This window comes from Carya illinoinensis, chromosome 15 (genome assembly GCF_018687715.1).
Source record: "Carya illinoinensis cultivar Pawnee chromosome 15, C.illinoinensisPawnee_v1, whole genome shotgun sequence".
Lineage (NCBI taxonomy): Eukaryota > Viridiplantae > Streptophyta > Magnoliopsida > Fagales > Juglandaceae > Carya > Carya illinoinensis.
The window spans coordinates 15762945-15835033 of record NC_056766.1 but is presented as its reverse complement, the minus strand read 5'-3'; the positions used below and the strand labels follow the sequence as shown (position 1 = coordinate 15835033).

The 72089-nt window shown below is 37.3% G+C and overlaps 2 protein-coding genes and 1 pseudogene across 3 annotated transcripts; 1 reads left to right on the top strand and 2 right to left on the bottom strand.

The window, feature by feature from the left end:
- Window positions 1-32195: 32195 nt before the first annotated feature.
- LOC122297738 lies at window positions 32196-34931 on the top strand (annotated as a pseudogene).
- Window positions 34932-43752: 8821 nt separating this feature from the next.
- LOC122296698 lies at window positions 43753-45336 on the bottom strand. The gene has a single exon (XM_043106500.1). The coding sequence runs from the start codon at window positions 45334-45336 to the stop codon at window positions 43753-43755; it is 1584 nt and encodes a 527-aa protein (XP_042962434.1).
- Window positions 45337-63164: 17828 nt separating this feature from the next.
- LOC122296323 (probable protein phosphatase 2C 55) lies at window positions 63165-68823 on the bottom strand. Of its 2 annotated transcripts, none has more exons than XM_043105919.1 (5): window positions 68561-68823; window positions 67310-68215; window positions 65909-66230; window positions 64283-64432; window positions 63165-63628 (listed from the first exon to the last, which is right to left on the bottom strand). In XM_043105919.1, the coding sequence occupies exons 2-5, from the start codon at window positions 68044-68046 to the stop codon at window positions 63332-63334; spliced, it is 1506 nt and encodes a 501-aa protein (XP_042961853.1). In that variant the 5' UTR covers window positions 68047-68215; window positions 68561-68823; the 3' UTR covers window positions 63165-63331. The 2 variants fall into 2 exon arrangements, with proteins under 2 accessions (XP_042961853.1, XP_042961854.1); XM_043105920.1 differs by having other exon boundaries at window positions 68613-68823.
- Window positions 68824-72089: the final 3266 nt, after the last annotated feature.

Below are 72089 nucleotides of genomic sequence, written 5' to 3'. Positions count from 1 at the left end.
ACACTACCAGATAAAAACACATAAAACTCAAACAAGATGCATGAACCATGCCCAATGCACAAAGCCCATAAAACACCAGTTTTCCACACACGCCAAAAATCCGTTTGGCCCAAAAACACATCCTTACTGAAAAACACGCCAAAAGTCACATTTGGCCCAATATCTCGCCAGAAGTCCATCTGGCCCAATATCTCGCCAGAAGTCCATCTGGCCCACGCCAAAAGTCCCATTTGGCCTCATAAACCATTATCCAATTTTAACCGTATGCACCATGACCTCCCCTAGGGGTCATCCGCACACCCTGGCTCCAGTGTCACACCGTAGAGTACCACAACGCATGTGACACCTAACAAGCGATGCCCAGTTCCGCGCCCCGCGCGTGCGTAGCCAAGCATCCTCTAGCCCTCGCCAGCGAAGGGCCACGGAGTCGGTGAGTAGGGCGATGCCCGGTTCCGCGCCCGGCGCGTTCGTAGCCAAGCATCCCCTAGCCCCGCTCCCGTCATCTCTCTCGACAACTCAGGGGACATCACTCAGTTTATTCCGCTCCCGAGTGACCAGAGGAGCTCCACTTAGATAATAACCCATCCCGGCTTGGGCTCGTGATACACACGCACCCGCAATACACTTACGCCAAAACACAGGCTTTTCACATAAATCCTCAAACACACGTGCATGCACCATGTAATGCCATAACCATGCATAATAAAATAATCCAACAATCATAAATCAAATAAACAGGCAACTCCGTCCTCCATCCATCCGACCCCCGAAACTCTTCGGACTCAGTCCGGAATTAACAACCAACAACAGTAAATAATTGAATGAGCAATATATATTAAAATCTGAAAATAGGGTTTGGAAAATACTTACAGCGCTATATGGCAATTTTAGAAAACAAGCGGCGTTGCAAACGGCGGAAAAACAGCAACATCACAGTGAAAATTCACTATGGCCGTGGGTTTGAAAAACCCACTTTTGAACGGGGACAAACTAGGACACGAAATTGATAGGGAATGGTCTAGGGATGGTTGTGAAGCTATTGGAAGTGGTGGTTGGCCGTGGGTGGCGGCGGAATCGCCGGAAAATGGCCGGGTTACCCAAAACGGAAAGCTAGCTCGTAGGAGCTGTTCCGGTGGTCGTTGGAGGCCGGAAATGGGTGGGTTAGGACGGCGAGGAGTCGGTGATGAAGTGGTGAAGAAGTGGTGGCCGGAGGTGGAGCGACGACGGCGGATAGGAGCCAAAACCGTGCGGCTTTGTTGGGCTTTTTCCGGCCAAATGGCCGGCCGGTTGGGGGTGAGCTTGGGTGGGGTGGTGCACCGGAGGGAGGGGAAGAGAATGAGACCGGTGGGGGGCCGAACGGTGGCCGGACGGCGGCGGTCTGAGCTGATGAAGGGGGCGCCGGCGTGAGGGAGAGGGAGGAGAGAGAGAGAGAGAGAGCTCGGGGGGGTCCGAACGCGGGGAGAGAAGAGAGAAAAGAAAAAGAAAAAAAAGAAAAAGAAAAAAAAGAAAAAGAAAGGAAAAAGAAAAGAAGGGAAAAAGAAAAAAGGAAAAAGAGAAAAAGGAAAAAGATGTGAAAAGAAATGAGGTCCAATCCTCATTCCAGGAAACGAAACTAAACCGCCAAAAAGATTAAAAACCACAAAACAACTTAAAGAAATAAAACACAACATCAAATAAATTAAATTAAATTAAAAACCAATTTTAAAACGCAAATAAATTAAAATAAATAACTGATATATTAATTAAAATAAAAACAATTATTTCAGCGAAAATACACTCAAAAGCGGGTCATCACATCCTCCCCTCCTTAAAAACAATTTCGTCCTCGAAATTGCAAATCAACCACCAACTTAAAGCAAGCCACATAAACGCTCATAAACCGACTGAGATCAAGATTAAAATACATACCTTCATCATTCGAACAAATACGGGTACTGCTCCCTCATGTCTGCTGCTCGCTCCCAAGAGAAGTCTTGAGCTAACGGATCTCCCCAAGCCACTTTAACTAAAGGTATCGTCTTGGACCTCAACTGTTGCTCCTTCCAATCCAAAATCTGCGACGGAACAACTTCGTAAGTGAGATCCGGTTGCAACTGAATACCTGCTGGGTCGACGAAGCGAGGCTCTTGCTACCCAAAGCTCTTCTTCAGGGATGATACGTGGAAGACATCATGAACATCCCCAAAATAATCTGGCAAAGCAACTCTATAGGCGACGGACCCTACTCTCTCGAGAATCTGAAAAGGGCCAACGTACCTCGGATCTAATTTCCTTTTCTTACCAAAACGCTTAACACCTCTCATGGGAGAGACTTTAAGATAAACCCAGTCACCAACTTCAAATGACAATTCTCTCCTCCTGGTATCAGCGTAGCTTTTCTGGCGACTCTGAGCTGCCGCCATTTTATCTCTAATGATCCAGACTTGGCTTTGCATTTCTTGAATTATTTCGGGTCCAATTACCCTATTCTCCCCAACTTCATCCCAACACAAGGGCGACCTACACTTTCTCCCATAAAGAGCTTCATAGGGAGCCATCTGAATGGTCGCATGGAAGCTGTTATTGTAGGCAAACTCAATGAGCGGCAAATGATTTTCCCAACTCCCTTGGAATTCCAGGACACATGCTCGCAACATGTCTTCCAGAGTCTGTATGGTGCGTTCTGACTGGCCGTCTGTCTGCGGGTGATAAGCAGTACTGAACTTCAACTTAGTACCCAAAGCTGTCTGCAAACTCTTCCAGAACTGCGATGTGAACCTCGGTTCTCGATCCGACACTATACTCTTTGGTATGCCATGTAGCCGCACTATCTCCTTGACATACAAACGGGTCAACTTACCCAAAGAGTCAGTGTTATTTACAGGCAGAAAATGAGCACTCTTCGTTAACCGGTCCACGATCACCCAAACAGAATTCTTCCCACTAGGCGTTCTCGGCAAACCCACCACGAAGTCCATCGTGATGTCATCCCACTTCCACTCAGGAATAGGGAGGGGTTGGAGCATATCTACAGGTCTCTGATGCTCGGCCTTTACCTGACGGCACGTGTGACATTTCTCCACATATAAGGCAACGTCCTTCTTCATTCCATCCCACCAGTAAGTAAATACATATCCAGTTTGAGATCTACCTCTGTGTGGATCTGAAAGATAACCTGCATCTGCATATCCAACTAATTGTGGATTTGAACCATGTTGATAAAATAATCCCATATCAATCGTACCTCGAAGGTATCGAAGGATATGTTTAATGCCATTCCAATGTCTTTGAGTTGGTGCGGAACTATATCTTGCAAGTAAATTAACTGAAAATGCAATATCAGGCCGAGTGCAATTTGCAAGATACATCAGAGCTCCAATTACACTGAGATAAGGTATTTCAGGACCAAGAATTTCTTCATTGTCTTCACAAGGACGAAATGGATCCTTTTGCACATTAAGTGATCGAACAACCATTGGAGTACTCAGGGGATGAGTTTTGTCCATATAAAAGTGTTTCAAGACTTTCTCTGTATAATTTGACTGATGAATGAGAATTCCATTTGGCAAATGCTCAAGCTGCAGGCCGAGACAAAATTTTGTTTTGCCAAGATCCTTCATTTCAAATTCATTCTTTAAATATGTAGCGGTTCTTCTGATCTCTTCAGGAGTTCCAACAAGATTTAGATCATCAACATAAACCATAATAATAACAAATCCGGAGTCTGATTTCTTAATAAAAACACATGGGCATATTGGATTATTCTCAAATCCTTCTTTCAATAGATATTCACTAAGGCGTTTATACCACATGCGTCTGGATTGTTTTAACCCATATAAAGATTTTTGAAGCTTAATAGAATACATACTTCTGGATGTACTCAGATTAGAAGCTTCAGGCATTTTATATCCTTCAGGGATTTTCATATATATGTCATGATCTAATGATTCATATAAATATGCAGTGACCACATCCATCAATTGCATATTCAATCTTTTTATAACTGTCAAACTGATCAAATATCTGAATGTGATTGCATCCATAACAGGAGAGTATGTTTCCTCATAATCAATCCCCGGTTTCTGCAGGAAACCTTGTGCAACAAGTCGTGCTTTATATCGCACAATTTCATTACTTTCATTACGTTTACGTATAAATACCCATTTATATCCAACGGGCATTACACCCTTTGGTGTTTGTATAATTGGTCCAAAAACCTCTCGCTTTGCTAGCGAGTTTAATTCAGCTTCAATAGTTGATTTCCATTTTGGCCAGTCATCTCTACGTCGACATTCTTCGACAGTTCTTGGCTCAATTTCTTCATTACTTCTGGTAATGTCAAGAGCCATTTTATATGAAAATATGTTGTCGACAACAGTTTTATTTCTATTCAAAATTTCTCCTGTACTCATGAAATGTATCGAGATCTCGTTATTTTCAGGTACCTGTCCCTCTTCAAGGGAAGACATTTCATGAAATACCTCTTCAGGAGGTTCTTTCTCAGGAGATTTACTCTCTTCAGGAGCATCAATTACTCTTATGGCCTGTGTTGGTATGGACTCTTTAGGAGTACCAAATTTATTTTGTATTTTCCTCTTCCGAGGAATTTTGTCCTTAGCACCAATAGGCCGTCCACGTTCAGGTGTATCTTAGATTCGCCTATTGCTATTTTGGCAACTTGTTCTTCAGGGACTACAATCCTTGCTGGAACATTAACAGCAGGAATATATGATTTTACCACACCTTTAGTGTCAGTAAATACATTTGGTAATTGGTTTGCAACACTTTGCAAATGAATAATGTTTTGAACCTCTAGATTACATTCTTTTGTACAAGGATCAAATTGGGAAAGAGCTTTATTTTTCCAAGTAATTTCCTGTCGTGCTTCAGGCACTGACTTCTCATTACCCAATGTTGGAAAAATGGATTCGTCAAAATGACAATCCTCAAAACGTGCCTTAAACATATCCCCTGTAAGAGGCTCAAGGTATCTGATAATAGATGGAGAATCAAACCCAACATATATCCCAAGTCTACGTTGAGGGCCCATCTTTGTACGTTGTGGAGGTGCAATTGGAACATATACAGTACATCCAAAAATACGAAGATGAGAAATATTTGGTTGCTGACCAAATGCAAGCTGTAATGGTGAATATTTGTGATATGCTGATGGCCTAACTCGAATTAATGATGCTGCATGAATTATAGCATGTCCCCAAGCAGAAATAGGAAGATTTGATTTCATAAGTAAAGGTCTAGCGATTAGCTGAAGCCTTTTAATCAATGATTCAGCTAAACCATTTTGAGTGTGTGTGTGGGCAACTGGATGTTCAACATCTATTCCTATTGACATGCAATAATTATCAAAAGCTTGAGATGTAAATTCTCCTGCATTATCCAATCGAATAGTTTTAATTGGATAGTCAGGGAATTGTGCTCGTAGCTTAATTATTTGTGCAAGAAGTTTAGCAAATGCAACATTTCTAGTGGAAAGTAGACAAACATATGACCATCGACTTGATGCATCAATTAAAACCATAAAATATCTGAACGGTCCACTTGATGGTTGAATAGGCCCACATATATCTCCATGAATCCTTTGTAAAAGAGATGGAGATTCAAAAACAACATTTGAGATAGATGGTTTGATAATCAATTTACCTTGAGAACATGCAGAGCATGAATATTCATTGGGTAAGATAATCTTCTGATTCTTTAGGGGATGCCCATACGAATTATCAATTATTCGTCTCATCATTATTGATCCCGGATGTCCAAGGCGATCATGCCAAGTCATAAATATTTTGGGATCAATGCACTTCTAGTGCATTACAACATGTGATTCAATTGTTCTCATTTTTGTATAATACAATCCAGATGAGAGGGCAGGCAGTTTTTCTAATACGAGCTTCTGGCTCGAAATTATTTTAGTAATGAGAAGATGCTCTTTATCGTCTTCGTTAATGGTTTCAATATGATAACCATTACGACGTATATCTTTAAAACTTAATAAATTTCTTCTAGATTGTGAAGAAAATAGAACATCATTAATACAAAATTTGGTGCCATTAGGCAACACAATATAAGCTCTTCCAGAGCCTTCAATTAGATTCGATGAACCGGAGATGGTATGAACATAGGCTTTACTCAATGTTAGATTTTGAAAATATTTTTTATCCTTAAGAATTGTGTGAGTTGTAGCACTGTCAGCCAGACATACATCTTTATTATTCATCTCGGAGATAGAAAGTTCATCAATAAGACTCATGATTCTACAAAATATATAAAACTTTCATTACTAAAAAAAAAACATTACAGAATAAAAATATTTTACAATAATATAAAGGAAATACATTAATTAGAAATGAACACTTCCATGATCAACTCTACAACTAGAATCCTCAAAGAAATCAGAAACATCAAGACTTGTAATATTTTCTCCATCTATAGAATTTAAAGCATATGATGGTTCAACAAAATTTGTTTCAAATTTCTTTGTTTTTTCTTTTATGGAAGATTGGTATAAGTCAACCAAGTGCTTAGCTGTACGACAGGTACGAGACCAATGTCCAGTCATACCACATCTATGGCATTCATCTTCATATTTCTTTACAAATTTATTTTGAGGACCTTCGCCCTTTTCTGAGTTGAACCACTTCTGGTGGTATGGTGTATATTTATTATTTTCCTTTTTAGTGTGGTCACTTCTAGGACCTCCACTTCTATAGTTTTTCTTACCACGTCCACGCCCTCTTTTTCTTTGAAAAGATGCACCATTCGCTTCTGGGAATGATGTAAATCTAGTATCATTCACTTCAGGAAATGATATAGAACCAGTAGGACGTGACTGATGATTTCTTAATAAAAGCTCATTATTTTGCTCAACTAATAGAAGACAAGATATAAGTTCAGAATATTTCTTGAACTTTCGCTCTCGATACTGCTGGTGCAGGAGCACATTCGAGTCATGAAAAGTAGTATATGTCTTCTCTAACAAGTCATCATCAGTGACTTTTTCACCAAATAATTTCAATAGCGAGCTAATTTTAAAGAGTGCAGAGTTATACTCACTAACACTCTTGAAGTCTTGCAACCTCAGGTGCATCCAATCATGCCGAGCTTTTGGGAGGATTACAGTTTTCTGGTGTTCATATCTCTCCCTTAAATCATTCCACAAAATAAGTGGATCTTTCACCGTTAGATACTCAGTTTTTAATTCTTCATGAAGATGGTGCCGAAGGAAAATCATTGCCTTAGCACGGTCCTGCAGGGACCCTTGATTTCCTTCTTTAATTGTATCTCCCAGGTTCATTGCATCCAAATGGATCTCAGCATCAAGGATCCAAGATAAATAATTTTTTCCAAAAATGTCAAGAGCAACGAATTCCAATTTTGTAATATTTGACATTTTCTACATATATAAATCAGGAACATAAGTATGTTTAATATTTTATATTCATTTTGAAAACTACAAAAAATATATTGAAAGACTTACTTGAAATAGAGGATTATTAGCTTCAAGATCGTCAGAACTTTCGTTCTGATAACGTGTTATAGAACTATCGAAAAGGAAAGAGAGAGATAAATTTATTATAAAACTTTCTAAAAGGAGAGAGAGAGATAGAACTCAGAGAAGTTATGAAACTTATGAATTTCTTAAAAAATTCAACGATATATATAGGCGTACAAAGGGAACTATGCTAGCTTACTATGCAGTACTATGCTGATACTATGCACTGTGCATATGTCGGCCATTTACTATGTCAGTTACTATGCAGTACTATGCTGGCACTATACACTGTGCATTATATGGGCCATTTACTATGCCAGTTACTATGCTGGCACTATGCACTGTGCATTATGTCGGCCATTCACTATGCCAGTTACTATGCAATACTATGCTGGCACTATACACTGTGCATATATCGGCTAGCTCAAGGTGGTCATATAATTTATTTTACAACAATGTTATTTTACAACATTTTGTTTATTTATTTATTATTTTGATCATTTATTTTCACGTGTTGCAGAAGACACACGGCCCCAATAGACTCCACTTCATGCACGCTTCGATTGCGTACGTTTCCCTCTTCATCACGTCTCTTTCTCTAGGGTTTTTCCATTGCCTATAAAGATATACATACGTATCGGCATGTGATAGTTTACCAAGTCTATAGCTGCTGCAAACCTCCCACAGCAGTCTTCACCCTCCACAACCTCGATGCAGTCACCGTCCCCGTCTCTGCACCTTCGCACCCACGACGTTAGACCTCGCCAGCAGCCTAGTTGCACGACCTCACCATCACAAAAACCCATGCCTGTGTGCGCTCAGCCGAATGGAAACCACCCCCGTGCGAGTTTTCCCACTACACGACGGAAGCCACTGGCCATTGCCCAACCCCATGTGAAACCATAAGCCACCGTAGCCTAGCCGTGAACGTACGTGGAGCCTCCGCTGGTCATCACCAAAAAGAGACCTCTGTTTTTGCTCCCTAAAACAGAGCATCTACCACTCCATTGGGAGTGACTGCAACCAACCCACAACCTCTGGCCAGCCACCGTACCCTAGCCCTGTAACCACCGTGTGAGAAAGCCACCAAGTCACCTGCAGTCACACGGTGAGCTTCGTTCTCTCTCACACCGAGCTCTCTTTCTCTCTCTGAGTGCACAACCGCCCAGTCTCGACCGTGTCTCAGCCGTCTCCCAGCTGCCCCCCCCACAGTAAGCCTCCTTTGCACGACCCCGGTCTTGTGACTGTATAATATCCCTGCAATCAAAAACAAAACAAAACTTGGTTTCTAATATTTTCGTAGTGTGCCTTACGGAAAGATGGAAGGAAGCCTTGTTTTCGCTAAATTACAACTTTGCCCTCTGTTTTTATATACCAAAGCTTGATTTTTTTTTTAAAGTATATTTCAGTCAATCAATTTTTCATTGAGTCAAGTCTTTTTTTAAGAAAATTATTAGATTTATTTAAGTGGGGTTGTTTTCTACTTGGTTTCTTTTATTTTTGTTTTTATTTCAATGGGTGTGTTATGTTAAGTTATTTTGAAATAAAATATTTTTAGATTGAATTCGGATTCTAAATTATTTTGGGTTGGGTAATATTTTTATTTCAACTACCTTTTTTTTTAAATGGATTGGATTTTGATTTCTTAAATAGACTGATGTTTGAGTTGGAATTAGGTTAAGTATATTAAGTGTATAATTGATCGTTTTCGAAAAGGATGGTATTTAAAACATTTTGAGAATTTAAGATCTTGAGGAATTAAAATAGATTATTTAGGTATCTTAGGCTTAAATATTAGAATAAGTGATTGACTGTAAATTTACGAGAATTATATGACTATTGTATAGGTAACGATTAATATTTGTTCGACATTGTTGAGGAAAGTTTCGAAAAACTAATAAGTTCAGATAAGTGGGGTTCCTAAGCTAGACTTTGCATAAAAGAAATGAACTGAGATTGATTTTGGAAAAGTATGCATGTTTTGTTATGAAAATAATTTTAAAACAGATCAGTTATTTGTTTTGCATTACTCATACAATTTTGTATAAGAATAAGGTATTTACTGGCATGACTGATGTAGATATGAGCTATTTTGGCATTTTATTTCTGAACTGTGCAAAAGAGAGCTAATATGAAATTTTGTGCATAAATTTATATTTTTGTGATCTGATTTTGTTATGTTCTGAAAATATTTTGTACTCTGATATGATATGATGTGATTTCTGAAAACTTATGGCATAACATTTTGTTTCTGTTTCTATTCTGTTCTAACATTACCACAAGTGTAAAACTGTGGCCTCTGTTCAGGTTGGTACCAACTTTTCTATTTCCGGTGCACCCACTTTGAAAGTAAAGTGGTTTTCTGCGTGGTCTTTCCTATGTGCATACTCGGGACTTTGAGAATAATAAGAGAAAGATTTACATTATGTTTCTGCTGGGTTGGCTGCCGGGGTTTGCATAACTCTACCACGGGGGTTAAACATAGAATTATGTTCTGATGTGATGTTTCAGTTATGCTGTGCCAAATGAACTTTAAATAAGAATATTTTTTGAAACTTACGCTATGATATTTTTGATCACATGATATGACTCTACATTATGAAAATAAAAAGTGTTTTGTTCTACATTATGAACTTTGTAAATGCTCATGTTTACACACTAATATATGTTCTATGCTTACTGAGTTGTTGATAATTCATCCCTTATCTCTATAATATTCTTCAAATAATTTTGATGATTCAGCTGGAGAACAAGAGTAGGAAGTTTTAGCAAGATGTGATGTTTGTAATTGAATAAGTGTCCGAGAGTACAAATGCTTATTTGAGAGTTGTAGTTAGTAAATTGATTTATTTTTAGATATTTTAATTTGATGAGTTTAGGATATTTTCGAGTCTTTTGGAAGTTTTTAATTTATATTATTAAGAATTTCTTTGTTGTCCCTATGAAGGAACATGGATATTTGGATTGAGCGAATAAATTAATATTTTATAAAATCTTTTTAGATTTTATAGTGTGATATTGATATTGATATTAAATAATAAGAACTGACTCTCCGGAGTATTACAATTATATTATTATTTTATTTTAAGATGATTATTATAATATACACTTATCTAATTAAAATTTGATGCTATGAATAAAAATGAAAATTCTAGCTCAACTTTGACCTTGACAGTAGCTAATACGGCTAGGCGATTCGAATGCTCTCACATCTCACAATCCAAACAAGCCCAGTAGGTCGTTCTTTCAGCTCTCTCTGAGCATCTCACTCTCTCTCAAAACTCATTCTTTCTCTGTCTCTCTCTCACAGTTCATTCTCTTTCTGTATCTCTGTGTCTCTGTCGCTCGCTCTACAAGGCTTAGTGTCTCTCTCGCTTTCTCTCTCCATAGGTTTGATCGTGGGATATTTCTCTACAAGGTTCGGTGAACATTGGTCGAAGGTAAGGAACGATGGACAGGGGTCATGGTCCTACACCATTTTTGCATCTGTCTTGGTTGTATCTAAGTTGGTGGGTTGCTTTTATGAGGTGGTGGGGTTAGTGTTGTTGGATTTGTGATTTTACCGTTCGGAGTACTTGGGGGAAATTTTATTTCAGAATTTTCTTCCAGTAGTTTGTCATACATGTTTCCAAGTTTGCAATGTATAATATAAATGGGTGAAACTTACGGTGCTTTCCTATATTAAAAGTTCAAAGCAAGCAAGAGGGAAAATCACAACAGTAGCCCCCTTGTTAAAGCAGAAATCATGGTAAGAGGAAAAATAAACGTTGAAATTCATTTGGCTTGTGCGATTGAAAATTAGTTGTGGGTAAAATCTTTCGGGGTATAAATATATGCTATACGTTGTGGAGTTATTGATTTCCGAACTTTTAGACATGCTTTGAGTTATTAGTATGAGAATTTAGAATTTCTATCATTAACACCTATCGTGGTTGAAACTTGGTGAAGTACTTTTGGGTCCGTGTAGCTTTTAGAGAAAACAAAAGAGGATTTAGTAGTTGAATCACTAACCATTGAGATGAAAAAGATAACTTTTCAGCCTTGGATGGAATTTTGTGAACAAAACAGACTGAATGGAAGAGTAATGCGTACTTAAAATCTGTGTTGTGGATTCATAGTTGTGTAATCCTGTTTATTTAGCAGCTAAGCCCCTCGTGTAAAATAGTTTCACAACAATGTAACCTTTTGAGATGGGAATATTGGTTATCTGGAGTACATACAGAAGCTGTAATATTGCAATTTGAAAGATGTAGTAGTCATTGGTTATGCTGGTTCATTGCAGTGTAAATTATGGTTCTTGAGAAAATTACTACTGAGGTTCTATATGGTCGTGAGTCTTCGTATACCTGTAACATCAGGGGCAGAGGAAATTGCTCTTTCACGTTGTCTCATGGGGCTTTACGTTTCTTGAAAATCTTATTGATCAGTTCTTAATAGTATCTTATTGCTTTTTTATGTTGATTGACCCTCCTAAAAATCACCTTTTTAAGATTTCAGATCAAGAAAAGAAAGTTTCATTTTAATTGAGGATGATTCAAGAATCACCTTATTGGTTTGGAAGTTCATTTCTGTGTGTATGGTCTGGCCAAAGTACTTTTTATGTTTTACAAGCATTTAGTTGGCATGCTACAAGGAGCATCGCAAGGACTTTCTGAAATGTGCCCCTCTGGTTAGATCTGTTCCTTGAGAGTGTGGTTTTGTCACCACATCTTGAAATATTGGGCGGTATTATTACTATTATAATATGAAAAGAAGTTTAAGTGATTTGCATCTTGAAATATGTTCTATGGCCTTCCTTTGTGCTTTTCTTTTTGTTGTGTCTTGGAACCTAATCGCTGTTAGTTGAAAAAAAGCACAAACCTTGTGCCATAATCTCAGGTCTTTTCAATTGGATCTCTATGTTGGAGTCTATATGTAGGGTAATTATTGAATTACATTTGAGCAAATCAGTTTTATCCAATTTTCTTCCTCTGTTTTCAATGTAACTTTCGTTCCTACTCTGTTTTCTGCTTCACTCTCTCAACCTCACAATTGTAGAGAGAGACCCTTTCAAAGTGTTGAAGTTATCCCATATTTTTTCAATCATAAAAGTCCAATATTTGTTTAGGAATTGAGTGTTTTGAATTTTTCTTATTTCAAAACTTGTGGGGTATGCGATCTTATTAAAGAACAAAATCAAAAAGGAAAAAGAAGCAGGCAGTAGTGCTTATGATTTCAATCATTGAAATGAAATATGTTCACATACCCTAGCAGTTTTGAGTGTTTTGACTTTTCCTTATGATTTTGCTGTTGGGATGAAAGCTAAATGTTGCTTGTTCTTGATTAGGTGGGTTATTTTTCCAATCAAATAAGCTAAATCTCTATTCTGTTCTTTAGTAGCTTATTCTCTTTATGTGGGGGTGAAAAATATAGTGAAGTTGGGACATCTTGGCATTGATTTAAGAGCTGTAAAGTTGTATGCCCGAGGGCTTTAGGTGGGTTCTATTCTTCAGAAAACGTACTACTATCATTTTTCCATTTTTCTTTTTATTAATTGCTTGCACAGTATAAACAATATATATATTTTTTTTATATATAACAAGACATCATGAACTTCTCATTAATAAATAGGAATTACAGACATTTATCAAGCCATGCGGCTTGAGAAACAAAGTCTGGAATATAGTTCTATCACATCATTAAACTATCAACATTACCAGCAAACCTAGCAAGTTTATGAGCAACTACATTACCCATGCGGTTTACATGTTGGATGGAAAAATATTCAAATAATTGCATACTTTTCTTAGTCTCACTCAATAATATGCCATACAAAGCATCCGAAGCTTCTGTAGCTTGCAAATCACTCACCATGAGTAAGCAATCACTATCTACCATTAGTTTAGGAATCCCCATTGTTGCACATAGTTGTAGGCCTCCGAATAGCAAGTAATTCTATCAACTTAGGCTCATCAACTGCTAGTTCCAATATACTAGCTGCCATGAGGAAATTCCCCCTCTCATCATGAAGCACCACTCCAATCCCTGTCCGATGAGGATCCCTAAACATAGCACCACCTACATTTAATTTTAATAGCCCAGCTAGAGGTGAGTTCTATCGAAAAGGATCCTTAGCTTTCAAGATAGCCTGGTCCTTTCACACTGAAAAACTCCTCTGTAGTGACAAAGCATGCTCAATTACCTATCTCGGGCCCAAATTTTCTTTATCACGAACCATCTTGTTCCTTCTGTACCAAATGCTCTAGGCTACTGAGAAGAAAACAACTAATTCCTCTGATTTACCTCCACTTAAGCTGTAATGTAGTCTTCATCATAGATTGTTGTGGATCTAGGTTCCCCAACATGGGCATAAACTCTCTCCAGTACTTCTTAATAGATGGGCAATGTAGAATAGCATGTGGGGTATCTTCCAATATCCTTTTACAGAAATAGCAGACCCCCTTTGTTAGCATATTCTTCTTACTCAGATTGTGTTGGGTTGGCAAGCTTTCATTACATAGCCTCCATGCGAAGAGTCTAATATTATTTGGTACTCTCATCCTCCATATGACCTTTCATAGATCTTGCTACTGTTGTGTGTTAGAACACTCCCCAATAGAACCCTTCAATCTGCTTTTGATCAAAATATACATACTCCTCACAGTAAATCTTCCACTCCTTTCCTAGTCCCATATCCATTGGTCAGAATAGTTACTAGGAAAAATGACAATCTTCAAGACTACTTATGCAATATTTGGATTGAATAGAACTCGAATCTTATCCACTTTCCACCCCTTTGTATCTTCATCAATCACAGTATCGACTGTCTCTTCACTTTGTTCTGCATTACTCCGAGCCAACTCAACACATAGAGCTTTATGCCTTGGGATCCAACAATCCTTCCAAAGCTTTGCCTTCTTCCCATCCCCAATCCTCCATCTACACCCATGAATTAACCACTTCTTGGCCTCCCACAAACCTCTCCAAGCATAAGAGGGATTGTAACCCAAGCCTGCCTCCAGAAACTAATTGTGAGCAAAATATTGAGCCTTATAGATTTTATGGAGTAGAGAAGTTTCCCTTTGCAAGATCCTCCACCCTTGCTTAGGAAGCAAAGCAAAATTAAAACTTTTCAAATCTTTGAAACCAAGCCCCCCTTATATTTTGGCTCACACCTACTCTCCCAACTCAGTCAATGGATCTTCCTTTCGTTCTTTCTCTGACCCCACCAAAATCTAGCTATCGTGGTCTCCATTTTGAAACATAACCCCTTGGGCAATAAGAAGCAGCTCATTGCATATGTTGGTATAGAGAGTGCTACTGCTTTGCTTAGCACTTCCCTACCCCAGACAAGAATTGCTCATTCCAACTCTAAAGCTTATTCCATACTTTTCTTTTAAGTTCAGCAAAGGCCTGAGTTTTTGATCTTCCAACCATTGGTGGCAGCCCCATGTATCTTTCATACTACTGTGCTCTCTCAACTCCCCACTTTTGGAGAATCTGACCCCGCACATCTAAATTTACATTTGAACTGAACACCATCACTGTTTTGCTCATATTAACTTTCTGCCCAGAAGCCTACTCATAATTTCTGAGTAAAGCCTGAAGCTTGTTGCTAGTAAGTATATATGCTCTACAAAAGACAACATTATCATCAGCAAACAACATATGGTTAACACCTGGGGCCCCTCTATAAATTTTGATCCCTAATACAATATTTTTGACCTTGGCAGCTCTTAGCAGGGATATTAACCACTCAATACGCAGGAGAAATAGATAATGGGATAATGGATCCCTTTGTCTAATCCCCTTGCTTGGAACTATTGGACCAACAGGCTCACCATTGACTAAAACTGAAAATGAGACAGTAGATACACAAACCATGATCATCTCTACTAACTTCTCAGCAAAACCCATAGATCTCATCACCTCTCTTAGGAAAGACCACTCAATTCGATCATATACTTTACTCATGTCCAGCTTAATGGACATATAACCCTTCTTCCCCACTTCTTCTGCTTTAAATAGTGAATTAACTCATAGGCAACCAGACTGTTCTCAGTAATCAATCGACTAGGGACAAAAGCACTCTATTTATCAGAGATTATCTTAGGAAGGACCCTCTTCAAACAACTTGCAATGACCTTTGACACCAGTTTATAAAGGATGTTATCATAGTATAAACATTAAATTAAACTAAATGATGGTAAAAGGTTACTAACTAGCAATAAAAAAAAATGGATGAGAAAATGATAACATCCAAAATTAAAAATCACTTTGGTAAAATATATCAATTTTATAAATTAAATATATATCGATTCAGTAAACCTGATTACATTCAAAATTAATTTTGGGTCAGAACTCGGTTTCGGGAAGTCAAGTAAGAAATTTTTATTAGAAACTAGAGCATTTTTTAGTCCAGTCGTATGTGTCAAATTCAAGCTGGGTGAACCGTCTTAAATACATGTGTATATATATATGTGTGTGTGTGTGTGTTGGTGTATGTATTTCGCTAAGAGTGTGAGTCTTCACCAAGCATATGTATGTGTGCCTATAAATCCTCTTTACATGAAATTGTTCATTCCATCTTCAAGAGTATTATCTCTCATTAGCAATCTCTGTCATAACTATCTAATTTACCTATGGTTTCACTATTACAACCATAAACTTTGATATAGATTTAGAATCAGGAGTGATGCCTAAGGAAGAAGAGCCAAACTTGCCTGAACCTTGAAAACGTAGGCTTGTCTCTGTCATAGGAGTCGTGCATAATTTTGAGTTGTACCTAATATTTGCCAAGGGGCAACCACTTGTATTCGATCTGCTACCCTATTTGGTGATGAACTAACTCCTTGAGTTGTATATATTTATTTTAAGTTAATGGTTATGAGGAATGTCCTAAACTATTTCTATGATGTGTTTTAGAATTCTGGTACTACAAGGTTAAATTTACCAATCAAACTATTGTCTTATCCGTTGTGATCTTATATCTATAACCAACACGTACGCTTTTATTTGGATGAGGCATATCAAGTCCTTATTAAACCTTGGGCGTTGACCGTTTGGTTGGCACCGTTGGCACCACAAAACCTCACAAAGATCTTTACACTATAGACAAGTTGCAACAAATAATATAAATAGTTTTAAAATTTTGGATAAGAATCTTTTAAAATCTTTATCCAAACTCAACAACATGAAATGAAAATAATAAACCATTAATTAGCTCAACTATATTTCTAGCCACAAGAAGAGAGAATTTATACTTCAAAAAGGATATCATTGGGTAGCTGGAAACGACCAAAGCATGCAAAATCTATAGATTCACCAAAAAAAAAAAAAAAAAAAAGTGCTTGAATCTAAAGCAAAATGAAAAAAGAAATCATATGTCTTGCCCACTTATAGGCTAGGGATATAGATGCTTTATGAAAAAGAGGAGGAGGAAATGAAAAAGAGGTGGGGCAAAGAAGAAGTGTTGGAGAAGAAAAAGATGAAGAAGATGAAGAAGAGAAGAGAACAGAGAGAAGGCGATGGGTTTAGCGACTTAAATTATGTATGTGGGATAGGAGAATTTTAGGGTTTTTAGTTTATATACTCAAATATGCTAGTGGTTAGGCTATCCACTTGCTACTATTTGAGCTTTACATATTGGAAGGGATAAAATATACCAAATACATAGTGTTTTCCAAGCCCAGCCTAAGGTGTTAAGTTTTATCAGGAGGGAAGAAACAGAGAGAGGAGGGGACAAAATGTTGAGGGAGGATAAGGTGTTAGGAAGAAAATGGGAGACGTGACATAAATGAGAGGAGATGAGACATAAATGAACGAGGAACAAAGGATTAAAGGGAGGGAACCAGACGACTTCAGGGACTTTTGTCCAGACTTCTCTTGAAGGGCTTTGAGGAGACGACTTCTTGGACTTCCACTCTGGCTTCTTCAATCTCACAACATGAGTTCCAGCAGTGATATCTCTACCAGAAGATAAATTTTCGATATCGATTGTGTAGTGAGGACAAGAGATTATGAGAAACTGTAAAACAAGCATATTATAATGGATTCTCCCCCTCAAACGACTTGTGGATATAGGCATTACGCTGAACTAAATAAATTAGTATGTCTCCCTCTCTTTACTTTTCTGGTGTTTATTTCCTATTTACTCCAATGGATATACACATAGACACTATACAAATGCACAAGACCACGGCTGATGGTCCATACCACTCCGATCGAGGCCCAAATTGCCATTGTAGGCTGAGTATGTCTCTCTCTCCCCTTTTGGCCTATTGTGCCATTTTTAGGCATTAACACATATCATTATTTAACATTCAAGTATTATTTCACATTGAGAAAATGTTAGTTATGTTGTTCGAATATTAGTTCACACTATATGAACGTTAAATGATATAGTTCAAATGAGTTCAAATCTTAATTGATTTACTACTATCATTCTATGTGTTAGAGGTGATTTTTGTCCAATGACCATAAAGGCCTTGAAAGCCCAAGCCCACCAAGAGGGCTTCACTAGATGACAAAATAAGGAAAAATGAGGGAGTATGGGAGAAGGAAATGAAAGGGAGGGGAGAAAGCAATGTCAAGCCTATGAGTAGGGGATGAGGGAAAAGACATGAGAGGTAAGGTGAAGTGACGTAAAGAAGGGGAAAGGAAGAGATAAAAGGGGAGGGACAAACGACTAGAGGGGACTTTGGATCTCCAGGATGGACTTCTTCGGGTAGACTCTTGGCCAGACTTCAGAGAGGCTTCTTGAGAAGGCTTCTTCAACCTTCAGACGTGGCGTCCAGTGATAATGTCGAAACCGAGAAGAATGAGCTATAAATCTACTATATAGTGAGGATGAGAGACCTTGAGAGACTGTAAATCAAACTTATATAGTGGATTCTCCCCTTTCCAAACCCCCATGGATGTAGGTCTAGTGTCGAACCACGTAAATCCATGTGTCTACTTCTCTCTACTTTTCCTACATTCATCTACTATAAAATACCATGACCAAACTCATGGACTCTGTACAACCGCATTGGACCAGCTGGGGCTTACCCAACCTCGTCTAAACCCAACACCATTAGGCCCGAATATAACCAACCTGGGCCCAATGCCAGCATTAGCTCGCCGTCTACAAGTTGAGTGAAGGCCTGGACCACTAAGCAACCAGACCCAAAGGCGTATGAAACACGACGTTAACATTTGGCACTGTCTATGAGATTTGACTAATTTTAAGTTGAACGTGTCATTCGTATGCCTGTGAGGACCTGTTCTTGGTTGGTACAGGACAAAGTTACTTTTTACACCGAAAATAGGAAGATGGTTGACTTCCTAGCACGATCAATAATCTCCAAAGAACGGATAAAACTCTCCAGAAATAAAGCTCTCCAGATAAGTGTTCCCAGTTTTGGCAGGGACCCAAGCGGCCCCCTATCCTCTAAGGCTATGAACGGCCCAGCCCATGCGCACCACCTTACTTGCACGAGCAACAGCCAGCCCATCAACGGCACTACCTGGGGAGGACGCCGGCTGCCACCATTCTGCTCGCTAGAGTCATCTGTCTCCATCGGTGTGACCCCCGGGCACCAAGACCACCTCGGAGCATCATGACTCATCTGTGGAGAAGAGAGCGTGCACAGCATGCACGCGGGCACCACTCGTGCTCTGCTGAGTGAGCTAAGTAGAACCTCCCCTGAGTTGACGCTCCTCAAGCAAGAAAGCTCCTCTGAGGGAATTCTCCCTTGAGAGAATGATGAACCTCCCCCGAGGCGATGCACCTCATGTGAGAAAGCTCCTCTGAGAGTGATGAACCTCCTTTGATGCCATGCACCTCATGCGGGAAACCTCTCATAAGGGAATGAACAAAGGCTCCCCTGAGGGAATGACAAACCTCCCCCAAGGAACCTCCTCACTAGGGAATGCTCCCGAGTGCAGGAAAGCTCCCGAATGGGAAAGTTCCCTTGAGCGGATTATGATCCTCCCCTATAGGGAATGCTCCTGGGTGTGGGAAAGCTCCCTTGAGGCCTGAGGGAATGCTCCCCTGAGGGAAGGATGATCATTCTTTCTTGGGAAGGCTCCCTTGAGGGAATGCTCCCCTGAGGGAATGGCGATCCTCCCCCGAGGTGACACTCTTTGTGCAGGAAAGCTCCTATAAGGGAATGAACAAAGACTCCCTTGAGGGAATGATAAACCCCTCCCTATGAGGAGTGTGGGACTACCCGCACCAACCGTAAAGACCCTGGAATCCCACCACGCCAAATTGACAAGACAAGTTGGTAATTATCAAGTAAAGTTTATATATATGTGGGCTCTAATTTTGCAACATGTATACAGAGCATTTGGGCAAGCCCGGCTTATGCGCCGCTCGACCCCCTCTTGCCGAATGCAAGGGTCAATGAGGTGCTTATGATCTTATCTCACGGTCTCCATCAGGGTATTTTGTGCAAGCCAGGCTTATGCGTCATTCCACCCCCTATCGCCAAGCATGAGGGTCAACGAGATGAGTATGATCTTTTTGCGCAGCTTCCGTCAGAGTATTTTGGGCAAACTCGACTTATGCGCTGCTCGGCCCCCTCTCGCCGAGCACAAGGGTCATTAGGGTGCATATGATCTTATCGCTTGGCCTCTGTCAGAGTATTTGGGTGAGCCCAGCTTACGGCCTGCTCATTCTCCGTCAGCACTTATGGGAGAGCTAAGCTTACGCGCCGCTCGTTCTCCGTCAGCACATATGGGAGAGCCAAGCTTATGTCCCGCTCGTCCTTCGTCAGCACATTTGGGAGAGCTAGGCTTACATGCCGCTCATCCTTTGTCAAAGTATATCGGAGAGCTCGGCTTACACGCCGCTCGGCCACATCTGAAGACTCGAAGCAAGTTCAACCTCAACATAATACTCAACCATCTCCTGGACAGGTTGTGTGGTCACAACGAACATAAATGGTGCCCCATCTAATGATGATGACTCTATTGGTTAGAATAATGGCCATGATTTGGACTTCACAGGTAGATATCGCATAGCTTTTAAGACAAAGAACTCCTTCAACCATAATGCCTTGCTCCAATTCTTCAGGATGTCAATTCATAGTTGTAACAAAATAATGATCTGGGGAGACATAAAGCCACTTCAGTAAGGCATATGCATAGTTCACTTATCTACTTGGCAAAGGGTATCCTCTCGACTTGCCATTAGGGATCTTTGTGAGAATCTATTATGAGTGGGGTGTTATTGACAATCCATCATTTTGAGTACTTATTAGTCAATTGCCACTAGAGCAGGGAGTGGGCCGCAAGCTAAGGAGTGGTTGGTCAAGCAAATTAGCCCGATCGATCGACATGACATCACACATGTGCATAATGGCAAGGCATGCGCTTGTTGAGAGGTTGTGCTTGATAGAATCTTGGAACATCGATCGAGACTGGCCCTAGTAATGATACCTAAGCCTGGGCTAATATGAAATGAGCTATTACTGCGCATGACTTTAGACTCGGGTCAATTATAAGATGAGATGAGATAATTTTAGATAAAAAATAAAAGTTAAATAAAATATTGTGAGAATATTATTTTTTAATATTATTATTATTTTAGGATTTGAAAAACTTGAATTGTTTATTATGTTTTGTGTGAGAATTTGAAAAGTTGTAATGATGAGATGAGATGAGATACTTTCCAAATCCAAATGGACCTGATGTACATCTCTCTCCAAATATCATGATTAGAAGATAAAACATTCTCATTTAGCAGTTGTTTAGACATCCTAAACAATAAGGCTAATAGTTCCCCCCCCCCCCCCCCCCCCCCCCCCAGCCCCCCTTCTAAGAAAGCTTGCATGTATAAAATAGTGTTACAAATGTATAAGGAGGGTTTTTCCCACTGTCAATATACAAAATACAAGAAGGGATAGTAGCTAATGGAATGTTACCAAACAAAGAGTTTGTAACAGCCCATTGCGCAATTGAATGCACAAATCGATTTTGGGATCGATTTATCTTGTTAAAACTCAAGTCATTGTGAGAATTCAACGAATTTGCGATGTCGTCTAAGCTTGGGGAAATTTACCAAATCACTTCCTCTTTATAATTGGAAGAAATCACCAACTGAGAATCTTTGACAAGAGAGATGAAAGGATAGTTGAGATGTTCCGCCATTTTGAAAGCTAATTTTGCCATAAGAGCCTCTACAATCACCGGGTTTGTGGTGGGATTTTCCTCAATCCAAATTTCAATGACTTCACCTTTTGAGTTTCTGCTCACTGCTAAGGCCAAAGAAAATGAGTTTCTAACTGCAGCATCAAAGAATATACAAATTTGATTTGTGAGAGGTTTTTGCCAATCCTTTTCCACTTTGGAGTTTGTCTTTTCTTCCCAAGCACATAGATTTTCTTGATAAGAGAGATTCAGTTGTTGTGAAATTTGATGAAGAGAGAGTTCCTTTTGATTATGGATTTGATCATTTTGTAGCTTCCAAATAAAATCAAGAATCAAACCTACAAAGATCTTGAAAGGGTGTTCTTCCTAGGTGGTGAGGCCAAGTTTTTGCTTGGGATTTAAAATAAATTGAAACCAATCCTTCATTGAGTTTATCACCAAGTTGGAGAGATTTAAAGGACATCTACTATGACTTCAAAGAATTGTAGATATGGGGCATTCGATGAACGGGTGAAGAAGGGTCTCTTCTTTTTTATCACAAAGCAGGTAGTAGATAGATGGGATACTTGGAATAAATCTTTTGAGGCACCCTCTTGTTGGTAGAATATCCCAAAGTATTTTCCATAGAAGGAGCTTGTGGCGATGACGACTTCAGAAATTCCAGATTTTCCTCCAAGGGGTATCTGAGCTTATTTCTCTGTCAAAATTTGCTATATTTGATACCAGATGATGTGCACTTTTAACCGAAAATTTCCTATTTTGAGTTTTGGTCCAGATGGGATAGTCTGAAATTTTATTTGAATGGGGCAAAGGAATTTTAAAAATTTCATTGATGCTTTCTTGCTGGAAGAGAGTTGTTAAAATTGGGATATTTCAAGATCTATTATTTTGAATAATAAAATCTGAGACCTTGAGAGTACTTAGAAGGTCAGCTGTATCGATTAGAGGAACATGCTTGAAATTTTTCAAAGTCGGGACCCAAAAGTCAAGCCAAGCTTTCACAGACAAGTCATTTGTAATTTTGAAACACATATCTTTTTTCAGTAATGATCTGGTCTTTAGAATTCCTTTCCATAGATTCCAATCAGTTTCCATTGGGGTAGTTAATACGAAGATGCTTGATTTCAAATACTTTTTCGATAATAGCTCATGCCAAATGCTATTGTTTTGTTGGCTCATTTCCCATCTTGACTTTGCTCACATGGCTTGATTCATGTTCTCCCTCAATCGTAAACCCAATCATCCATCTTTCTTTGGTTGGTAGATAGTTTTCCATGATTTTTAACATAGCTTGTAATTTTGATCTTTTGATTTACCCCACTAGAAGTTTTTGAAGCTAGTATTCATTCTCTTACATATTGATTTTGGAAGCAAAGTGTGTTGACATTTGGTATGTGGTAATGGCATTTGCTACAGTTTTGATAAGCATAGCTCTTCCAGCTTTAGAAAGCATTTTTGACTTCCAACCTTCCAATCTTTTGTTTATTTTCCCTAGCATTTCTTTGTAGTCTTCTTGTTTGGATCGACTAAATTTTGTCAGCATTCCCAAGTATTTTATTTGCGAGGTTAACTCTTTGTAGGGCAAGTTCTCTGAGATTACCCTTCTTGTTTGTTACTAGTATTTTGGGTAATGAAGATAGAGGATTTGTTTTGATTGATGTGTTGGCCTGACCAAGCTTGGTATTCCTCTAGAGCACTGTTGATCGCCTGGATTGACTTTTCTTTTGATTTTATAAAAGATAATTAAATCATTTGCAAAAATAATGTGAGATATTGGAGGACAGTCTCTACTGATTTTAATACCTTCTAGCTTTTGCAAATCTTCTAATCTTGCCAATAATCTTGAGAGCACCTCCGTACATAGGATAAAGAGGAAAGGTGAGTTGAGGTCACCTTGTTGAAGGCCTCTTTGTGCATTGAAGAAATTTTTTGGGGAACCATTGATAAGAATTGAGAATGTGGCCATCGAAATGCATTCTTTGATGAGATTTTCCAGTTCATGTTAAAGCCCAGCACTTTCATGACAGCGAAGAGAAAATTCTATTTAATAAAATCGAAAGTCTTTTCCATGTCAAGCTTTAAAGCCATCTTATCCTTTTTCCCTTTGTGATTCTTTAGGTGATGAAACATCGCATGAGCAATAATGGAGTTTTCCTTAATATTATGACCAAGTACAAAAGATGTTTGGAGAGGGAAAATTATGGGTGGAAGGGATTTTTTTTGATAGATTGCAAGGATTTTTGTGATGACTTTATAGATGACATTGGTCAAACTTATTAGTCGAAAGTGTTGAGGGGAAGTTGGACTTACAATTTTTGGAATGAGAGCTATGTGGGTATGGTTGATTTGTTTCAAAAGTTTCCCACTTCTAAAAAAATTTTGAACAGTCACAATTACGTCACCTTTGATAATATGCCAGTAGTGTTTGTAGAAAAGGGTTGTCATTCCATCTAGTCCTGGTACTTTATGGTTTGGTATTTGCTTGAGAACTCCATAAATCTCAATTTTCGATGGCACGGTAGTTAGGTATGTATTCTCATCATCTGAAATCTGTCTTTCAAATAGATCTTCAAGATTCTCTAGGAAGATAGGATTCGTGGTGGTATAAATGGATTTAAAATAATCTATGAAAGTAGATTCAATAATATCTTGGTCCATTGTCCAATTACCTGGGCTCATCTTGAATGAATCGATCCCGTTTCTTCTTCAGCGGATTGTCGTAGATAAATGATAAAACTTTGTATTTAGATCAGTTGTGGTAAGCCAGTTGATTCTTTACTTTTGTCCCCAAATAATTTCTTCATTTTTCAAATGTTCTTGAAGCTTGTGGTGAAAGAATTTTTCTCTTTATAAGCTCTATGGGTTTGGTGGGTTGCTCTGAAGATTGTTTAGCTTCGTCTCAATAAGCTGGATATTGGTCTAGATCTTTCCAAAATGAACTTTATTCCAATGCTTAAGAGCCTTCTTAATACATTTAATTTTATTGTAGAGAATAAAGGCTGGATTCCCATAAAATTGTTGGTGCCATGCTTCTTGAATAATTACATTGTTGAGTGGTTCTTGAATCTAGAATTCCTCAAACTTAAAAGAAGAGAGATTCTTCTTTATCTTCAGCGTGTTGAGTAAGAGTGGATTATGGTCTGATGCCGAGGAAACTACATGCTGGATAGTGGCATCCGGGAAGAATCCATCGGCATCCAGGAAGAGTAGGCGCCATTTTACATTTGCAATACCACGGTCCAAGCGTTCTCTAATCATCGCTCTTCCAATCCGATTGTTTGTCTAGGTGAAAATAGGTCACAAAAATCCAACATCAATGAGGCCATGAGAATCCATTAGGCTTTGTAAGCCGCCTATGGATGAGGACGTTATTAGCCTACCTCCATATTTATCTTGTTGGCTTAGTAAGTCATTGAAGTCCCTTATGCAAAGCCAAGGGCCTGTGAAGGAACTATGAGTTGAGTCCAAGTGAGTCCAAAAGTTTGCTTTTTGATGCCATTGTACTAGAGCATAAACAAAAGTTACTAGCCAAGGGTTATTGTGGGGGGGGGGGGGGGGGGGATCAGAGTAAACCAAAATAGAAATAGCATTGGCATTAGTATGAACCGTTTCAATATCTACACCTGGTCGCCATAATAACAAAAGGCCTCCTTTTTTTCTCGAGGCAGGGACATGTAAAAAATGGTGAAAACTTAGTCTATTTACAATACTAGAGGTGCTATCAAAAGGCACCATGGTTTCCAACAAAAAGATAATATCCGGATTAAACTTATTTATAAAGGCCCTTATACTTCTTATTGCTTTGGGCGGGCAAGTCCCCTGCAATTCCAAACCAGGGATTTCATTGTTTGGGGGGGGGGGGGGGTGGAGGCATGGTAAAGCCCGCCTCATCAGCTTTCTTCGCAATTCTTTGCAACGGTGTCATTTTTGTTGTCTTACTATAAGGCTTAATTCTTGCATCTTCCTTAGATTTTTTTGTTTTCCCTGAGAGCTTTGATTTAATAGATAATAGCATTGTTGTCGCTTTTCTTTCTTCATCATCAATTTCTTTAATACTGCCTTCTATTTTTAGAATTCCTTCCTTTGTGATTTTTCACATTTTTTATCTCAATGGAATTAAATTAGTTGGAGAGGCTGCTCTTTTCTGTGAAGCTTCGGTCTCAACTATGGAGACAAGAGTAATTTTGCTTTCCATGTGAGGATGATTTGGGATATTATAAGGAGGCCCAGGCTTCGAAAGAACCGGATGAAAAGTGATAGTGGGCTTGTAGTTTAAGTCCTTTGGTTTTTTTTCCCAGCGATGGGAGGCCCATGCTTCCAGTTATTACAAAAGGGAGTACCTGAGGATTGGGTCTCCTGATCTCTTGCTGAGCCACTTTGTGTTTCGTTTGTGTTTTTTTAGCCCGATATTGATGACTCAGCCAGTTGATGTGTGGTGTAAATCTTCATCTAGTTACTAAGAGTTTCCTTTAACTTACTTTGTAACAGAGCTTCAGCGCTATTCTTCAACCAATGAGAGACCCATTCGTCCATATTCAACACTAATGGCAGAGCTTGGTATGGGTTTTTCAGTCTTGTGAGTGATGGAATGACTTGAAGATCTCTTGTGATTGATGGGATTGGATTTGGTGGAAGAGAGTAAATGCCCTAAGTGAATGCAGCTATTTTGGTTGTTGGAGGAGCATTAAAGATTTCCAAGGAGCTACTGTGCTCTACGGTGAATGAGAGCTTCTTCACCTTTCAATTTGAAAGAAGCTTGATCTCTAATGCGCCACTGCAAAGGGCATCTTGCTTGGATTGGTGATATGATGCTAACAATTGTTACTATATGTATTGATGCATGCTTTGATGCACATATAGAAGCTCTCCAAATATCATTAGACCATGTATCTTTGGCAATTGTTAGACCATATAGAGGTCCGTTGCAGAACTTCATTATTTCAAAAGCAACCTAACGAGTTGCGCATTTGTTTAAAATTGTGTATTTTTTCCTCCCTATGTTTTTTGCTCTATAACGTAATGGAAAAATTAGTTATTTTTGTTTATATATTTTATTATTCTTTCTTTCTCTTGTAAGTATTTTTTTTTCTTTTAAGAGTATGTTTTTTTTTTTTTACTACATATCATTCAAATGTTGTTAAAAAGTTTGAGTCAGTAACACTAGCAAGTTTAAACATTAATACATCATGCATGTTTGAATGTTATGGCACCTTGGTAGCAAATTATTCTTTCTGTTTGAACAAAATCTTTAAAAAAATTATAAATAAATCTAAAATCTTCATTTCTAACATCATTGTCTCCATTATGATGTCTCCATTCGAATGCTTTCCACAATTGTTCCAAAATATCAATAGACATTTGAACTTCGAATGTATATCCGAATGTGTTGTACATTATGTTCGAACGCAAGGATATCTAAAATGACACTTAATTTATTACATTCAAGTATATTACTTTTTACGTTTAAAACATAGTGTTAGAGCTACAAAAGTATTATTGTTTGAATGTAAATTTTATTTAAAAAAATTAAAACACCATCACAAAATACTATCATTTGTGATGGTTTTACGTTCGTCACAAAATAAAAACCATCACAAAAAGGCAATTTTGTTGTAGTGCATGTCTATGGCCACAGGCTTGATTGGAGATCGAGCATCCTCTATATTTGTACTTGTAAGCATGGAGAATGGGTTTGTTTGGTAAATATTCCACTCATCTTAATGCATTGAATTTTTTTTACTCATCTGTTTGTCTATCATTGCTAAATTAATTTAGCCTTTGGAAAGAGACTCGATTGTTGGGGAAATAACACCACACCCACAAACGACAATAACAAGATAGACAATGAAATAAATGCAGAAACATGGGAATCAATCACACACAATCACATAACAAAAGATTTACATAGTTCCCCAATTTGTCTACATCCACGAAGCCATAGGGGATTTTATTTAAATGAGATTACAATACACAGTGAGTTACAAGAGCAACAATCTACTCACAAATCTCAACTTTCTCACTCTAGGGCCTCTTTCTCTCTCTAGAATTGCTCCTCATCATTCTCTCTATTTCAGCCTCAATTTGATGTTGTTCCACTATTTAAAATAGTTATATTTATAGCAAAAAGCAAGAAAATCCTAACGCGGCAACATTTTGGGTTATTCACTCTAGTGGAGTATCGTGCGCGTCATGAGCAAACTCTTTGTCAAACATTCGCTTGAGCCAACAGTCAAGCACACCTCAATCAAATTATCTACTTAATCTTCACTTGAGCACTTTATCAAGCGAGTATCAAGCGAATTCTTAGCTTGACTTCTTCTCAGCTCAAAACTAGGCTCCACATAACCTAACAATCTCTCACTTAGAGACTAGTTCTCCACATGCTAGTCACTGTCTCCAACATAAGCCCTATCACCTTTATAGCTCACAGCCCCCGTCTTCAAGCCAAAAGACGAAATAAAGTCGACCACAACTTTAGTAGTTTGTCACGTACATCACCCTCAGTCAGCACATCTATTGGGTAACTTACAACCTCCACTACATTGGGAATATCTCATCACGAACCAACCCTGGCAAACATCAAATAACATATTGTTGATCTCACCTCCTAATTGTTAACTTGTTCTATGATTGGTAGACGTGTCCATCTCTTGTGCAATTTTTGCTTCCTCTCTGGAAGTCTAGTCAGCTTCTTCTCAGCTAACTCCCACTTGCTCGATCTCCCGCCTCTAAGGATTTTACCTTTATATTGTGGTTCACCACGATCAGTCAGTAGGATATAGTTCGAGGTAGCTAACTACTATGGAGGTCTAGTCATCCTAATAGCTCTATAAGCAGCAACAATAGGTGAGGTATCCCTATAAAACCAGATGCTCTGTTCCGGTCTCTTACACCTCTTCCGTGCATCGTGATCTTAGAAGATTTCTCCAAGTTCATATGAGGAACTACAAAACTGACTCCTTTTTGCTTCCCTAAGCCTACTTTGCTTAAACTTTATTTTTTCCTATTGATCATTGGACCCTGATGTCAAATACAAAGTGTCAGGTCTTTTAACATGCGCCAAGACCAATGCACACTTTGTGACCTTCCACGCTCCCCCGGGAAAATGCTACTAAATGATTGTTGTCATCCAACTATCCTACAAAGATCAGGTTTTTCTTTAGAGATGGAACCTGTCTTACTTGCTGTATAAAGTCCATATGTCCATATTTGGGAGTCTAATGCGCACATCTCACACTCCCACTTCATCTAGGCCTCTCCATCAGCCTTGGATATTTTTCCAAAATCACCAGTAACATAGTTCTATATGATCTCTCTATGTGAAGTACTATGGAACAAAGCCCCTGAATGCAATACTCAATCATCAATCAGACTGTGCATTGCAAAAAATAGATGTCCTGTATTTCTTCGACCACTGCATTCACAGGGTCATCCTTATAATTTTTCTTATTTCAACTACCTCTTTTGATGTGGCCTAGCTTGCCATAATTCCAGCAAGTAATCTACTGTTTAGATCTTGACTTGCTCCTGCCTCTGTTCCTAGACCTATCATGTCCCATGCCTCTATTGTGAATGTTCAAGGTAGAACCCAAACCTGAGAACTCGCCAGAATCTCTTCTACACACTTCCTTAATAAGAATTAAATCACGAATGTCATTGTATTTTAATTTCAGCTTACCAGCAAAATTACTTACCTCCATTCTCACAGCCTCCCAACTATTCGGCAAAGATGCCAACATAATCAATGCTCTAAGCTCATCATCAAACTCATATTCAACAAATGATGATTGATTTGTGATCGTGTTGAATTCATTCAAATGTTAGGCAACAAATGTACCTTCTATAATTCTTATATTGGACAGTTTTTTCATCAAATGCACATTGTTATTCAAATACGGATTTTCATACATATCTGACAAGGTCACCATGAGATCCATTGTGGTTCTCTCCTTAATAACGTTGTGCGCAATTGATCTAGATAGGTTGAGCCATATAGCACCCAGGATCTATCAATCTAACAAGTGCCAATCGGCATCATCCATATTGTCTGGCTTCTACCCCAACAGAGGAAGATGGATCCTTTTTCGGTGAAGATAATCTTCGATCTACATTCACCAATAGTCAAAATTTATGCCATCGAACTTCTCGATTCCAATCTTCACTTCTTTTCCAACCATTGTTCTCTTTTAGCCCCGAATTCCAAACCTTGGATCTCTAATACCAGTTATTGGGGAAATAACACAACACCTACAAACAACGATAACGAGAAAGAAAATGACATAAATGTGAAAACACAGGAATCAATAACACATAATCACATGACACAAAATTTATGTGGTTCGGCGACGTGACAACATCCATGGACTACAGAGAATTTTATTAAGAGGAGATTACAACACATAATGAGTTACAAGATCAATACTTTATTCATAAATCTCAACTCGCTCACTCTAGGGCCTCTTTCTCTCTCTAGAATTGCTCCTCGTCGTTCTCTCTAATGATGCCTCAATCTAATGTCGTTCCACTGTTTATAACAGTTATATTTATAGCAAACATTGAGAAAATCCTAAGGCAACAACTTTTTGGATTATTCACTAGAGTGGAGTGTCAAGTGCACCTTGAGCAAATAGCCTATCTAACATTGGCCCAAGTGACACTCAAGCAAACTCATGAGTTGAGCTTTGCTCAAGCCCATTGCTACTCGTTCCATGATCAAACTCTCTATCTAAAACATTTGCTCGAACCAACCATCGAGACCTCGAGTGAACTCTTTGCCTAAGTTTCGTTCAAGCGCTTTGTCGAGTAACTATCAAGTGAACTCTCAGCTTAACATTTTCTAAGCTCAAAACAAGATCCACATAAGTCAACATCGATCAATATCAAGCTTTCCAATTTCTTCTTTAAATGATCAACTACCACTACAATTTGCAGCTTCTGAACTTTATAGTTTCATTTTTGTTATTTCATTTTAAATAAATATTAACTATTTTAAAACAAATCTATATTTTTATTATAATTATTATAATATATACTGGAAGAGGATTCATTTTAGCGTTCTCAAAATTATAAGATTGATTTAATAAAAATTATTTTTACCCATCAAAAAGAATATTTAAGATCTTGCCTCCCAAATCATGATATCATTTTCTAGTTCCGCCTCTAATTATTGTGCATTAATGTTGATATAATTAGGAAGTCAAACTTGATTGCTATTCTTAGATTGTACATATATATGTATGTCTACTATTAAAAAATTAATTTTTTATAGAAGTTTAAATTTGTCTATTTTTAAAAATGAGTGCGAAAGACTTACACATTGATTCTAGAACTATAAATATTATTTTTCACATATATACGACAACTATTCTAAACAAAGAGAAATATATTTAGTAATATATAAAGTACTAAAAGATTAACTTACAACTCTATATTACCATAATATATATATAGAATATAGTAATTAATATATACATATATATATATATATATATATATCTCTATTAATATAGGTTTACTGGTTTTTCACAACTTAAAGTCTTAACCACAACTACGTATAACTTGGGTTGATCTGGCCATTTTAAATGAGAGTACTGTTTGATGATCTGGCGATTACCGGGTTGAAAAATTAATATATATTTTAATGTCAGGTTGTCTAAAAATTGTGCTTTATCAATAGATTATTTCTCACATGTTATCATGTGTCTATATATATATATATATATAATTTGTCTGTTTCTAATAAAATAAGAACCGTGCGTACCATTCTTCTTTACTTTTAGATTACTTTAAGGTCACCACAAAGAAATAGATGAAGCTAGGTACGGCATTCCATAATGTTTATGCAATTTTATGTAGGGGTGAGCAGCAGAGGCCCGCACCTCTAATTTTATGTGGGAGCATAGCGGACTGGAGCAGAGTAGTGCGGGTAAGAGTACCCCCCCTGCGGCCGGGGACCATGCGGGTATCACTCCTAATTTTATCGCAACCTCAAAACCCAACAATAAGGTGGAATGGCTTACGATGATAGCTTGCCCCCATCAATATGATATTTGAATGCTTATTTATCAAATAAATAATAAATAAAGAATATAAAATGTAAGTAGAGGGATTGACATAAAGATTACATGGTTCAGCATAAAATCTTATGTCTACGGATAGCTTGAAGGCAAAATCCACTATATTTGATTATTATACAGTTTCTCATGGTACGTCTTGCTTAGCCCTAGCCTTAATACAATAGAGAAATCTAGAGATTCATAGTGATAATCTTCTTTTATGGATATCTCTTTTCTTATTTGGAGTAGTCATTATATATTTTAGTCGCTTTCATATTTTTGTATATCAGTGGATTTCTTTTGACTTTATCTCTTATTTATCTTATCTCTCCCTTTTAATCCAGACAATAGGCTTTTAATGAACTGGTCTCTAATTCATTTTCTATTCAGGATCTAATGCATAAAAAAACCCATTAATTGGCCATTATTAGATGGTTAAGCACCCCATATTCAATGGTTTTGTGTCACTTTCCTTCACCATACTGCGTTCTGCATTATCAATAATCACTACAAACTGTTTCACCACTACTATTCTTGTTCAAGAAAAACGCTCATCTCTCTCTCTCTTTAATCAAGCTCCCAAAAAAATGAACCTGCTTCTGCTCCTGATCGCGATGACGATCTTCTTCGTCCTCTTGAAACTCCTGCACGCAGTTTTATGCTTGCCGTGGACAATCCAAGGCCATTTCAGCAGGCAAGGCATACGAGGCCCTCCTTACCGTCCTGTTGTAGGAAACATGCCGGATATTCGCCGGATGTTTGCCGAAGCTCTGTCGAAGGCTATGTCTAGGGACGACCACGACACCCTTCACCGACTGGCTCCGTTCTATTCCGAGTGGCCGGCTTTGTATGGGAGGACGTTTCTGTATTGGTTAGGGTCTAAGCCAAGGTTAGCTATCGCCGATGCTGACATGATAAAGGAGGTCCTCATGAACACCGGTAGATCATTTGAGAAGTTTGACTTTAACCCTCCGATGAAGATGTTCTTAGGACAAGGAATACTTTCATTGAAGGGTGAGAGATGGAGCCTTCACAGAAGAATCGCAAACCAAGCTTTTAAGATGGAGAAGTGAAGGTAATTTTTCAATACCAATACTGGTACAGAACTTCGTATTCGATCGTTTTGATCCTTTTTAGTAAATTAAAGTTCATTAAATGTTATAATAATCATTTATGCTTTGTATATTCATTTAATGGCAGGCTTGGGTGCCAGAGATTGTGGCTAGTACTAGACAGATGCTCCAAAACTGGGAAGAAGAGAGAGGAGGAAGAGACGAATTCGAGATGGAAGTGCACAAACAACTTCATAACCTTTCAGCAGACATAATATCTAGAACTGCATTTGGAAGTAGTTTTGAGGAGGGGAAGAGGATCTTCATGTTACAAGAGCAGCAACAACAACTTGTCTCCCAAACTTACAGAACTGTCTACCTTCCTGGTTTCAGGTGATTAAATACATAATTTCTATGAATCTCATCATCGGCTTACCTTACTATTCTTAACTTTCCAAAAAGGTTGGCACAAGGATATAATTATTTAGTACGTACCCAAGTCCTCTAGATTTTATTTGCTTTGCTATTATTAATTAATTTATATTCGATTCGTACTACATATTCACGAAAGTCTAGTGATTCTGGCAATTAAGTTTTGTTCTGCATATCACGGACTATTTGCCTTGAACAAAGAACAATAAGTCAACTATTTAAATGTACAACAATTTGAAATCTGATATATCAGCTGGTATGACTAAGGATTGATGACAAAATTCACGATGAAAAACATCATTACTTTTGAATGAATGATATATATGTACATGCATTTGTAGGTTTTTGCCCACTAAGAATCATAGAGAGATGTGGAGGCTTGAGAAAGAATCACGAGAATCCATTCAGAAGCTGATAGAGAGCAATAAAAAAAATGGGAGAGAAAGTTCAGGAAATTTACTAAGTCTCTTGCTATCTTCTCACAAGAATATTCATGATGGTAAAGAAGAGAAATTAGAGGAGATGGAAATCATAGATGATTGTAAGAATTTCTACCTTGCTGGAAAGGAAACAAGTGCTAATCTTTTGACATGGGCACTCCTTCTAGCGGTTTTTGGAGATAATCAACATCCCACAGCTGAGAATTTAACCGATCTTAAAATAGTGAGTTCAAATATGCCTTACTTTCCTGCTCATTATTGTTGTATCAACAAGCTTTCATTTCATTGATAAAACCAGTCGTCACATGTACTTGCCAAAAAATATTTGATATCTCAAAAGGTTCTTTTTTTAAGTCCCTCTAACTCATTTCTACACATACTAATTACTATATCGATCAGCTCTGTGTTAATCAAAGAAGATGTTAGTACATGATAATTTTCGTAGATCCTTATTCATGATTATGCATTAACCCATATGACAAATCTGCTAACAATGAGAGAGAAACTACTACATGTAAACTAGATATTATACATTATTCTAACTTGTTTCATGATGATTCATATTTTTAATCACTCGAATAGATATTTAACATGAAATGGATGGCAAACTTATATGCTCAACCCATGAAATAGTGCAAATTTCTTGTTGTTTTTTAACAGGTGAGTATGATACTGAATGAAGCACTTCGCCTCTACCCTGTGGCTCCAATCTTGCTTAGGCAAACAACCAAAAGAGTTAAGCTAGGGAAACTTGACATTCCAACTGGAACACAGCTTTGTTTGCTCATGACTGCTGTCCATCATGATATTGAGATATGGGGAAAAGATTCACATAAGTTCAATCCATCAAATTTTTCTGACTCTCGAAAGTGTTTAGCCTTGTATTTTCCATTTGGGCTGGGACCTAGAATCTGTGCAGGTCAGAATCTAGCACTAGTTGAGACAAAAGTGGCACTGGCTATGATTGTCCAACAATATTCTTTTACCATGTCTCCAACTTATGTTCATGCACCGATACTATTAATGAGCCTGGAACCTCAACATGGTGCACAGCTCCTATTTAGGAGGATTACTGCTTGAAACTTGCAACTTGATCAATTTGGAGTAGCAAAACTTTCGTTTTGGAGGATAAGTGCCTAAAGGTTGCAGCCTCTTGTGCGCATGCCACAACGCATGTTCATGGATCAATTTGGAAATGTTTGTGTACGGTATGTGTTTGTTTTTTTATTTCCTCAAATATCATTTGATTTGCGTTGTGAGTTTGGATGTTATGTGTTTTCATAAAGGATATTTGTAAATAGTTGTGAAGATCCTTAGAGATACTTTTTTAAAAGTTCTATAAAAGTGGTGGGACTCAGATTTGAGAATATGTAAGGTTGTAAGGTTTGTTTAGATGAGTTTTTATGGAGGGTGTAAGAAATGTTTTAATTAAAAATCACCTAACAGCCACTCCATGGTGGTGACCATGAGATGCCCCGTGATGGTTGTAGATCATCTTTCAATAAAAATTTTTATCTAATCATTTCAATTCATAAGTTCTCGTGAAAAACAAAACACAAGAGTCAATACAGACTTTCAAGAAAACCAAAAGAAAAGATTCTGCAGAATTTCACAACCTAATTCAATATAAGTTCTTAGAAATTTCACTTAATCAATCATCTACCTCACTTGTGTAAAATCCAAGCCTCTTATGGTTTCATTATGGAGACCAAAGCAGATGGTGCCATTGGCTTTGACAAACAAAATTAAATATATTCTGCCATATTTTTTTGGCATCCTCTCATCTCCAAGCAACTCCTCCCTTCTTGACCTACCTAAGAAGAAATTAGTCCCTACTATTATGGTGATTATCTTGGTCCTCATTCAAAAGTTTGCAAGGAGTTCAAGCCTTTGGCTGCCAACCAATCATCGCCAACTTAGCAAAGACCCGTAGCAGCTACACCAAAGCTCAATCGAAGTCAATCATCACTTCAGCCACAACATTAATCTCCACCACATTGCTTCCTTCTACTACAAGTGGTGGTGCATACGTTAGACCAACAATGAAACAACAAGAGTATTTACGTGGCTTATGGGTGAGTGTTAGATCAGCATTATAGATGGCTAACAAGGATTATAAAGCTAGCTCACGTGAGAACACGAGTCAATGTGTCAGCATACTTCCATTGGAACGTGACCAGGGGACGTCACCAGTGGAAGGTTCTATCCTTTCTATTTCTGTTATTAGGTCTTCATTTGTATCACCTAGAGTTCCATTTTTACGCATGGTTGTTAGAAAATTATATTGTTGAAGAATTAGATTATCAATTAGCCATGGAAAATCTAGTGGATGGTAGGGAAGACAAACATGAATTTGTAGAAAGTGTAGTCATGATGGATACTCCCGAAATCACATTACATGCTCTTCTGACTCTCTTTATCTGAGAACAATGACACTGACAGGTAAAATTGGTTCCAAATCAATAGTAGTTCTCATTGGTTTGTGAACCACACACAATTTTGTAGACCCCGTTGTAGTTAAGAGCACCCAACTTCTTATTTGTAGCTAAGATAGGGTCCGAGTAAAAGTAGCAAGTGGGGTACTAACTCAATTTAAAAATTGTTTTAAGAATTACTCCCAAGTATAAGAGTTGTCAAGTAGTAATAGGGAAGTCCCTAAGTCATTTCCTAAATGAACGATTAGTTTAAGATGTAAATTCATTCACTATCAAAATTAAAATAAATATATTAACTAAAGCTATCTACAATGATATTCACAATGAGAATTGATTTTTTGTTGACATTATAAAAAATGCCCTTATTTCCTTTTGCATGAGATGGTGAATGAGTGATAAAATATGCAAGAAAAGTGAGTACAATAAAGTGTTAACACGAGTGGAGAATAGGAAATATTTAGCTAGCATGTAATAATTTTCGCTCTAATGCACCTTGACACTACTTCAATCGCTTCTATACATTAAATGGATTCGTGAACGTGCATTGATTAAATTATAATTATCCTCACTTAAGAAGCTAAACCACATTCATCAACGTCATCTAATCCAATGTTTCCAAGCAATAAAAGGAAGTTCATGAAGTTTACGTTCTAAGGGACATTTTATCAAACACCATGTGTGCCAACCAAAAAGCCACTATTTTCCATCCAATAGAGTTCAATCTAATCCAGAAAAAATTACACTACTTAAACTAATCAACTCCAATGAAGATAATCTAACATAAAGGTCCAAACAATCACAAGCAACCAACATAAATCAAGCAAGAGTGGGCGTGAAGATAATTGAAAATTACTAAAAAAAAATCACATACAACCGAAAATAAATTCAAACGAAATAACTACTGAAGGTATTCAGCTGAACTGAAAATAAACTGAATGAGAACAATTTAATATTGGTGAAATATAAATAAAAGCTTGAATCGAATACAAAGAAAGGGAAATGTAAAAACTGAAAACATGGAAAAGAGAAAAAATTTCAGAGTTTGATGAATTCTACAGCAAAAACCACCGAGTGTAAGCTCCCCCTTCCATTTTCTCACTTTTCTGGTAACCACAACATTTCCTTTCTATGATTTGGACCAACAGAGTTCAAAGAAGCCTCTTTCGTGACTCTTCTATTGCGTCTTCCCAATAGAGCAAAATTGCGCTTTACCTTTCATTTTTTCAAGACCCAAAAAGACCCAATACAAGTCTGAAATTGCATCTGTGTTCTAGGCTGGAGCTGGAGTGATTTTTGTTTTATGCAGGGGCTATATGGCAGTTGATTTTCACATGGAGTAGGAGCTGTATGTCCAAGAAGGGAAAGAGGTGCAGGACTTTTCGTGAGGTGCTTCCATCCATTGGTTTGACACCAAGAGTGTTATTTGCGGAAAGATTATATGGCTTTTGCAAGACTTCAGTGAGGTTAAATGGCTTCTGCAAGACTTCCGTGAGGTTTTGTGTGAACTGAAAATATAAAGTGTGTAGTCTTGAAAGGTCAAGCCTAAGGGGTGATGTGATATCCACTCATTCTTTCTTCTTATTTAATTATGAGCCTCGATCTACATGATAAGCCTTATCCTACTTGCTGTACCTCGATTGCACGTTCCAAAAGTCATCCAGCGAATTTCAAAGTAAAATAGATATTTTAAAGTTTATGGATATTTTAAATATTATGGAAATATCTATAGGAGATATTTCTAGTATTATTAGATAATCTTATTTTAAAGTAACACAATTATAATATTTTAATGAGTTCTAAAAATATTATAATTGTGGATAAATACTTAAACTAAATATTTTAGTTATTTTAAAATTTTAAGAGATTTAACTTTACGTTAAAAACTCTAATTTTAAAGTTCTCTTTGAGTAATTAACGATACTTTATCATTTTAAATAATGATGAAGAAATATTATTTTATAAACTTTAGTTTTTAAAATAATATTCTATCTTAATTCCTCTCAGTGTTTTATTTAGGTGTTTTATTTTAAATAAAACACTTATGCATTTTCAAATCAGTGTTTAAACTCATCGTTAGATCGTTTTGAAGATCCCAAAGCGAAGGACTGGGATTAAATACCTAGGCCCCTCTCTTTTCCTTCTCACTTTTTCCTTTCTTCCTTTTCTCTCTTCTCTCTCCTCTCTTTCTTCTTCATGCCCGACGTACGTGTGTGTTCTTCTTCATCGTGCTTGTTGCACTTCCAACCGGCGCCACCTCCAGCCGTCGTGCCTCACGTCCACCTCCGGCCTGATCCTCTCCTACTGGCGAACACTACCCACCGGTGGTGAGCTACACCAGTAGCCTCCTCTCTCTCTTTCTTCCTCCAAGCAAATGGGTCTTAGAGGTTATTCCTCCTCCTAGAGACACCATACACAGCCAAAACGGCCACCAAGCACCACCAACGGCTTCACCATATCATGAGCTTCCTCCCCATGTCCTCCTTTTCCTCTACCTCTCTCTCTTTCTCTAATGGGTCTCCACAACTACCCATTTGGTTGCACCGTCGTGCACCACCGTACATGGCTACTCACGGTATTTCACCACCACCACCTTTTTCCTCTCATCACCATGCCCAACAGAGCTGTACACAACTCTTACTCTCCCTCACTCTCCAAGGCACGTAGTTCACTTCTTGTGGCTGATCTGCCACCGTGAGCCACCACCTCTCCACCATAGCTCCATCACATCTCCCTCTACCTCTCCCTAGCTTCCCATGAAGTTCCATAATCTTCTTCCACCTCAAGCACCTTTCCTCCATTTCGGACGCACTGTTCACAGTGTGATGCCGCCCTACTCTGCCACCTTTGACCACCATGAGACCACCTTGAGCCTTTCCAAGACCACGCCTAGCTATTCTAAAGCCCAAACTGCCACTTTATGTGGTGGACAGCGAGCGACACACGGGTTATCCTGTAGATGGTATAACCCTCTATCTCTAGTTATTTACATTTATATTAGTTGATTGGTTGGACTGTAGACTATCTAATTAGTATTTGTGGAGTTCGCTGCATAGTTGTGAAGTGAAGTATAATTATAAAGTGTTGGACTTGACTGTGTAGTATTGTGGACTGTATTGTGAGTATAGGAGTGAGGGATGCCATAGTTGTGATATAGCGTGAGGTGTGAAGGGAGTACACGTGGAGCGTACTCTGTGTAGTGTAGTGACGCACCATGTGACGTGCACTGTAGTGACATGTGGCGAAGAGTGAATAGAGTACACGTGGCGTGTGCCTTGTGTTGTATGGCGATACCCCGTGTGATGTGCGTCATGATAATAAGTGTTGTAGCAAAGGGAGTACACATGGCGCGTACTCCATATCGAGTAGGGATGCACCGTGAGGTGTGTATTGTAGTGATGTGTATCGTAGTGTGGATGGAAGAAAATTCACATGAGTGTACTCTGTGCTATGTCGTGATACACCGAATAGCATGTCATGAAGGGTTGGATGGCATAGCAGAAAAGCGTGGAATGTATGGTGTACCGTTGGGAACTGTATAACAATGTCCCCAAGTAGTGGTGATGTGGCTGTAATCCAAGGTGACGAGTGTCGCCTTGAGGTTGACTTGTGCTTGAAAGCAAGTCTGAAGTGGTAAAAAAGTATCAGAGAGTGCAACGAAAGCATGATGGGCATCGTGCTATAACTCAGGAGATAGTCTCAAGTTGCATAATGTGATAGAGGTACATTTGTGGATGCAGCAAAGTTTTCAATACCGTACCGGATGTCGTACCGGTCAAGGCACTGGAATGAAATATTTCGGTACCGGTACCGGTACCGTTTTGTGTACCGTTTCAGAATAATATTTCGGTACCGATACCGTTTCGTGTACCGTTTTGGAATAATTTATACCTGAATAAATTATATATATATAAGCATTAACTGTATTCCAAAATAATAACAAAATAAGTCATAAACCCAATACTTCTCAATACAAGTCTTAAGTTTTAAGTTACAAACTAAATAAGTTCTTAATCTAACTATTAAAATAAAATCACTCATCCTCATCAAAAAGACAATAAGGATCAAGATTCGACATGTTAATCAAAATATTTTCATCAATGTCACCACCATCATCAACATCAACACCAACATTATCAACGTCTTCCTCATTTAGTGAGATTAATGGCTCCTCAATACTTGCCCAATCCAAATCTTCTTCATCAAGAAGCTCAGATTCTTCACTCACCCATTCTTCCATCAAGTCAATATTTTCAAGATTGATTGGATTTAAAGCATCTCTTCCCTTTTTTATACTCCTGTCAAAATAAAATCAAATATAATTGAAAATATTATATATATTTTCAAAAGTGAAAGACATTAATATTAAAAAAATTTACCTCTCTCGCAGCTTCAAGTTATAACGAACAAATACTAAGTCATTCAAACGTTTATGTACTAATCTATTTCTCTTCTTTGAATGAATAAAATCAAATGTACTCCAGTTTCTCTCACATCCAGTTGCACTACAACATTGACTTAGTACTCAAACAGCAAACCTTTGAAGCGTTGGAACCTCACAACCAAATTGGGTCCACCATGCAACTATAACAATAATATAATTATAAATTATTAATTAAATGCAAGTAAAATAAAATAAGATAAAATTTAAAGTACAAAGTCACAGTATTTAACAAATGATATTAATAAATGATAATACCTGGATTAAGCTTATCACGCTGGCGGATTGCTAAAGCATGTCCAAACTCACCTACTGCATTATTATACGAGTCAAGTTCTTCAATGATCTTGTCTTGATCATCAGGATCAAGTGCCATCTTCATAACACAACTGTTGAAGCCTTTTACAACATCATTTTTTTTAAAGCTGGGGCTATAGAAAATTCCAGGGTTAAGAAGACAACCCACCGCATGTAATGGACTGTGAAGTTGCTTATCCCATCTAGAATCAATCAGGGCTGTTCATCCGGGTTTCGGACCGGGTATCCGGATATACCCGGCCCGGAACCCGGGTTACAAATCCGGGCCGATTTTCGGCCCAATATAGGCGGGTTACAACTTGGGCCAGAACCCGGGTGAATCCGGATTTTTTGAAACCCGGAATCCGGGTTCCAGACTGTACCTGGGTTGGGGTTTTTTTTTTTTTTTTTTTTTTTTTTTTTTTTTTTTTTTTTAACAAAAACCTATATTATTAATTTCCTTTCAAGCCATATTTTTCATCTACAAGCCTATATTCCATTACAAATTTTTCAATACGAAATGTTGCAAAGCTTATTCTTTTATATTAGAAAACTAATTGCCTTCACATTTTTAACTAAATGCATCTAAAATAAATAAATTCAATATTTATCACGTCATGCAAAAGCAATCACTACTTATTACATTACATTACAAAATAGAAAATTAAAATATATGAAATGAAATTACATATCAAAAGTGGATTACATAGAGCCACCAATACATAATGTCTGTTTCATGCAATCAATGCATTCCTCCACAGCTGATACATGTGTAATGAGAACCTCCATTTGCATCTCCATTCTCAAATCCACAAAACAGGTGCCTGATAATTTCCCCACAGAATAGGTGCATGCAAGAATTACATTCTTATGACTTGAATTACTTGGCGAGGGGTATTGGGTCCTAGTAATAAATGTTAACCAATTGATAGTGATATACCCTTTCCAGCCACACCAAATCAACAGCCAAAACCCAGTTCATCTTAAGTTGTTTTTCTAGTAAGATGCACAAGCTTTACAGTGGGAAAAAAGTATCCCCATTTGATCTCAGAAGGGTTGTACTAGTTTCCAGGCCAAAGAACTTACTTTAAAACTACACTCCTAAAGAAGTTTAATACAGGTAATGAGAATCAAACTAAATAAAGCTAGATAATCATAGAAAAAAATATTAAAAAAACAGTTAGATATATATATATATATATATTTTATAAGTAAAAAACAGAGTTAGATATATAATAAACTAAGTTAGATAGATATTAAAAAAATATTTCCAGCCCTCAGAAGCTAGCAAGGTTCTCAATATATATTGTTATGAGATCTCCCAAAATCAACAAACAGGGAACAAATAAAGTAAGCAAAATATATACCACATGTTAAGATGCAAGCCAATAAATATTGCATAATCGTGCTTGTTATTGTGCAAGTCAGATATTACAGTAATGAAAATCTCCTTGCTGGACCCAATACCTTTCTTTTTCAGTAATAAAAATTTGAATACAAGGCACTCATAAAAAAAATATTAAAAAGGCAAATGGTGCATGCAAGTAGGCGGATGTATACTAGAAAACACCTAACGAGAAAGAGAAAAAGATATTTAAACAAGTAGAAAATAAAAAGAAAATAAGAAAATGGGATTAATGGACTGGTCCAGTTTCATAATTGATGACTATAAATGAGGTTGTTAAGGTACTCCATCAGTCAAATTGTTTTGACAAAATGTTATTGCAAAGTGGTACCTACACAATAAATTGCTATATATTTAAAGCCCTATATGATAGAGTAACCCACCTCCAAACCACGAAGTTAGCTTAAAATTACCTGATAATATTTCTGGTTGAGCAATATTTTAGCATACGAGTTATTGCTCATGCATGAGTAGTGCTACGATCACTCTGTTTAAGAACAACATCTTAAGATCGTGGCAAAGCCTTAAAGCTAAAGGGAGGATCCAAGTGAGGAAGACTTATGGTAGATACACGAACACCCCAATTAGAAGAGGAAGGGCAAAGCAAGCAAGTAAAATCTCAGATCTACATGAAAAATAAATAAAAATATTAAGTTTTTAATAGTAAACCTAACTTTTTTTCAAAAAGGAATCAAATAACAATACAATGATGTTATTTAGCAAAGCATAGAAAATAGATTTATTGGTACATCATAAGTGAAAAGGGGAAAAAAAGGGCATGGATTAGTATTCAACTAACAGAAACCCTAGCTCTCTTCACATGGGTTTCGAAACCCTTTGTTAGATCTCCCCAATAGCCACCAGTTTACCAGATCTACACAAAACAGAATAAAACTAGCACACCCATAAAAACCCCATCTGACAGGTTCCAAAATCCAAACCAAACAAAACAAAACAAAACGTAAAACAAAACAAGCAAACCCATAAAAATTTTCACGCCATTACAGAGAGAACAAACGTACTCATAAAAACATTACAGATCTAACCCATAAAATAATCATCAAACGTTTAAACATTCTCTTCAAAACAAACCCAAAATCAACAATGAGAGAAAAATACAAACAAAGAGAACAAGAAATACTTGTGGATGAAAACGACGGCGCGAGGATCAAAATGACGCTTTGATCGGCAGATGAGGCTAGGGTTTCGGCGTGAGAGAGAGAGAGAGAAGAGAGAGCGAGACGATGATGAAGACAGCCACAAAACAGAGACGAAGCTTTGATCGGCAGAGAAAGCTCGGTTTCGGCACGAGAGAGAGAGAGAGAGAGAGAGAGAGAGAGAGAGAGAGAGAGAGAGAGAGAGAGAGAGAGAGGGGGGGGGGCGCGGCTGAAGCTAAGTAAAAACCCTAGAAAATAGAAATGAAAGGAGGGGGGGCCGCGACTGAAAACTGGAAAATAGAAACTGGGTGTTAAATAAACCCGGGTACCGGGTTTTAAAACCGGAACCCGGGTTATACAACCCATATCCGGACCGGATAGGTCCGGATTTTCCAATACGGGTTTCGGCCCAGATTTAATCCGGAACCGGAATCCGGTTATCCGGGTTCCGGACCGGGCCGGATAAAAATCCGGCCCAGTTGAACAGGCCTAGAATCAATGATCCTGGTGAATGGACTGAATATACTAACTTTGTTATTACATCTTGCTTTTATGTTCTCTTTGACTCTTTCCATTGCATCATACAAGTATCCCATTGCAGGCTTCTCATCCCCGTCAACAAGTCGTAGAACACGAACCAAAGGCTCACTAATTTTAACAATAAATTGACATTGAGGCCAAAACTCTTTATCTTCTAAAACAATCTCAGCTATCTCTTTCCCTATGATGCTTTTAGAATGGTTTGATGCAATCCATTTATCATAAGTAAACATTTGTCTCAGTTCTTTCTTAAACAAGAGCAAGCATTGGATACTTAAAAAATTTGTCGCAAACCTTGTAATTGCAGGACGACACAAATCATGACCTTTGGTGAACTCTTGTCTCATCAATGCCAAAACCCAACCATGGTTATAGATGAACTTTGTTATCTTTTTTGCCTTTTTTATAGTATCATCAATAAGGGGAAAATATCTTGGATCAGAAAAATTCTCCAACATCAAGTCTATGCAATGAGCTGCACAAGGGGACCAGTAGAAAGAGCCATACTTCTGCTGTAACTTTTTTCCTGCAGCTTTATAACTTGCATCATTATCCATTATGAACTGCACAAGATTCTCAGCTCCAATTTCTTGAACAACCTCATCAAAGATATTAAACAATGTTTCAGCATCTTTTCTAAGGCCAGATGTATCAACAGACTTCAAGAACATTGTACCTTTCGGACAATAAACTAAAAAATTGATTATTGATTGTTGCTTCTGATTTGTCCAACCATCTGCCATTAGTGTACAACCGGTGTCATTCCAAACCTTCTTAATTTGTTGCAAATAATCTTGAACCTCATTCACAGCCATCTTTAACAAATTTCCTCTCAACTCATATAATAAAGGGCCCTTAAATCCTGACCCGATAGTAATCATGGCATCGATAGCTGGTTGATAAAACTTGGATTGAGCCACATTGAAAGGCAGATTAGAATTATACCACCAGCGTGCTACAGCCATCTTTGCTTGTACAAGCATCTCATTCGAACACATAGAACTCTTAATTGAAGGTTGGGCCCTAGGAGTTGTTCTTGGAGCAAAAAATCTACTTAATCCCCCCACTGACTTTCCAGTTCCAGATTCTCCTGACTTCCCCTTACCTTTTGAAAGCTGAGATTGTCCCTCCATACTATTACTATCATCAATATCATCAGATGTTAAATCTATATCACCTCCAATCTCTGAGCTTATTTTTCTTTTCTTCTCTTTGCTTCTTTTCATTTCATCAAGCAACTCCTTCATTTGCCATTTTACATCTTCAGAGACCTTTTTACATGCCTCTACATTGCCTGGAATCCCAGCTAGATGATACTTCAATCGAGTGATCCCGCCACCTCTAATTACTTTATTACAGTATAAACATTCAGTATTATTTCTTGCCCCTGGCACTGCACGTGCATGGGCCCATGCTAGATCTTCTGATCTTACAGGAGCAAGTGTTGTAGATGTAGCACCGGTTGATTGACAACTAGACATTTTTATACTCCTATAAAACAACCTCATAATTCAACACTTATTCAAATTTAAGTGTTCAACACTTAATAGATTGAAACTTAACATAATTTATCAAATGGATTAAAAAATACTGCTGTCATTTGTAAATTAATTAGCCTCAATAAATTCAAGTTTCTATACATGCATGCATGCGTATATATATATATATAGAGAGAGAGAGAGAGAGAGAGAGAGAGAGAGAGAGAGAGATCCAACCTTTTCAAAGTCTAAGTTCCCTTCACAAACTATGCTGACAGAAGAAACGCTAGGATCATGACTGTGATCATGAGAGTGGTGATGATCATGATTTTTGCATATGAATACCAATATAACTGTTATAACTTATAGATTTATATAGGTGTAAAATCTAAAAGAGTAACAATAATTGTTTTTTGTTATTTGATATTTAAATAACAAAATTAAACCTACTCTTTTTGTTTGTTTGCTGTAGTTTAGTCAACTATAATATCTGCTTTCTTTTTTTAACACATACAGAGCTTTTCCTAAACATTCTTTTATATATTGGCATTGCATGCAAATATAAAATAGGCTAGCTTGATCCATCATAGAGATATTAACGATTGATTTTAGAAATAAATTTAATATTTAAATTATATTTTATAAGAATAATGTTATATATAAATTATAATTCTAACACATGTAAATTTTGCACTCTTTTTTTTTTAAAAAAGATTTGTCATTAAAAAATAATTTGTTTTTAAATATCAAATTTATATACTTATTGCTAATTCTTATTGCTAAATCATGAAATATTATTTTTTTATTTCTTATGAAGACTAAAAAAAAATTCAAGAAGTTAAAACTTGAAAAAAAAATGTAAAATACCTTCATCATCAAATCCGAATGGCCAACCAAAACAATAGCAAATCAGCAAGTAAAATGGGACAAGCAAACCAACAAGTGTACTACATGCCAAGAAGAGAAGGAAAAAAAAATTACAGTGCCGGCAACAAGATCAGATCATCAGAGAAGAGAAAAAATAAATAAATAAGAGAAATAGGCCAAAATATAAAAAACAACTAATCAATTTAATGAGTAGTAATTATTAATTTATTATCTTTTTATCTATGCTATTGCTACCTGTAATGGAGAATTGGAGATGATGCAGATGGACTCCAGGAGGACGGGCTGCAGCTGCACGGCGCAAAGGAGAAGGCAATTCACGGGGAAGAGGAGAGGAATCAGTAAAGACTAAAAGTAAAAGCAACTAAAAGTAAACCTAAATGCCTAAATGACATAAATAACCTTGGCCTTTCACATAAATTACAAAATTGCCATAATAACAAAACTGACTGAAACTTTCTTCAGAAATTCAAAATTGTGTACCGGCCGAAACACATATTCAAGCCGAAATCCAGAATACCGGCCGGTACACCCGTTATTTTGACTGGTACGAAATACATATTTTTCTGTACCGGTCTAGATACCGGTACGATATGTACCGGCCGATATCAAAAACACTAGGATGCAGTCCTCTTGTTAAGTGGCGGGAACTGTGTAATAGTGTCCTAAAGCAGTAGTGATATGATTTGTAGTCCAAGGTGACGAGTGTCACCTTGTGGTTAACTTATGTCTAAGAGTATAAGGAAGTGGTGGAAAAGTATTAGAGCGTGCGGAAGCATGATGGGTGTCGTGATGTGACTCGGGATTAGTCTTGAGTTACGTGACGTAACAGAGGTGCATTTGTGGATGCAGTCTTCTCCTATCAAGTGCTGGGATGAACTTGTACAGGGTCGGGAAGCAGGAAGAGTCCTATTGATTGGGTCTGAGCAAGTTGGTATTGGAGTATGGAGCTTGTTTATACAAGCGGGCGTTCATTGGAATTATAAGTTGTTCTTAGATGATAAAAGGGGATGAGATACAGGTATCTCTGGAGAGACAAGTGTACCAAACAGGTTTACCATCTGTAAGGGGTAATCTATCCTGAGCATGGTTACATGGTGTTTTAGCCCCAGAGTTGGCTTGAATTCATGTAGCCTGACTGGTTGGGAATGAGGATTTAATATGGGTTAGGATACGTGAAGATAGTAATGGGTAAGTTGTCTAAGGTTCAGACGCATGACTCTGTCGGTCGGAATCATGCATCAGAATGTGGAAATAGAAGAACGAGACGGAGGTCTTAGTGTCTTAACCCTAAGGTGAATCACGGGGGGTTCACTTTAAGAAATAAGACCCCGAAGGTTTTAGTATAGTAAATGGCACGTAAGAGCCCATAGATATTCCAAGTGAGGCATAATTCTATTTTTAGAATAGTTACTTATGCATTAGATAGATGATGACGTAAGGTTATTGTATGCATATAGGTTGCTATCTGACACGCACACGAATGGACTGCATGGATTGAGTATGGCATGAAGTCCAAGTAAGTATTACATTCATACTCTTATAGAGTTTTCTTTATACAAATTAAGAAGAAGAAAGCTTTTCTCTAAAAAGGAAAATGAAACTTTTCTCTACGGAGACACGCTTTACTTAAAAAGAAAATGAAACATAAGTTTTTAAATATAAGTATGTAGTGGCCTTCCTTGGCAGCCCCTTTTCACACACCTAAAGTATGTACGTTTATGCATGTGAATGGATATTATAAGTAGTGCGTATTGTATGTATGTTCACAGAAGGAAACGAAATGAAGCTTTAAAAGACAAGTAAAAACTGTTAAGAATGGTACAGACAGAAATTGTAATGGACTGTTTCTAAAACAACTTTTAAGAAAAGAAAGAAAACTTTTTTTTTAATAATTCTCTCCTGTAAAAATGACTCTTTCTAAAACAAATTTTTCAGACTCTTTTTAAAACAACTTTTAAAATAAAAGAAAGAAAACTATTTTCTTTAAAACGACGTAAAGAAAGTGTTTTAAAATTTCCCTATGGAAGTGTTTTAAAATGCCCCTATGAAAGACGATGCTTTAAATGATGCCATGAAAGATGACTTTTTCTAAAATGAATTTTAGGAAAAGAGATACTCATTTTAAAACAACTTTTATGAAAAGAAAGAAAATTATTTTCTTTTAAAATGACTTTTTATAAAAGAAACGAACTGAAAAACCGTAAGAACTGCAAATGAATGAACGGACTGAAATGAATGGATGATGTATGAAGATAGATAATGGCCACATGACTAAAATGGAAATGGTACCAAATGAATGGACTAGACAGGCCAGATTGCAATGCCGAGTAAGTAATACTAGTAGTGCACCCAGTGCTGCACCCTGACGGAATGGATTCCCAACCCGTGGCCACGGGCAAAATCAAGTCTAAAAGACCACTAACCCCAGCAAACGGGGCTTAATAGTGTGCTACATGGCCAATAAAAGTGATAAGAAAAGAAAGAACATATGCATGTAAGAATGAATGCATGTATGTTCATCCGAATGAACGTAATGCATGTATGTACGTAAGTAAGAAAAGATGAACGCATGAATGTATGTAAAAGAACGATTGCATGAAAATACTCTTTAAGAAATGAAGGCAGCGATGCGTGGGGAACTGTTTTAAAGAAGAAAACATGTTTTTAAAGAAAAACCCCACCTCGCAACGTTTTCAAACAAACTGAAAGACGTATGCATGCTAAGTACGATATGTATGTATGCAATGATAAATGCATGATTGAAAATCTATGTTATTATATTTTACTATATAAAGTAATGCTTACAAGTCATCAACTCATTTTAGTTTTATGTGTGCCCTCTCAGGGACAAGATGAGCATGACAGGTCAGGACGGGCACAACCCAAGGGGAAGGGCACGAAAGCCTAGGCAAGATATTTTGTACGAGAAACTTTAATTATAAAATTTAATGTTTTTCACTATAATCTTTTAATTAAGAAAAATGAATTTTATTTATAACATTGAGTCTTTTGTATCCTGGGATGAAAGGAAAATAAATTTAAAAGAAATTATAATTCCCGTTGATTTTTATCAAAATCATTTTGAAAATGACCCACCATAAGGACGAGCATTACAGGTGAGCAACAGGGGTTGAACGTGAAGGGAAAAGCAGTTCTGCAATTTGCTTTTGACTTGAATTGAAAGTGATGTAGCTTCCATTTGAGTTGAAGAGAGGTCGTGGGGTCCACTTGAAGACCATTCTGTGATTTACATATTATGCTTTTAGGAGAAGAAGAGTCAAGTGGGTCCCCACTTAAGCATGCATCCCTTTTCACACAAAAAGCACAATTGCGTGCCAATAAAACTATCCATGTTGAGGGCTGCTTGACCGCATGTTTGAGTTTTGTTTAGTGTTTCGGTGTGGTGATGAAAAGTCAAAATGTGCATGTAGCAATTGAGAGAAACCAGCTTGTAGACTCCTGCATGTGTCCAAGTTGCTTTTCCGTGTAATTGGAATTAAATCCATTGGAAGAAGAGTCAAAGTGGGGTCCAGTTTGAAGATAAGCCAAGAAACTTGTGGTGGTGTGAATTTGAAATTGACACAGGTTGAATAGAGGTCGTGGGATCCACTTCCATCAGCTTGTAGAGTAAAGAGTCTCTGTCCAAAGTTGCTTTTCCATGTGATTTGTTACATGTAATGCTAAATGGCGGGTCCCCACTTTGAAGATAAGCATGGAGGCTTGTGTGAAGTGCTTTTGAATTTTGTCAAGCCTGCGGGATCCACGTTCAGCAGTTGCTTTTGAATTTGCAACAACGTGAGTGAAAAGAACTACTATGCTGCATTTTCAATTGCATGAGTCCGTCAAACGTGTGTCTTCCGTGTGGAAATTTCTGCACGGCTCACCTGCATATATGCATAACAATTAACTTTCTCAGTTTCATGTAATAAATTAGAGATTAAGATCATAAAATTAGGTTGTTATCAATTGAGTTAGAACTTATTTATTGAGGCCTAACCCATTCAATTACTAGTAAGAAAAGTGTGATTGACTCGAATTTAAGTACAAAATAATCACAATATTATAGCTCAATCAAGTACTAATATTAAGTGAGGGCAAGTGTACAGGGCTGAAATTAAACGTTCAGGGAACTATTTTTACAACTTATGTGTTTATCTTGGTACTTGCAGGATGTGACATGGTTCTTGGCATCCAATGATTGCAAAAGTTGGGGGTATAGGGTTTCAAAGAATTGTGGATGCAGTTTGTGTATGAAGGGAAGGCAGTCCAATTAAAGGAGTTGACAAATTCTAGAATGAACAAGGAAGGGAAGTTCAATCATCACAATCAAATGAAGAAAAAATGGGTCCTTTTACAATTTCTTGATGATTTTAAAAATGCAGCTACAACAGCATGTATGGGACTTTAGAAGCTTCCTTGATCGGTTTGCATATATTTTTATAGAGCCCTAAGGATCACCACCTAAGAGATCCCATGACCATGCTATCAATCTAATACTTGGTACCCAGCCCAATTTTGTTCAACCTTATCATTATACTTATTTCTGGAAGGATGAAATAGAGAATATTGTTAAGGAGCTATCAAAGTCTAGAGTGGTCCAGCCGAATTAGAGTTGTAACTCTCATCCTTGTGGTGGGTCTTTTACAAAACAATTTTAATAAAAATCAACGGGAATGACGGTTCCTTTTGAAATTTCTTTTCCTTTCATGCCAGGATACAAAAGACTCATATTTATAAATAAAATTCATTTTTTCTTAATTAAAAAGTTATAGCGGAAAACATAATTTTATAATTAAACTTTCTTGTACAAAATATCTTGCCTAGACTTTGTACTCTTACCCTTGGGTTGTGTCCGTCCTGACCTGTCATGCTCATCTTGTCCCTAGGAGGACACACATAAAAATTAAAATGAGTCTATAGCTCGTAAGCATTACTTCATACAGTTAAAATATAATAATATAGGTTTTCAGTCATGCATTTATCACTCCATACATATCGTTCATAGCATGCATAGACATTCTTTTCGTTTTAAAACGTTGTGAAGTGGGTTTTTTTCTTTAAAATCGTTTTCTTCTTTAAAACAGTTCCCCATGTATCGCTGCCATCATTTCTTAAAGAGTCTGTTCATGCATTCATCTTTTCTTACGTACATTCATGCATACATACATTCATGCATTCATTTTTTCTTATGTACATTCATACATACATGCATTCTTTCTTAACATGCATCCGTTCTTTCATTCTTTTCACTTTTATTGGCTATTGCACACTATTACACCCCATGTGTTGGGGTTAGTAGTCTTTTGGACCTGATTCTACTCGTGGCCATGGGTTGGGAATCCATTTCATCAGGGTACAGCACTGGGCGCACTACCAGTACTACTTACCCAGCATTGCAATATGCCTAGTCCAGTCCATTTAGTATCATTTCCATTTCAGTCCATGTGGCCATTACATATTTTCATGCATCATCCATTTAGTCCATTCATTCCTTTTTCGTCCATTCAATCCTTTACAGTTCTTACAGTCCTTACATTCAGTCCTTACAATTCTTAATAGTTCTTACGGTTCTTTAGTTCATTTTGTTCATAAAAGGTCTTTTTTTTTTAAAGAAAATAGTTTTCCTTCCTTTTTATAAAAGTCCTTTCTAAAAGAAGAATAGTTTTCTTTCTTTTCATTTAAAAATGTTGGTTCACGTGTCTTTTAAAGCTTCTTTTTGTTTCCTTTCATGAACATACATATAATACGTACCACGTATAACATCCATCCACATGTATACACGTACATACTTTGGATGCGTGAAAAGGGGCTCTCAAGGAGGGCTATTACATACTTATACTTGAAAACTTATGCTTCATTTTCTTTTTCATAAAGTGTGTCTCGTGGAGAAAAGTTTCATTTTCCTTTTAGAGAAAAGCTTTCGTTTTCTTCTTCGTTTATATAAGAAAACTCTAGAAGAGTATGAATGTAATACTTACCTAGACTTCATGCTATACTCAATACATGCAGTTAATTCGTGTGCATGTCAGATGGCAACCTACATGCATACACATAACCTTACGTCATCATCTATCTAATGCATAAGTAACCATTCTTAAAATAGAACTATGCCTCACTTGGAATACTCTCCATCCATCCCTGGGTTCTTACGTGCCATTTACTATGCTAAAACCTTCAGAGTCTTATTCCTTAAAGTGAATCTCTGTTGTTCACCTTAGGGTGAAAACACTAAGACCTCTGTCTTATTGCTCTATTTCCACATTATAATGCATGACTCAAACTGACTAAGTCATGCATTCTAATCCTAGACAACTTACCCATTACTATCTTCACGTATCCTAGCTCATACTAAATCCTCATTCCCATCCAGACATACTACATGAATCCAAGCCAACTTTGGGGCTAAAACACCATGTAACCATGTTGAGGACAGAGTACCCATTACATATGGTAAACATGTCCGGTACACGTGTCTCGCCAGAGGCACATATATCTTATCCTCTTTATCACCTAAGACCAACTTATAATTACAATGAACGTATGCTTGTATAAACAAGCATCATACTCCGATACCAACTTGCTCAGACCCGATCAATAAGACTCTTCCTACTTCCCAGCCCTAAAAAAGTTCATCACGACCTTAACAAAAGGATTGCATCCAAAATGCACATCTATCACTTCACGTAGCTCAAATCCCGAGTTACGGCATGACACCAATCATGCTTCTGTTACACTCTCTGATACTTTTCCACTACTTCCATATACTCTCAACCATAAGTCAACCACAAGGTGACACCCGTCACCCCGGACTATAGGCCATGTCACAACTATTTCAGGACACTGTTACACAGTTCCCGAAACTTAACAAGAGGACTACATCCACAAGAGCACCTCTGTCACATCATGTAGCTCAAGACAAATTCTCGAGTTACAACACAATGCCCGTCATGCTTCCGTTGCACTCTTTTATACCTTTTCACCACTTCACACATACTTTCAGCCATAATTCAACCACGAGGTGAGACCCGTCACCTCAGACTACAGGCCACATCACCACTGCTTTGGGACACTGTTACATAGTTTCCAACACTAAACCACACACTACATGCTTCTTTGCTATGCCATACAACCCTTTGTGACACGTCGTTCAGTGTATCACAACATAGCACAGAGTACACTCACGTGAACTTTCTTCCATCCACACTATGACACTCACCGCTACACAACATGCCTCACGGTGCATCGCTACATAACATGGAACTCCCTTCGCTACATCTCTTATTACCATGACGCACATCGCATGGTGCGTCACTGCACGACATAGAGCACACACCACAAATACTCTCTTCATTCTATGCCACACATCACTACATTCCATGTCACATGATGCATCGTTGCACTACACAGAGTACGCTCCACGTGTACTCCCTTCACACTTTACCCCGTATCACAACTACAGCATTCATCTCACGCCCATACTCATAGCACAGTCCACAACACTACACAGTCAAGCCCAACACTTCACAACTACACTGCGAACTCCACAATTACTAACTATATAGTCTACAGTCCAACCAACCAACTAATATAAACATAATAACGAGAGATAGAGGGTTATACCATCAACAGGATAACCCATGCGTCGCTCGCTGCTAGTCAAGATGAAGACGTCGAATGAGTCGTACCTGGCGGTTAACACTACGTACGATGGCTATCCACCACATAAAGTGGCGGTTTAGGCTTGAGAATAGCTAGGCGTGGTCTTGGAAAAGCTCAAAGTGGCCTCATGTGGTCTGAGGTGGAGGAGCACGAAGGCATCATGTCGTGAACAGTGCATCCAAGAGAGAGTGAGGGTGCTTGAGGTGGAGGAAGGCTATGGAACTTCATGGGAAGCTAGGGAGAGGTAGAGGAAGGTATGGTGGAGCTGTGATGGCTGAGCGGTGGCTCACGGCAGCGGATCAGCCAATAATGGTGCAACCCATGCCTTGGAGAGTGAGAGCTGTGCAAAACTCCGTTGGGCATGAAAATGGTTGGGGAAGGTCTTGGTGGTGAGAGGAACATGATGGTGGTGGTGAGACGCCATGGGTAGTTGTGCACTGTGGTGCAACCGAACAGGTGGTTGTAGAGACCCATTGGAGAAAGAGAGAGAGGTAGGGGAAAAGGAGAATATGGGGAGGAAGCCCATAATGTGGTGAAGTCATTGGTGGTGCTCAGTGGCCATTTTGGTCATGTATGGTGGCACTAGGAGGAGGAAATAGGTGTGAAACCCATTTTGGCCAAGTTGCTCAGGAGGAGAGAGAGCACGTGGGACCTCACTGGTGGGAGAGGATGTTGGCCAGATGGTGAGCGTCAGGTTGGTGACCAGTGGTGATTCTCTCTCTCTCTCTCTCTCTATCTCTCTCTCTCTCTCTCTCTCTCACCTTAAATCTTCATCTCCTTATTATGGTGATTATCCTTATCCTCATTTTGAAGTTTGCAAGGAGTTCAAGGCTTCAGCTGCCGACCGATCATCGCTGACATAGCAAAGACCCATAGCAGCTATGCCAAAGCTTAATTGAAGCCAATCATCACCTTCAACCACAACATTAATCTCCATCACGTTATTCCCTTATACTACAAGTGGTGGGGCATGTGTTAGACCAACAATGAAACGGCAAGAGTTGTTACGTGGCTTATGGGTGAGTGTTAGATCAGCATTATAGATGGTTGACAAGGGTTATAAAGCAAGCTCACGTGAGAGTATGGGTCAGTGTGTCAGCATACTTCCATTGGAATGTGATCAAGGGACATCACTAATGGAAGGTTCTTTCCTTTCCTTTTCTGTTATTAGGACTTTCATTTGTATCACCTAGATTTCCATTTTTTGCGAATTGATTTTCCTCCATTTTATGGTGAAGACCCAATCGAATGGTTGCATAAGGTAAACCAATTGTTTACCTTTCATCAAACCTTACCTCAACACAAGTTATGTATTGCATCATTCCATATTTAGGGCAAGGTCCTTTTATGGTCTTAGGATATGGATGAACTAGGCCAACTTGATAATTGAGACTCCTTTGTAGGGGCCCTCCTGGCAAGGTTTGGATCAAACTCATATGATGACCCCCCATAGTATCTTTGACTCAATTTAGGCAACATAGGTCAATAGAGAAACATAAAGCTAATTTTGAGGCTCTATATAATAGATTACGTGGTTTACCTTATGCTTATAAACTCAATTGTTTCCTTCTAGGGTTCAGAGATGATATTAGACTCCCTATTAGGATGTTCCACCCTTCCTCATTGACTGTAGCTTGTAGTCTTGCTAAAGTTCAGGAAGAAAATAAATATAACCCTACAAAAGACCTTTCAAAGATCCTGTCAAGCCATTCGTATGATCCTATTATCATTAAAAACCCCCAAGTCTATAATGTTGAGTCCAATAAACCACATACTAAGATCACCATATTAATGCAGTGTATTAATTAGAACCAAATGAAGGAAAGGTGAGAGAAGGGACGTTGCAATTATTTTGAAACTAGATATAGCTTGGATCATAAATGTCTACATCCTAAACTCTTTCTAATTGAGGAGGCGGAGGCAAAATTAGATTATCAATTAGCCATAGAAAGTCTAGTGGCTGGTAGGGAAGACAAACAAGAATTTCTAGAAAGTGTAGTCATAATGCATACTCCCAAAATCATGTTACATGCTCTTATGACTCTCTTTATTAGAGAACCATGAGAATGATAGGTAAAATTGGTTCCAAATCAATAGTGATTCTCATTGGTTCGTGAACCACACACAATTTTATAGACCCCGTTGTAGTTAAGAAATCCCAACTTCCTATTTGCAACTAAGATAGGGTTCGAGCAAAAGTAGCAAGTGGGGTACAAATATTAAGTGAGGGCAAGTGTACCGGGCTGAAATTAAACTTTCAGGGAACTACTTTTACTCCTTATGTGTTTATCTTAGTACTTGTAGGATGTGACATGGTTCTTGGCATCCAATGATTGTAAGAGTTTGGCGTATGGAATTTCGAAGAATTGTGGATGACGGAGTTGACAAGTTCTAGAATAAACGAGGAAAGGAAGTTCGATCATCACAATCAAATGTTGAAAAAAGGGGTCCTTTCACAATTTCTTGATGATTTTAAAAATGCAGCTACAACAACATGTATGGGACTTTACAAGGCTTCCTTGACCGGTTTGCTTATATTTATATGGAGCCCCTAAGGATTACCACCTAATAGATCCCATGACCATGCTATCAATCTATTACCTGGTACCCAGCCCATTTTTGTTCGACCTTATCGTTATCCTTATTTCTAGAAAGACGAAATAGAGAACATTGTTAAGGAGGTATCGAAGTCTAGAGTGGTATAGCTGAGTCAGAGCGCTTACTCATCTCCTCTCCTGTTAGTTAGGAAAGCCGATAGCACATAGCGCTTATGTGTGGATTATCAAACTCTTAACAATGTAACTATTAAATAAGACATCTACAAAATAGCTTTCAAGACTCAAGAGAGGCACTACGAGTTTGTAGTTATGCCCTTTGGGCTAATTAACTATACCTCTACATTTCAAACTCTCATAAATGATTTCAGACCTCATTTAAGGAAACTCGTAATTGTTTTCTTTGACAACATCATCATGTATATTAAAAGTGAAGCCAATCACGTGCAATTGACTAAAAATTCTTAGATAGAAGAAACTCTACACCAAGATGTCTAAATGCAAGTTTGGTTTTGAGGAAATAGTCTATCTGGGCCATTTAATCTCAGGTCAATGAGTAAATGCAGACCTTGAAAAAATCAAGGCTAAGTTGGATTGGGCTCTTCCTACTTCAACAAAATCCTTTTGAGGATTCTTGGGATTGACCAACTATTACAAAGGATTTATACGTGGTTATAGGGGTATAAAGGCTGATTTGATATAGTTATTAAAAACGGGGGGATTTTGTTGGACAAATAAAGCTAAAAAGGCCTTCTCCACACTAAGAAAGTTATAACTCGACCACCTGTTTTGGCATTCCAGAGTTTTCAAGAAACTTTATAGTGGAGTGTGTGATGCCTCAATATATACTATTGGGCTTGTTCTTATGCAACAAGGTAGACCCTTAGCTTTTTTTAGCGAAACCCTTAACGATTCAACATTGGGGATGTCAACTTATGAAAAAGAGCTTTTTACTCTAGTCTCGGCTATGTAAAAGTGGAGAGCTTATCTATTGGGGTAAGCCTTTGTGATCAAAACATACCATCAAAGATTGAAATATTTGCTAGACCAACAAGTGGAGACCCCTCTGAACTTAAATGGATCACCAAATTGCTTCGGTGTGATTTCTTAGCAGAATGGATTATCTAGAAGGAAGGATGAGCAAGGAATTCTTCTATCAATTATATCTTTTCCCACCATAACTTGGATTGAGGACCTCAAGCAAACATAAACCAAAGATCCAAAAGTATAATAACTTTTATCTAAGTTGTAATAAGGTCTCCTATCTTCTCTTTACACTACTCGGGTTGGCCAATTACTCTACAAGGGAAGGTCTTACATTTCCCAAGATGAGCCATTTAAGCTCAAGCTACTGGAATTGATTCATGGTAGCCCTTAGGGTGAACACTCAGTCTATGACAAAAAAAATGGCTTGAGTGCATTGAGAAATGTTTGGCCAAGATTTAAGATGGATGTGAAAAGGTTTATTAGAAACTTTGACACCTACCTTAGCATGAAGGTTGATAATACCTTATCAATTGGACTTTTACAACCAGTCTATCTATTCCTACATAGCCATGGTCACACATAACCATGGACTTCATAGTGATGAGCCAAAACTCACTCATACATACATCTCCTTCCTTTCTCTCTAGGGTTTCCTACCAAATGAACTAGTATGACAGGAACACATCTCATGTTGTTGTTCCAGTATGTCTGATATTCAATGTTGCAGTCGATTTTTTCAGTCCAAACCAATAGTCCTACAGCCAGCTTCATCTCTCAGGAAAGACTAGGTGATGTTCTGTGGTGTCAAAGATGCTGGCCAATTGGTCAACACCAAGGTGTATAGTGATCTAGAGGGAAGTACACATGTATGAAACTCGTTTTAAGACAACACAGCGAAAATAAAAATGGAACACATTGTTGTAACAATGTAAGCATGTATGTACCAAAAACTAAAGTTCAAAAATAGGGGCTTCTCGCCCTTCATAACCTCGAAACATTGCATCGTTCAAGATACACAGAGTTAGCTGCCTTAGGCGACTGACTAAGTTACAAATGAGCACTCGGCTCAGTTATGAACATCCTATGAAAGCATAGGCTAACTACAATGAACACTGGTACTAAAACGAGTCCTAACCTCCTTAGTCACGACTCAGGTGGGATTAACTCATCTTCCTCAAACATCATACCAAGTTTTAAACCTGCATCAAAGTCTATGGTGTCGACAATGAAACCATAAGTAAGTTAGGAAGTTATGTCAAGATCATTGAAAGACAATGCCATCGGAGATGCAATGAAACCATTTCATGTAAGGAAAATGATATCTGCAGGAGACTTAGCGTAGGGATTGCGCAGGAACGTCAAAAATGAAACGGTGCATTTCGCACGAACACCTCTATTTAGTTTCCTTATTCCATCTCCCTCCTCCATTCAAATCCAATCCCTCTCCTTAATCTTCCTCCTCCATTCTCACTGTCCTCAAAGTGCAGCCAAGATCCAAGAAACTCTAATGGAGAGCCTGATCCCACAAAGGTAGAGAGAGAGAGAGAGAGAGAGAGAGAGAGAGAGAGAGAGAGTTTTACGAACTCCAAAGAGTAAGGGACGAAAAGTGGGAATCTTTTTAGCTTGGTATAATCCGTTTGAAAAGAAAAAAAAACATTTTTGGGTGAGAGCAGATGTAGTTGGATTTGTTATTCCTAGATCAAACAACATTTTTATGTCTCCCTCTCTTTCTCATCACCTGTCTTTCTAACCCCTCCTACAAGATCACCATTCCATCAAGTAAATTTTTATTTCTTGCAGAGATATTTGGGTCTGGTAATGCAATGGATGGGGAGGAAAAGAAAGTGGGTTTGTGATAAGAACAAGGTTTTCTTTGGTTTGGAATAGAAATTATAATCTTTGTTCTGGGTTGCTTTTCTTCATGGTGAGAGTATGGATTCAAATGATAAACCCAAGAGGCTCCACAAACTTCCCTACGCAAATTGGGCAGGGAACGATGAACACCTCTGTTTGCATTTGAGTTTTAGCCTTCCCATTTCAATTCGCAAGCAATTGACATCTTTTTTTTTTTTTTTAATCTTTAGTTATACTTGACGTGGCATAATAACTTATTTGTGCACAATCCCTACACAAACTTACCTATCCGTAGAAGAACTATTCATGTAAATACTAGAAAAATATGCGAGTGCATGGGAGGTATCACCCTCTCTCCTTGCAGTTGCAGCTCGATGTCTCCTACTGCTAGTTCCTAAGACCATTAGAGTGCTACTTGGCTTTGCCTTTCCTTCCAATCCACAAATGGCCTGCCCCTTTCATGTTAGGTAGGACCCTCACCCCTTTTCTATTATTAGATCTTTTATTTGTATTGGTTAGATTTTCGTCTTTTATACATGATTGTTAGAAAATGATATTCACTACATTTTGTTGAAGGGTACACACTATGTAACCAAGACCCTTTTGGGGTATCAAAAATCAATACAAAATATTCCTTCTTCTTATCCTTTCTACTCTTCTAGAGGTGCTCACTCTCGAAGCGACTAATTTAATTTATTCTACACACATATTTTACGATAAAGTGGTATCTAGAGCCAATGTTCCTTGGAGTAATGGTGGAAGGTATATGTATGACACACCTTCAGGATGGTGTCAACGCATTGAAGCAGTCTACTGATTTCTTGTTAAAGAATTTAGAGTTTTTGTATTGGTTTAGGTTGAGTCCAAGGTTGGCAATATTTGACCCGGATATAATCAAGGAAGTCCTTATAAACATGGCCGAGTCCTTTGAAAGAGAAGTGTTAGGTCTACATACAAATCTTATACAAGAAAGTTTACTTGTTTACATGACTTAATGTAATATGTTACATCTACTTAACATAAAATAATTTGTATAATCTAATATATCACATTAAACTATGTTAGCATGTAAACCTCCTTACGTAGAATTTGTATGTAGACCAAACATTTCTCTCTATGAAGAGATAGATCTAGTGGAAACCATTGGCTAATCTCCTCTTTGGTCAGGGGCTTGTTAGGCTTTCGGGCGACTAATGGGTATCCATAGACGGATCACAAACTAGGCCTTCAATATGGAGCGGGTTAATGCACGCACTTTTCCCTCTCTTAAGACCTTGTATGTGACACATTGTTTCTACTTTCTCTTAACGATAATGATATACGTTTTATACGGTATATCACTTAGATTCGAGCATAATGTAAATTTCTTTACACTTTTCCTTAATTAATATATAGGTAATGAAATACCTACAACTCAGTTTACTACAATCAATGTAATTGTGTCACTTCATTAGAGATAATTTTAATTTTATATAACTACCATTCATTTGAAATAGAGTTGTAAAAGAGTTGTAAATTTATCATTTTTCTTAATATATTTGATAGTGTTGGGTACCAGAAATCGTGGTTAGCATAGCAAAGATGACCAATAAATGAGGGAAAATAGAGGGGGAGAGACGAGCTTGAATGGATGATCACATATACCTTCATAAACTCTCAATGGAGAAAATATCAAGAACACCTTTAGGAAGCAATTTTTGAAGGAAAAATTATTAGATATTCTGATAATATGAATGACGTAGTACTTTCATCCTAACACAACATATGGTGCAATTAAAATTGCTTATGCATGTAAGCATTTATTTTAATTTACATGACATCCTACGATAGGATGAGAGTACCACATATATCCACTCTCAGAGTACCTAATAATTACTCGTTTCAAAGAAATGAGTTAAACTTATAAGAGCAGTAAATGCAACTCTTCTCCAAGGTTGTTAGAAGTGTATATATTCCCGGATTCAGGTGATCTGTGAACCATTTTTGCATTGACCAGAAAAATGGTTAGGCAAATGGGTTTTTGTAGAGGCTTTAGGCTTCTTGTTGTCGTTTCAATGATGAGTACTAATTGATTCTTTGGCTTCTTGTAAATGCATAGGTGGTTGCCTACTAAAGATGAACCGAGAAAGGTGGGGGACTAGAGAAGGAAACGCGATCGAGACTCTGCAAGAGAAGATTTATGTAATCTTGTTGGTTTATTGATTTCTTCTTATTAGAATCATATTGGCAAAGAGAAAATACTGGGAGTGGAGGAGATCATGCATGAACGCAAAACCTTTCTACCATGCAGGAAAAGAGGCAATTGCTAATCTTCTAACTTGGGCACTTCTTCTTTTAGCCCAGCATCAGGATTTGCAAACCAGGCCACGGAAGGAACTGGATCGTGTCCTGAAGATTCATTTTCGTTTCTGTTGAGCCTTTGCACAGTGATTCTGAACTTCGTGTCCTGAAAATTCCAGCCTCCTGAGGTTTTTTTTTTCTTTTTTTTTTTATCCTTCTGTTTTATATCAGGGAACCTTTATAAGGCATGGCCCTCCAGGCCTACCCCGACAGAGTAAACCCTGATCCCTTTTACCAGCCTCGTGGATTAAAGAGAGGTTGATCGATCAAACTAAAAAAAGAAATGCAGAATTTTGTGACGCAAGAATATCATTATCAAATATCATTTTGGGTCTGGATCAGATTCTTTTTTCTTTTTCTTCTTCTTTTTCTAAATTAGCTCCCTCACAATCAAGGACGGTTCTCATTTAGAAGGGTTCATGCCACAGGCAAGAAATATGCAAGGTCGGGAACTTTTGTTATGGATGTTATAATCAGTCCAAGCATCAAACCAAAGCTTGTGCCATGGTCATTGGAGCCATGCCACTCTTCCATCCGGAGGCCTTACACTGCACACCTGAATATTGTTTTTTTCTTTTTTTTAATCTTTTTCTAACCTAAACACGCTCGTTTCAAAAGCCACAAATTCATTTCGAATTGTTTTCTTGAATGATGTTGAACCCACTTTCAATCGTTTTTGTTTTGCGGAAGAAGATTTATTAAGTGACATGTATGACTTTATTCTTTTGGCAATTGGATTATGGTCTTCGTCATCAGTCTTTTGTTCTGGTTTGACTGACGCTTGCTTAATCTTCATAGGTGTTTGTATATCTGAGAGCTTCGTCTTTTTAACTGAAGATTGTTCTGAGGAATTGGTCTTCTCTAGAGGACTCTTACCTGTTGGCACGGAAGATTTCTGTTGTTCATCCCTCAAGGTGGAACCATTTTGCTGAATTGTTGAAGCCAGAGGTATTTGATCACCGGAATCTTATGATTTACTTCTGGAAGTACCCACATTGAATTTCAATGGGAACTTTGAAGACAATGGAAACTTCATCATCCGAATCTTCAGAACATGTTTTGACAGTAATCTTTGACACAGATGGCAGTGATGTTGTAAAAACAGGTTTGCTAATCCCCATGTGGGTATGGTTGGAGTTCCCCTTGGGTCTGGCACTCAATGGTTTATCATCTTCCGAAACCTCAGAATCACCATTTTCTGCAAACGATTTATTTTCCTCTTTAACAGGTGCTGGCGTCTTGTGTTCGGCTGTATGCTTTGCCTTTCCATCCAACATATTCAATGTCTTTGAAATGGCTGCGAGGGAAGAGGAAGTTGTTCTGAAACTGAGAGAAAAGAGAGAAGAGAAGCAACAGTGGAGGGGGGGTGCCCTAGCACTGCACCATAACGTGGCTCCCAGACCGAGTTTGCCACGTAGGGTGTGCAGTGTGCTGTGGGAGAACCGGCCTACAAGTTGAATTTTTCTCTCTTTACATAAATCAAGCATGCATTGGCCCAAGCATAAGTTGGGAAGAGATGATAAGTGTACGTAAGGAAAAGCTTTCAACTCAAACCAAGAAATACCATTTGTTTTCACATTAATGGTGAGGGCATACACCTGTATAACCGCAATAGAGTTTGATTCTACAAAAACCCTGACTTGAAGAACAATTAAAATGAAATAAGGTATATACATGTGAGAGAGAGAGAGAGAGAGAGAGAGAGAGAGAGAGTCTCATACATTGCTAGAACTCGTGATATACGAAACAACAACAGTGATATCATCAAGCTTGCCACCATAATAGCGAAACCCAGCATCCTGGGCAGCAGTGGAAAAAGGCGTCTGCCGGTTTTTATCCTGCGCTCGTTGACGAGCCAATGCTGCTATCTTCTGAGCTGTCACCTGAGGCCCAAAGCCAGCTCTCACGGCATGAACCACCACTGCAGTAATCTCATTGTTGTACAAGTTATCAAATAGTCCATCTGTGCCTGCAACTATAGCATCCCCCGGAGCAACAGGAAATGTAAAAACCTGAATCACATAGGCCACTTATTAACATATTTCATAATCGCTTTACTATAATTACAAATTGATGAATTCATTTTTATGTACTGGGGTTTCACGTTTTGTTATTACTGATACACAAACAAATTGATGAATTCAAATTTATTCTTTGTTTATCGCCTCTTTTTTTGTAATAGAGCTCTAGAACCAAGTCTAATAATTGAAGAGAGTTTATATATAAGTGAACAGATGGTATTTTAAATGCCTATAAACATGAGTTACTTCTGCAACTCATTAAGAAAATAATTCCGAGATAACTAGATGGGGATTAAAAAGGAGAAGATAAAAAAATTAAAAGTAATAAAGTGCATCGGCCAGGATCATAACTAAATAGTAGTAATAAAGGTATTCAACTTATTCAGGAAAATTATGTAATAATAACATAAAGTAAGATATGAATCCCAAGCAATAATGCATCACCTCAGAAATAATTAAACAAATTCTCAAGGGAAAGGTTTAGCCCTCCCAGAAAATATATGGAGGACATCCAGAAAATATATGGAGGACATCCATTCCTAGAAAATAGATCATGGGAACAGTATGTTCAGTTTCAGAAATCAATTAGGTCCTGCCACAAAAGAAATTTACAAAAAGAGAATAATGAGTGAGAGAGCCACAAACCTGACCAGAGCTAGGTAAATCACCATTAATCCCACTTTCCAGTTGATAGGTGAAATTAAAATCATGCTGCTGCACAGGAGATCGAAAGATAGTAGACCCATCTCGGATCACCATAAAGCCACTGTCCCCTAAATTAATTGCATGAATGCCCTGGAATGACAAACCAAGCAATTAATTTATATTGCCTGCCAGCCATGAAAACAGAATACTACCGAAATCTTGTTCCAAAGATGTAAGAGAACAGAGATTACAACATATAGAGTCAAGCAGTAAAAAGCCTCGACAGAACTAGATAATTCATTCGCGTCCCCAAGTACCAAGAGATAAGACCAGTTCCTCTTAACCAAGGGAGATTATGTAATTACTCAAACCTTTTCAGTTTAAACTAGACTAGGATTAGAAGTAACTTTTCTTAAGGCTATAAGTTGAAAGGTTTGGGTCATTTTGCAACCGATTGCTGCTGGATGTAGTTAGCAACCACAGTTAAAAAATAAAATATTTCACGAGTCAAGTTCAGTCTAGGGGCATGTTGTTTTGGCCTTCAACATAATCTGTTAGTAGAAATCCCATTGAAACAAGGATGAGTCTGGAGTCCACAAGTATCCATATACAGAAATCATAATTTAGCTTCAGTCTAGTGCAGTGTACAAGAAATAGTAAGCAGGTTAGTAAACCCATTTATCTCACTTTCAGCGTGAAGCTGACTCTCCAGAGATATCAAAATACAGAAACTTGAACCAATTCCACAATGATAATCATTGTGATAAGGATAAGGGTGGTTGTGTATGGGATCCCACATTGCTTGGGAAAGAGAAGTTATTGCTCTTTATAAGGTTCCAATGGGGCTCTAATTGTATAATTGACTAGTCCTATTAGAGTATAGTTCACACAGTTTGGACCTTCTATTGGGGCGTTACAAATGGTATCAGAGCTTATTCCAACTAGAAATATAAGACTTGAGCCGTGCCACTTATGACGGAAGGGCCCGATGAGGATGTCGGGAATTTAAGAGGAGGAGATTGTGATACCCCATATGATAAGGATAAGAATAGGTGGTGTATGGAATCCACATTGCTTGGAAATGAGAAATTCTTGCTCTTTATAAGGTTCCAATAAAACTTCAATTGTATCATTGACTACTCTTTTAGAGTAGAGGCCATGTGATTTGAGCCTTCCATTGGGACGTTACATCCACTAAGCCACTTTAAGTCAATTCTACCAATGCCAGCACTCAGGAGTGCACACGTTGTGAAGTAAAATATATTGTCACTCCGTCTTTCTTTTTTTACTATTTAGAAACAACAATCAGAACAAACATTGCAATTTTTCCATGAACTAAGATAATCATGAACAAATCTTGTAATTATATCGTGAATTATTATAATCATGATCATGCATTGAGAAATGAATCAGCTACAAAATTCAAAAGGGATAAAAGACACTTCATCCAAGGGAGTATAAACTGATCTGCAGACTATAAAGAATGGCACTTCCAATATCTGGAACAAGCAAGGCTACAATTGCAAAATTTCTTAAAATAATCAAGTCAATAATACTTTTTTTTAAGGTAAATGGCCTGAAACTAGAGGCAGGCATAAAGGTATTTCCAAAATGGAAGAAGCGTACCGCTTCTGTGAGTGCTATGATGCATGCAGTTGAGGAACCTTTGGCTTTTGTACTTGAGTGAGCTTTTTCCAAGACCCTAGCAGGATCAATTGAACCCTTGGGCTCCTCTTTAATAGCAGATACTGAATTAGACATGAGCTCCCGCGAATACTCTCCAGCATCAACACCAAGATCTGCCCAGCCACCAACACCATCTGCCACTCCTATGGCTTGTTCATCAAAAATAAAGTGTGCATCCTCCCCACCAGTTTCTTCTTTATCAGGATGAGGCAGACAGCATGATCCTGAAAGTAGTTTCAGTGCTTTACTTGACGAATTTTTCCTGCAGTCAAAGCCAAGCAACATACTAGAATGTAAATTCTAATACTTCATTTCATTGCCTAGCCATGTAATATTAATAACATCATGATATGATATTTTCACCACAAGCTTGCACATGTTTTTCACACTCTGGATTCAGGAATATATTCAAAATGTTCTAACACTATAGTAGCTAAAAAAAGCCACAATATCTTAAGAAGTTCTAAGCTAGCTAAAAAGCTCCTATACTAGCAGGGATGGCCACAAACTTACTACTTCACACTGTGCAACACCACAAGCAGTATTACACTATTTTTGTATCGGTTAAAGACTCATAATTACAGAAATACTAACATAAAAAATTAATTACAGAAGGTTCAAATAACAATCTTTTAAATGGGGAAAAAGCATAAGCTTACTAGTTTTTATATGAGTAACAAAGCAATAGTGGGGTTCCCTTTAGTAAATTTCAGTATCAAAAATCAAACAACTAGTAAAAATTAGTAGCAAAAGCAGCAGTAATATGTGAAATAATAAAAGTTATTCTGTTAAACCATTCAAAAGTAGCTGGTGAACCGAGCCTTCGCACAAAAGGTAGTGACTTTTGGATAACATTAAAAGCTACCTTTTTGGGTGCAGATGGAGGGGAAAGAATGAAATGGACCCTCTGAGTTATACCTGATACCTATGGGAAAAAATAACACTTAACATTACAACTAGAACGATGACACTGAAACAGTAATTTGTACGTCAACAGTACAGGGCATCTAGGGCTCACATCCGAGCAATGAAAATGGTGAAACTAATAGAAATGTGATGAGCTGTAATATAAGGGCAAAACCTAGCCTCCACAAAAACTTCATTCCAAACTAGCACTAAACAAAACACAGTAAGGCTCTGGGGAGAAAAAAACCCAGAGGGTAATCTTGTGACCATAATGCATGCAGGCAACATTAGGTTCAGTCTCTACATGTCTGTACATACATTTCAGATGACATATACTTCAAACATCCAGAAAATAATATCATCAATAAAGTATAGAATAAAGGTCTTGCACATAACTAAATAAGACAATAGCTGAAACTGTGTCAGACAACATACTGTTCAGATGAGTCTGTAGAATTTCCAAGCTGCTCCTCACGAGTAGCATTATCAAAGGATACATCAGGGGCAGTCCCAGCAGAGAAACATGTGGTTGATGTGCTATGAAAGTCTCTTGGTCCTGATCCTATGCACGGGTGAATATCGCACAACCTCTTTGCAACGTTATAAATGAAATATCCATAAATTGCATTACTGTTGGGTTTGTCACAATTTTTTAAATTCATGCTAGCTTTGCTGCAACTCTCAAAAGTTCTGTTGCTATAAAAGATACTGGTACTATTTGCTGATAATGAAAGTTGCTTGTGCCTTGAAGTCAAATTATCCAAGGAACAATCACTAAATACAGCTCTGGAACCACACGCAGCCATGAGTTTGTTCTGCAATCTGCTACTGATTGTAGGTTCACCAAGCCCACAATCAATATGATAGGCACAGATCTGAAAGGAAGGCCCAGAAACTGATGGAATAGACAGTGTACGCGAAAGTGCTCCAACCACAGAGATATTCCTTTTTCGGCTAACTAACTCCGGTCTTGCAGCAACTACAGTTCCAGGTCTTAATAACACGTGCAGATCTGGAGTTGATGATGATAAAGAATGGAACAAGCCAGAACTGCCAAATAATGACTTCCCTTGCCCAATTACCACATCAACCGCATCCGGGAGCCCACTTTCTTTACCTACAATTGACCTCCCGATTGCAGCTCTCAGTCTTGAGAAATAAGCAGATGGCATTTTACCCTCTTAAACAAAAGACTTGCACTTTAACCCGTCTATTGCAGAGAGCACTATTTGTACCTCTATATACAAGAGAAAATCTCATAACTCCCAACACATCTACGTTTATCAAGTACTTGATAATAATATATCTCCTTTCCTCAATAAGTCACAGTGATTCAGAAACCTGGAAAGGGAAACCAACCTAGTTAAGGAAACCAAACTAAATACGCACAGATATTACAATAATTTAGAAGTTAAAGTTAGGATAGATAAATAATTCCTTATAAGGAAATGAAACCTCGGGTGAAATTAAATATTCCTACTTCCTATTCAAGTGATTTATCTGCATGAAATATGATCGTATCTCAGAAAGCCGAGATAGTATCGTTGAAATCCAGCACACAAATCCAATAAAGGAGCACATATATACAACTCCTTACAACAATACCAGGAAAACAAATTAAAAACGATGTTAACAAGAGGAAAAAAAAAAGGAAACCCGATGAATTAATAGGTAATGAGATCTCACCGCTCCTGAACAATCGGAGCAATATTCAATTCGAGACCCTAAACGCCCGTACCTCGAACGCAGAGCTGAAATGGTGTAAACCTCAGAATTCAACCTCTTCTATTATATGAATTCCAGGAAGGGTTCACAAATGGGAGGTGAGGAAAACAATTGATTCCTTCCCTCCCTCTCTCTCCCTCTTTCCGATTTCACGATCGCCAGAAAGGTCAGAGAAGACAGAATCCAGACGTTTCTGTGGCGGCTAACGCATATGTAGATGAAACCCTACAAAAAATAGAAAAGGGCCCCAGGCGAAAAGGAAATTGACACCCGACTGTAATGCGTTTTGACTATTCTAGGCACTGAATGGAGCATGAACATTGGGCTGTTTTGGCCGTTGGTAAGGGTAGTTTGGTCACTATGGCTCAAGGTAAGACATCCAGGTCGGAATGCTCACGTGCTTTCACTTTTTCATCCAATTTCGTCGGAGCCCCAGAAAATGGTATAACTGTGCTCCCAAGTGGCGAATATCCTTTGAATTTTAAATATAGGTCCCTGGCCTAACTTTTTATTTCAAATATGACCTCTGAATTTAACTAATTCTGAAATTGGAAAGATCTTTTTTAAGATCAGTTGTTTTTATCCCGGACAAAAATTGTTAGTAATTTAATTTAGGTGATAAATAAGGCAATTTTGAGTGAGTTTAGATTAGGGCTAATTTGGATTCAGATATGATCGTAGAAATGTGAAAATTAACTAGAAAACTATGAACAGACCGGCCCGAACGAGTGAAACCAATCACGTCTATGATCAATTTTCTTAGTTTCAAAACCAGCCAGTACTAATCTTATTTCGGTTCTATGCTTTTTAAGACCATATTATATATTTTAAATTATTATTTTTAATTTTATATATAATTTTTTTAATATTATGTGTAATATTTTTTAAATTATATATAATAATATAAATTATAATTATATATAAGATAATGTTACTATAATTTATAATATAAAATTTTAATCTTAAACAAGAAAATTTATTAATCATATGCTATAATCATAAAATATATATACTAATAATATTTTATAGCCTAATAAATTCTCAATATATTCTTTTTGATAAGTACATTAGTAAATAGTAATATTAATATATATTAGTATATAATGTATATTAATTACAATTTACAGTTTAATACTAATAGTCTAATATTATATTACTATTAGTAATATATTTTAAGTTTAAATATAAATTTCTATATAAATCACTATACTAAATAATTAGATATGAAATAATGATATAGTAATACTAATACTATCACTATCAATGATATAGTTATAATAAATTAAAATCACTATAACAAATACTAATATATAGTTATTCTAATCACTATGACTAATATTAATATATATACTAATACTATTAATATCGAAAAACTGGACTGAACCGAGCTGGGACCGGTAAAGCCAGAGGTACCGGTTTAAGAGGGTAACTAGTGCGTAATTAGTTTTCAAAAATGAAAAACCGATGCATATCGATTCAATTCCAAATTTTGTCTAAAACCAGACCAAACCAGACCGGTTACACCTAAAAATAAGATAAGATGAGATAATTTTATATGAAAGATGAAAATTAAATAAAATATTATTAGAATATTATTTTTTAATATTATTATTGTTTTGAAATTTGAAATAGTTGAATCAAAATTTGAAAAAGTTGAATTGTTTATTATATTTTGTGTGAGAATTTGAGAAAGTTGTAATAATAAGATGAGATGAGATAAAAAGTTTTGTAAATCCAAACGGGATCTAAGACTCGACAAAACAACGAGTAAGTTATTTGAATTTAGGTTCAAACTAGATTTAACCATCGAGCTAAATAGTAAGTACTCCAACATTGGATTTAATATAAGGAAATATTTAAAAAAAATTAAAATCTTTTTTTCACTTGTTAGTTATTTATATGGTAAAAATAATAAAATTTTAAATTTTAAAAGAAAAACTGACAAAATAAATTTAATACCTAAAATTATACGCAAAATTATGAATGTATATATCACTACTCTTAATAATTTTTTCAACCTCTCACCTCATCAACCACTGAAAAACTCAAAGGATGTGAAGCATATAATTTGATGTCATTGCCTATTTATTGGCATGTGCCAACCCAGAGAAAAGTAACAAATTGTAACACCCCGTTCTTTAGGATTAGAGATGCCACATGGTTTTATAAAAATGATCCAGTAAAAGATCTCATATTTAATAAAATAAATATTTACATTTATTTTATAAAATAATTATTTAATAAAAATATGTCTCCAAGTGATATGAAACAAACTGAATAAAATTCATATCATAAAATATAATTTATTCTAAGAATTTGAGATTTAATTGACTTTTCCATCTAATCGTGGCACGCCTGCTCGTATTGATCATCGTCACCTGGGTGGTTAAAAATATGAAATAAAATTAAAATGAATCAAAAACTTAGTAAAAAATTCATCACAATGAAAACATAATAAACGTAAGGTTTTCATAAGAAATTTCATATTGAGAGCTTAAGATCATAACTAATCAAACTGATACTTATGTTATGTATAGCTTATTTATCTAAATTAATTGACCAATCTGATTTATCTGACTTATCCCACTAGCCAATACACTTAACCTTGTGTACAAAGTTGTGCACCAGCTGCTGGAGTGTCATTGATAGTATTCTAACATACTATGGTGGACCACGCTTGAGTCCATGGCTTCTATATCCACCCTAAAACTATATTGTATCATGCATCTGAATGGTCATCTGATTAAACTGATTTGCTCTTATCATGCACTTAAATTTAAAATAGTCTACATGCCTTATATGCACATGAGATGCATGACATAATACGTACATATAAATAACTGTAAAATCCTAAATATGAACATGATGCAGAAAATTAACGTGATCGTGTGCTATGATACATGACATGCTTGCATAAATCATGACATGCAAGATACATATACATTGGCTTCCAAGAATTGGTTTTAATAATAATCTATCTGACTAACAAATGTGATACTCCTAATTTATGATCAAATTACTTATCTTTCTTCACTGCTTTCTGAATCTCACTCCTTAACTCGTCACATATACGAAGTATTAAATGCATTTAAATCTATTTAGGAAAATGTGTCTTAATATCTTACTTAATTAAATTCACACTATAGAAAATAATCAAATAAATATTATGTTTAACACAAAATCAATAAATGCTGATATTTTAAATTATTTAACTACTAATAACATATTATAATTTAGTAGAATACTTAGGCTAATTCAATTCTAATAAAATATTCAGTTATATACCAAAATTAATAATTACTAACATCATATAATTATTTACATAATAATATCATATCTAGTCTTTCAAATATAATCCAATAACGAACACATTTTTATTTAAATCTATAAAATAACGGTGAAAATATTTAGTTCATAAAATTGACTTAATAATACTTAATATTAAAATTCTTGTAAACTATTAATATAGTCTAATAATAATTTAATACTT

Coding starts and splice junctions, on each gene's coding strand:
- LOC122296698 (XM_043106500.1), bottom strand. CDS start 45,336: ATGTCTAGTTGTCAATCAACCGGTGCTACATCTACAACACTTGCTCCT.
- LOC122296323 (XM_043105919.1), bottom strand. CDS start 68,046: ATGCCATCTGCTTATTTCTCAAGACTGAGAGCTGCAATCGGGAGGTCA. Junction 66,231..67,309: donor TCTACAGACTCATCTGAACA/GTATGTTGTCTG, acceptor CTTTGACTGCAG/GAAAAATTCGTCAAGTAAAG. Junction 63,629..64,282: donor ATTTACCTAGCTCTGGTCAG/GTTTGTGGCTCT, acceptor TATGTGATTCAG/GTTTTTACATTTCCTGTTGC.